Genomic DNA, 72,089 nt, shown 5'->3' with positions numbered 1-72,089 from the left:
GATGATAATCAAACTCCCATTCTGTGGTTCATATGTATATTAATTGTGAAAACAATATAACAAACAACTTACGAATAGATGATAATCAAACTCCCCTTCAGTGTAACCATTCTCCCTACAATGTCTCTTAGCTGTTTTGATTTTGATTCTTCTTGTCTTTAAGCTAAAACTATAAGGAAGAAAAAGTGCACGTAATCACTTCCTACACTAATTTTGAGAGGACGATTATACAAATTCAACTATTACAGAGATCTCAAAAAATGCATAATAATATAATAAAAATAGAAATGAATGCATAACACAGTGATTATCATGTGGAAACCCTTCTAGGGGAAAAACCCCACCTTCCAAAACTTGCATAATGTATTCTCAAATCTAGAAGATTACAATACACTTGTAATGAAAGTTCTTATAGGAGTGCATCACTACAAAACAAACTCAGACTTGGACTCAGAGAGACTCCTTCTAGCACCAAGTCTTGCAAACAGAACTTGATGATTCAAACACCTCTCCAAGCCCTCTTTTTATAATGATTTACAACTTGGAAACCATTTGTGGTCTTACAAAACCATGGGCAAAATAATCATGCCACATATTACCCATTTATCATTTGTAACTCCAAGAATAACATTTTCATCCATAATTTTGTCCTCTAGTTTAGACCCCCATAAAATTCATATAATGAGTTGATTATACTCTAAAAATAGTCCTCCTATATTGTACTGGGGACAAGACACATTTTTAACAACTCATACACCTTTTTCCAACTCATAAACATGTGGAAAACTACCGCAAACAAATTCTAAAATTTTCTACAATTTTCTAGAAATAGCTTGCAAGGTTGAGACACAATTCTCAATAGTTACAATTTTTGCAAGGACAATAACATTTATCATCGCCTTCTCTTTGAAATTTAGACAAAAATCTAGCAATTGTCTCCCTATTTTGATCATATTCCCTTATATTATCTAACATGATCCTTCTTCACAAGAATAACTTATTCTTGTACCCTTATTGAGTTGGTTGTAATCAATTTTTATATTTGCACATATAGTATTGAAAGAATTTTTTGGTGTAATTAATGTATATATCTACAAAAATATTTGACATGTTGTACTGAATGTTTATATCTTCACATATGGTTTTGTAAGAAAAATTTGGTGTACTTAATGTGTATATTTTCAAAAATATTAGACATGTTCTACTTAATGTTTATATCTACACATATGGTTTTGAAAGAAAGTTTTGGTGTAATCAATGCGTATATCTACAAAAATATCGGACATCTTGTACTTAACATTTATATTTGCACATATGGTTTTGAAAGAAAAATTTGGTGTATTTATGCCTCTTCATTTTGATTTTGTTCAAGAGAATCACGTCAATAGTAATAGAAAACAAGAATGCATTTTCAAAGAGTTTATAACTATTCAACAAAATTAATGTTTTACAAGAAAATGCACCTGAAGAACTGTTATCTCAAAATCAAGAACATTGTGTTGAAATAGTACATAAAGTGCTAGACATAAGAGGTCCGTAAGTGTCATGCCATAAATCTAGGGCATAAACACACATAATTTATTTATTTATTTAATAATTAGGTTCACTACGGTTTAAGAGTTGATTCGCAAGTGAAGGAATAGGTTTACTACATTTCATCTTGAATTTATAATCATGAGAAGGAATACATTGTTAAAGTTAAACTCTTGTTATTAAATTGGTATCAACACTTGATTTGTTATTACAATAATATTACAACAATGTATTAAAATTATTCTAATATCGGTCGGTGGAGTATAAGTCCAACTATTGCATAGCCTAGACACCAAAGAACTAATTTCTATGATATCATGAAATAATTATCTAACCACAATCAAACTCAATTCTAAAACTAAATATAATTGAATTAATGACCTATTAAAATAATAATAATAACGATAATAAAAAATATAGCTAAAAATTGAATTAACTAGAATCTACACTAAAATTTACTAAGATAATTTATATTTGCAACATAACCATTAACTTTCTTTACCAATGAAAACTAGAATTACACTAATTAAACTTTTACTAACCATTTAATTTTAAATCTAAATTTATTAGAACTAACATCTATAATATTTAAATGAAGGAGAAGTTTCAGTTATACTTACAACAATTTTCAACATTAACAAACACTTGTTAAAATTCACATCCTAAATTTCATTTATACTAGCTCAAGATTTAACTAACTTATTATAAACTAACATAAGTTAAAAAAAAACATTAACCCAAGGACAACTAACTTAGATTGCACTTTTTTTTTCTTTCAAGCCAATTTCTTTCTAAGTGTTGATTTAATTTTTTGAAGTGTGAAAATTTTCTAACCAGCCTAATTTTCTAAGAGGCATATTTTTGTGTCTAATAGGATTTTTTTTTTTTTTTTTTACAAGGAGGTTTATATCTTCTTCCTCTTAAAATTGAATACACCAATTCTTTTGTTAACAAGAGGGTCCAATAAGTTTTGTTCATCAATTGTGTGAGGTTTGTTTTATCTCCCAATAAGCATGAGTAAAATTAAAAATTTCAACATAACAAAATTTCTTTCTTAACATAATTGAAACTTGAGAATTGCATAGTTTGAAAACATCAACATTTAAACTATTCTTCCACACACTTACACATGAATTGAAATAACACATGATATAATGCAAAGAGGTTTTCTCAATCCTTTCTTTCTATTAATTAACCTGGTTCAAGGCTCCATTAGGAAAGAACTAGTAAGAAAATCCGACGTCTTTACCAAATACATCAAAATTTAAATACATTATATATATATATATACAATTCAATTCAATTCTCTTCTAGGTCTTTCACATGAGGTATTTTCCAATATCTTCAATGCACCAAGGGAACCATGGGAAAGACAAGAATTGACCCGGAGGTAAAACAACATATATGATGAACAATTCAAGCATGCATTCTCAACCCGATTTTGCACAATAGGTTCAACATTGAACCAAAATAGGGGGGAGGTGGATTTTCTCAATAGGAGATGTCAATCACCATACCATAACATAGCCCTTTCGGGGCTAAAATTCAAGAACTTCCATTCTTCTACAAATGCCCTTTCCGAGCCAATATAGCAAGGGTATTCATTCCTTCCCTTCTTCAAGAATTTAAATTTTCATACAAGATATGTGATGAAAAGTAGGGGCCATACACCCTACCCTCTTTCTCTCTTCTCACCATGAGAGGAGACTCTACACTATTAAAGTCCAACTAAGGCCCTTCCCCCGTACGTGGCCACTTCTTTCCTATCCAAGGGTGAGTGATGCCCAAACAATCTCCATGAAATCCCCTTAAAATTTCAAAGCAAAGCATAAGAATGACACCCAAGAACAAGTTAAGGCCCCTCCCAAAACAACCTCAACATACATACAAGCAATACAAGAACAACACAATGTCTTATGCATGAATCAAAGTATGAACAATATGAAGAACATGATCAAGAGAGTGAAGAACCCTACCTTCACAAAAAAGTTATGGTAAAATGACAAGTTGAGAAGAGCTTATCTTTCCTTTCCTTCAATCTTCAAATTTCTCTCTAAAAACTAGAGATTGGGTGACAACCCCAAAGATTCTCCAAAATGCCTCTAAATATGACCCTAACTCAACTAGACTTTAGGTAACCCCAAGGTGGAGTTTGAGTCACCAACTCATGAAGGAGACAAATCAATTTTCGCAATCCACCAAAAGTAAGGTTTTTGAGTGACCCTAAAAGTCAACCAAAGAGGCTAAGGGGTGGAAAGTACTCCCAACCCCTACCCTTACCCCTAGGGTACTTAAATTTAATGTTTTTGGGCCTTAAAGACTTAATAAAACCAAACAAAAGCTAAGAGAATTTTAATACTATATAACAACCTTCAAGGAAAGACAAATGAAAAATAGCACAAATTGGCAAGGGGTATAGTTTCATCTTTCCATTAGGTTTCTTGGTTAAATATCCTGCACACTAAATGCAGTAGTTCAAGAATCTCATGCATATATGTAAATTACGTATCAGGAAAATCATGTAAATTTAAAACATCCATCTTTCTAATAATCAATTGTTTATCTCATTCTACTCATATTTTGACCATTTAAAATTGTATAATCAAAGTGTTAGTTCTGCATTCATTTACTTCGTCATTATACATGTCCATAAAGCATTAAATGACTAAATAAAATATCTGAAAGTAAAACATCACACATCATAAAATAGCATAATAATGTTCAGTGCATCAAATAATGTCCCTACATATCAATTCATGAGTATCAAAATATTAATGTATCGACTATGCTACGATGAGTGGGGGCAAGGCCTCACATCGTCCCCCACTAGGCATGAACTTCCTCCTAGAGTTCATCAAAAAGGTATGGGTACTGAGATTGCATATGTGTCACATCCTCCCATGAAGCTGTAACCTCATCATAGCAATCCCATTGGATCCTAACCTGGTCCAGCTCTCGACCTCGAAGTGCTAGGGTCTGTCAGGTAATAATACGAATAGGCTCCAGCGCTAATTGGCCATTTGACTCCACCTGCAAAGCATCCCAATCTATAATATAAGACTCATCATAAATGTATCCTCTATTTATTGAAATATGAACCACATTGTGGATGCATGATAGGTTAGGTGGCAAGGCTAAATGATAGGCAACCGGTCCTATCCTCTCTAGGATCTCGAATGGTCCAACGAATCGGGGTGCCAACTTAGAGCCCTTTCCAAATTGAATCAAACTCTTGTGCGGCCGCACCCTCGAGAAAACTCTATCTCCAACCTGATACTCTCGATCTGTCCTCTTCACATCGACATACTTCTTCTGCCTATCTTGTGCCTCTCTCAAGCGCTGCCTAATCAGGGTCACCCATTGCTCCATCTCCTTAACTAACTGAGGAACAATAGATACTCGATCCTCGATCCTATCTCAACTCAAGGGCATCCTACAAGGTCTTCCATACAAGGCCTCATAAGGCGACATACCTATGGAGGGATGGTGCCCATTATTATAGGAAAAATTGACAAGATGTAGCTATTCCTCCCACTTGACTTGATGGTCCATCATGTACATACATAACATATCTTCCAACACCTTATTCACTTGCTCGGTCTAACTGTCAGTCTGAGGATGGTACACTATACTAAAATTGAGCCTAGTGCCCAATGTTTCCTGCAACTCTCTCCAAAAAGATGAAGTGAACAAGGAGTCCCTTTCAGAGATGATCTTATGGGGAATGCCATGAAGTCTGACAATGTCTCCCAAAAAAACCTGAGCTATGTTTTGTGCTATGTATGTAGTATGCATGGGGGAGAAATGGGCAACTTTGGTCAACGTGCCAACTGTCACCAAAATGGCATCATGGCAACAAGATGACAAGGGAAGACCAACAATAAATTCAATAGATATAACGTCCCACTTCCACTTTGCAATCTCATGAGGCTGAAGGAGCCCACTAGGATGACGATGCTCTTCTTTCACCCTCTAACACTAGAGGCATCTCGCAACTATGTTAGCAATCTACACTCTCATGCCTGGCCAATGATACAACTATCTCAAATTTGCATGCAACTTCTTAAAACTAGGGTGTGCTACATAATGTGCTCTATGAGCCTCAAGTATAATGAGCTCGCGCAAACTCCCAATGGAAGGTACATACATACGTCCCCTATGATGCAAGAGCCCATCAAACTCCAAGGAATACTCTGAATACTTCCCTTCCAAGGGTCTCTGAGAATGCACCACCTGACTAACCTCTGCATAAAGATCATCTACTGGTAAGTGTTGAAGAATCTACTCTCTCAAATTGGTGCTAGTAGTCATAGATGATAGCTCATGGTGCCTTCTACTTAAGGCATCTGTAACTACATTCTCCTTTCCCTTGATGTAATGAACATCAAAATCATATTCACAAAGGGACTCCATCCACCTTCTTTGTCTAGCATTAAGTTTCGGCTGTGTGAATATGTACTGCAAGCTCTGGTGATTAGAATGAAGCTCAAATCTATGACCTAGTAGGAAGTGTCACCACCTCATTAAAGCATGAACCACTGCTACAAGCTCTAGGTCATGAGTAGGGTAATTGAGTTCACGAGTCTTCAACTTCCTAGACTCGAAGGAAATAGGTCAGTCATCCTGCATAAGAATTGCTCCTATACCATCCAAAGATGCATCAATGTACACCACAAAATCCGCAGATGGATCTAGTACTACAAGAATCAATGCACTTGTGAGGGCTCTCTTGAGCTCTTGGAAAGCTCTATCACACTTCTCTATCCACTTATACTTCTTTCCCTTCTTCTGAAGAGATGTGATGGGGTGTGCCAATCTAGAGAATCTTGCAATGAAGCATCGATAATAACTTGCTAGTCCCATAAAGCTCCGTACCTCAGTGACACTGGTGGGTGCTCACCAATCTATAATGGCCCTAATCTTTGATGGGTCTACCGAGACCCCATCACCTAATATGACATGACCCAAATAATGTATCTCAGGTCTAAAGAATGCACACTTCGACAAGCTGCCAAGCAACTAATTCTCCCTCAACTTCTGCAATACCTGTCTCAGGTGCTCTTCATGCTCCTTCTCATCACAAGAATATATCAGGATGTCATCCAAGAACTCAACTACAAACTTATCCAAAAAGGTGTGAAATACTCCATTCATGAGGCTCATGAATACAACTGGAGTATTTCTGAGGCCAAATGGTACCATGGTGAACTCGTAGTGACCATACCTAGTACAGAAAGTAGTCTTAGAGATATCACTATCCACAATCCTCAATTGATGATAACCCGACTTAAGATCAATCTTTGAAAATACTTGGGCACCCTACAACTGATCGAAGAGGTCATCAATCCTGGGAAGAGGGTATCGATTCTTGATGGTTACTTTGTTCAACTAACAATAATCAATACACAACCTTAGTGATTCATCTTTCTTCTTAATGAAGATCACTGGTGCACCCCAAGGTGACACACTAGGTTGAATATGTCCCTTCTCTAAGAGTTCCTCCAATTAAATCTTTAGTTCACTAAGCTCATGAGTAGTCATCCTATATGATTCTCTTGATACTGGCTCCGCTCCTAGCACAAGATCAATATGAAAATATACTGCTCTAGGTGGAGGCCTACTAGGGAGCTTTGAAGGAAAGACATCTACCAACTCTTGTAATATTGGAAAGTCATCGAGGGATGGATCCCCCTCTGAATCTTCTTCCCTGTCACTGATGGTGATAGCGAACATTTGACATCCCTTTCACATGCATCGTCTAAGATGCATAGCAAAAATCATATGAAGGGATATGGGTCTCTTAACCTCAAGGATCACTCTAGAGATACCATCCTCATCCACCCATTCCACTGTCTTTTGTCAACAATCCATCTTGGCACTATGGGCATTAAGCCAATCCATGCCAAGAACAACATAATAAGAACCTAGAGGTGTAATGCATAGATCAGACATTGTGGACATGTCTCCAATCTAAATCGGGCAATTATGCACCATGGAACTAACTGACACTCTGGCTCCTGAGGCTAACTCTACCTCCCAACTGACATCCTGCCTAACTACCACCAACTCGCAATGCTCCACAACATAAGGAGATATAAAAGAATCAGTAGCTCCAAAATCAAATCAAATAGTAACCATGCTACCTTGTATAATACCTGTAGCCTCAATAACTATAGCTTGATGCTTAGCCTGGTGGTTATCAGCCGTTGCCAAAAATTTGTGGGATCTACCTACATCGCCAACTGTCGGCTCTGAAAATGCCCCTCTCTAACCACTAGAAGATTGTCCCTGAGGACACTCTCTAGCAATATGACCCATGCCACCATAAGTGTAACATGGTCCTCATGTATAAGATCGTGCACCCTGAGATCTAGACTATTGTGGCCCTCCTAACCTACTAGATCCATTGAAACCACCCCTAGAAGACTGTTGAGTCTTCACTGACTGAGACTGTGGCACCTATACTTTCTGATCCTACCTCAGAACTTGTGACTGCCACTTCTTGGGCTTGGAGCCCTGATAACCCTATGAGGGTTTCTGCTACTGCTACTGAGACTGTTGGCCCTTAGAGGACCCAGCTGTGTAGTTTTGATTCCCCCTCCAAGGGGGTTTTTGCTAGGTAGAGCTTCAATTCAAAGATTGATCCCATGACTCTTGTCTACCCTGAGTATCCTTCGCAATAAGTGCTACCTCAACTACCTATCTAAAAGTAGTAGGGAAGGCCAAAAAAATTGGACCTTGGAGTGAGAATTTTAAGCCCATGATGAAACAATGCACTCGTTATTTCTCGACCTTCATGTACTCAACATATGGAAGGAGGTCAATAAAATTGCTCTCATACTAAGCTACAGTGAGGCCCCTCTGATATAAAGAATGAAACTCATCAATCTACTTCTACCTGAAGTGCTCAGACAGGTACCTCTCTCTAAATCTCTCTAAGAATGACTCCCATGTGAGGGTATCCATGCTCACTCCTCCTATAGTCTCCTCCTAATGCCACCAATTGGAGGCATCTCCTCTTAGTTGATGAACTGCAAAACGTGCCTTTAGATTACACCCATAAGGATGTAATCCAAAGCACTGCTGAAAACTCTATAACTAGGCCTCTGCTACTATCCCCTCTGTGGAACTGGTAAAGAGTAGTAGTCCAAATCATATAAACTCTCGAATATCATCTCCAATATGTTTAGGAGGTCTGTCAAGTGGTGGTCCTCTCTGATGTATCGACTCACCCTCATGCTCACCCTACCCCTCAACCTACCTCGGTGGGGGACTCCTACTTGTCTCTCTGTCTCTAGCCCTGCCTCCTTTGGGAACCTGTACTTCCCCTTTGGGAATCTGCTGCCTTGGATATACTATAGGTGCTATTCTCTGCTGGACTACACCAATCAATGTCTGGAGGGCATCCAAAATGTCCTGATTCAGGTTCGATGGTGGAGGTGGTGGTCCATCCTCTTGTCTCGCTCTACCACCTCTCACCCTATGACCTCTACCTCAACAATTGCTATGTGTAGCAGGAGGAATCCTACACAATTAAAGTTTTGGTTAAGTTTAGAAGCACAATGGTTTTAGGTTCCTAGTGTTGAAACTAGGCTCTGATAGTAAGTGAGGGTATTGACCAATCTTAAAAACTTGAATGCTAAAATGAAAGCTATCAAAGATCAAACATCTATGCCAGAGTTACAACACAATGTGGCATTGATTTCAGATATGGTAGAGGTAGATCTTTCGAAGTTTGATCAAAATTTAAGGCATGAGAGAGAGTCTGTGGCAATATACTAGAAGGAGAAGGAGTGGCTTTAGAAAAAGATTGTACGGTAAAAACAATAGCTAGACAACATAGAGGATATTATGGGAGCACTGGATAGAATCCAGGAAAATTTTGTGGTAGGTACTATGACATTGGAATCACCTGCAAGTTTCTTTGAGAATTCATGTATTGCATTTGAATGCTTTTCCATTTCTTATAAGAGTGTTTTAAGGCTGGGAACCACTTCAACATCCTTTGCATGGTTTAGATGTAATTTCATTGTAGCAGAGGCTTTGGCAAGGGATTGAGCCTCGTGATTACGGCATTTACACAAAAGAAAAACTTGCTTCTTCAAATCCTTAAACTAAACTCTTTACTAAAGTTGTTCTTCCAATGAGAATGCAAATGTTCAAATAATTTTAGCGAGAATACAAATGTACATTAAAGAAAGATAGGTGGGGATGTCTATTTGGTATGAAAGAGATGTTTACACTCCTTTCTTATGATCAAAAGAAAGATGCCTTAGAAGGCCCAAGTTAAACTCAAGTGCTAAATGTGACAATTTTATGATTAGAGATGAAATGGATTGGGGGAATTCAAAATAACAATGCAACCTAAATGATTCAAATAAAATCAATTAAGCAGTTTCAGAAAATACACGCTAACAAAATAAAAATAAAAATTGTAAACACCATAAATGAAAAGCTGAAAATATTAACCTCTATATTAAATTTGAAGTTTTTATAAGTGTAGAAAAATGCCTTACACATTCTATTTTAGGTAACAAAATGGGCTAGGCATTTTGTTCCCTGAGGAATTTGCCCAAAAAATTGACTAGTTACAATCCCAAGTCTAACCTTTATGAATCTTTTATGACATTTACACCAACACATAAAAATATGGAAAAGATGGGGGAATGGAACCCCTATCTAGGAATCAACCTCGAAAATGAAATAAGATTGAATGAAAAAAACCAAATCCAAAGGTAAATATTAGATCTACATTGCTAACTCCTAATGGATTGGGCTATTATTATTTGTCCCATCACATTCTCTTTGATAGCCATGTTAGGGAGGTGATCTCACCTAGTTCATCCTCATGACTTTGAATTCCTTAATCACAATCTTGGATGCTCAAATTAATGTCCAATATATTTGTGCCTTAGGGCCTATTTGATCATCATTTGAAAGGCCTCAATTTCTATCACAAAATGTCTCTCAATACATTGTTCTTTACTTTTATTAGAGGGGAAATCTGTCTCTTGCTTACTTGGAGATAAGGGTGAGTACCCTGAACTTGAACTTGTTCTTGTCTCTAATTCAGTCACAACTTATGAAGCCATCTTTCCTTTTGAATTTTTCTTCATTTGCGGTGGCCCCTTGTCCTCTATCCCCTTCCTCTTTATTCCTCTCGTTTGTAAGTCCTTGTTACTTCCTCCATTCTTCTTCTTGTTTTCTTGAACATTCAGGGAGTTGTTCACATGATTCCTCATTTGGTTCTTCTACATATTTCATTAGTTCATATTTAAATGGAATTATTTTTTCCTTTAACTTACCCATCTATTGGTTTATCCATGTACGAGTGAATGGTGTTAAACATGAATCATTATTGTGTCAAAACTTCATCTTTTTTCAACCAATCTATAGAAGGAATTACATTCTTTCTTGTTGTGTCATGATCATCTTGGAAATAGCTTCCATCCTCCTCAAACAACTCTAGAATAAGTTATAACCTATTTACTATCAAATCCACTGATCTTTACAGGTCTTTACCTTATAGTAAAAATCAATGTTAATCGAATGATTTTCAATGCAAGCTATATATGTTTATACTTGACTTCATATGCCCTATGAATTTAATGATGTGGATTGAAGTTGGGGCAAGTGTTGTATAGGCCTAATGTAAAATTATTTCTTATCTTCTCCTACACTAGGACTAATGGGTAGATCTTTCTTGAATTTCCAATATGAGAAGGGAAAGACACCCCAAACATGTGCTTGTTCTTTATTGGATCTTTTCATATGCCAGTAACTATCTTGCTACTTCCATTATGACTGGCCTGTCAAGTTGTGCAATTTGTCATGTATTGCATATAAATTTTCTTTGCCGTTACTTATAAGAGTTTTTCAAGATTGAGAACCACTTCATCATCCTTTTCATGTTTAGAGGTAATATCATTATGGCAGAAGCTTCTGCAAGTGAATGAGCCTCGTGATTACAATATTTATCATAGAAGCAGAACTTGCTTCTTCAACTCCTTACACTCAACTCTTCACTAAAGTTATTCTTCTAGCAGTGATAATAGATGCTATGAATTCATAGGATCCAAAGGGCCCTGAACCTATGCTACATTTTCTGGAGACATGAGAGATGTTACTACCAAATTTAGTACTTCAAAACATTCTAGATTATATAGCGATGCCCAAGTTAATGGCAACAATAGATACTCGGGATCCTCATAGGGAGACTGTGCCAATATATGCATGGTTACATCCTTGGCTTCCATTGTTTGGCCAATGTATGGAGCCTTTATATCCAACCATTCATTATAAGTTGGGAATGTGCTTCATGCTTGGCATGCAAGTGATGCATCTGCATATCCAAATTTATCACCTTGGAAAATTGTATTTGATCCTACTAGTTGGGAATAACTGATTATTTGTTTTATTGTACCTAATCTGATGACAACTCTACGGGAATTTTTAATCAACCCAACTAATCACCAACTAGACCAATTTAACTAGGCTATGGATTTTTTTTTTCTTAAAATGTCATGATATATTTTTGTAATATTTCTTACAAACTTTGCCCATTTTTCCTGGTCTACATTATTTTTGTGTAGGTTCTTGAGCTAAGTCACTTAGCACGAGTTGAGTGAGTTTTATTGTTTTATTGTTTGGATTCTAGAATATGTATGCAGTTTTATCAATTTTTCTATTGTGCTAATATGTAATAGTGAACCTTAAAAATTATCTCTCTCTATATATAAAGACTACAAGTTGTGCAATTTGTCATGTATTGCATCTACATTTACTTTTCCATTGCTTATAAGAGTATTTCAATGTTGGAAACCACTTCAGCATCATTTTCATGGTTTAGAGGTGATGCCATTGTGGAAGAGGTTTCTTTAAGGGAATAAGCCTCGTGATTATGGCATTTACATAGAAGCGGAAATTTCTTCTTCAACTCCTTACACTCAACTTTTCACTGAAGTTATTCTTATAGTAGTGAGAATAGCTGCTACAAATCCTTGGGAACCAAGGGGCCTTGAACCTTGTTAGCATGAATGTCGATGATACTACATTGGGGGAGTATCCTAAGAATTGGAGAGTATTGACATGTTGCATTCATGACTATGTTTTTCATTGATGTCAACATAGCAGTGAGTCTATGAAGACTGGTAAAGTAGTAGACAAAGATCTTAGTTGTATGAATAATGTTTTGATTGTCTAGTGATGTACCTTCATGGACATTTTTGATACAATGTCCCGATGTGAAGGTTTAATGCATAATATTTGAGTCAAAGACATACGAAAGATATGCCTAATTTATTTTTGAGTAGTATAGAGACAGAGTACCTATGAAGAAGTTTTTGATGTTTGTATTATATCATCTAACAAAGATATAATTTGGACATGCATACTTAGCCAGTGACATATAAAAATTTGATGATGATGTCAACAAATGTGCAAGTCCTAGTGTCCCATACATGAGAAGTTATATATATTGTGAGCTGATGGTACTATTGTAATTATGAATCAATTAATTATCTTATTATAATTAATTGGGAGAGCCTCAAGGACGTCTCAAGGAATTATATTGAAGATATGGTATAAAGGAAACATATTTTCCTTGTTTGTGAGGAATGTATGGAAGTTGTGATCATTGTATTGAGTACAAAGTATGAAAAGGAGTAGAGTGTTTGGTGAATGTGAGTAAGTTATTGGATGCGAGATTTGTGATATGGTCACAAGATCAAAAGGAGTGGAAGTCTAGTTGACAAGATAGAGAAAGAGGAAGGAGCAGTAATATTTATTTCTATTATTCTACAAGGAATAATATAAAGATCATTTGGATAGTGGGTTCATTGGTCTTGCACTAAAATTGTTTGGATAGTGGGTCCATCTATCTTCCACAACTCCTAACAAGGTTGGAGTCTCCTAACAGGGATCCAAAGTCTCCTAACAATGACTGATATGTATTAATATATACTAAGTGTTGTTACATATTCCTAATAGGTACCATCCTCTAACAAGGACTATTTATATTAGTACATCATCTTGTGGGTACCATCCCCATCAGGGTTTTCCCTTTGATCAAGGGTTTCCCTAGTTAACATATTTGGTGTTATAGTGTATGAATATCTTGTTGTCATTTTTTATTATATTGCTCATATGGTTAAATTTTAATAAGGTTAATAATTGTGATATTAGTTGGATAACTAATTCACCCCCCACCCCCACTCTCAGTTATATTATTAGACTATATATTCTAACAAACCTATGCTACATTTTTTGGAGGCATGGGAGAAGTTACTACAGGCTTCAATAATTCATAACATTTTGGATCATATAGTGATGTCCAAATTAATAGCAACAATAGATACTTGGGATCCTCATAGGGAGACTATGCCAATACATGCATGGTTACATCCTTGGCTTCCATTCTTGGGCCAACATATGGAGCCTTTATATCCAACCATTCATTATAAGTTGGGAAATGCACTTCGTGCTTGACATACAAGTGATGCATGTACATATGCAATTTTATCACCTTGAAAATTTGTATTTGATCCTACTAGATGGTAACAACTGATTATTATTTTTATTGTTCCTAACTTGATGATAGTTCTACATGAATTTGTAATCAACCCGTTAATCAACAACTAGACCAATTTAACTAGGTTATGACTTGTTTCTTTCTAAAAATATCTGCTATGATATGTTTTGTAAAATTTCTTATGAACGTTGCTCATTTTTCCTAGTTTGCATTATTTTTGTGTAGGATCTTGAGGTAAGTCACTTAGCATGGGTTGAATGAGTTTTATTGTTTTGTTTATTTAGATTTTGGAATATGTATGTAGTTGGATCAATATTTCTATTATGAGCTAATATGTATTAAGCACCTTAAAAAAGATCTCTCTCTATATAAAGAGATACATGTTTAGAAGGAAATAAAAATAGATACATGTTTAGAAGGAAAAGAAAAGAACATTTACATAGGTACCTCTTCTCCCCTTGAAGAAAATTGTTGAAGAAAATTGTAGAGCAAGGGCATGGAGATGAGAAGGACATGACAAAACAACAAATTCTTAGAGCAAGGGAACAACAATGAAATTTAGAGATCACAAGGGCACAACAATGTTCAGAGCTCTCTACCATCATTTGGAGCTCTCCATCTCTTTTGCGTGCATCTCTCCACAATAAAAAAAAGGGGAATGATTTATGTTGCATTTTTTTTATACTCACGTGGGTGTCACAATTATGAGGCCAACACTAGTATTGGGACAGTGTCAGGGACAATTGCAAAAAAAATATGAAAATCGCCACAAATTACATTGTTGTCCTAATTGTTGTCACAATTTGACCCCAAATATTGCACTATGACATAGACAATTGTTGATAAATATGCTATATCTTCTCAATGGAATTAAGGAAAAGAAGATTGGTTTGTGGTCAAAGACATGTCCATGATTCTATGTTTGTGATAGAAAAGTTTGGAGATCATTCTAGAGAGGTCGCTGAAGTGAAACCTATGGTATGTTTTATTGGCAGTTGATTGTATTAGTGTAACGTGTTGATCTTCATTGTGTAATGTGTTAATTATATTATAATGTGTGGGAACCCTATTTTAATAATTATAATGATGCTTAAGAAGGTGTGTATTCCTTAGTGAGTTCCTATGAAATTAATTGTATATTGGGGAAGCTTTAACAGGTTAACCTAATTAGTTGTTAGGAAAGGGTTTAAAGGAAAGATGTTTTCCTTTGTTGGATATCATAGTACTAATCCATATTTATGCGTATGGAAACATGCATGTTGCTACCAAAAATCCATTTTCTCACAAACTTATTTGTAGATTGATTTTTCATAAAAAAGAATTGGTAAAGTGGGGATGTTCAAATTTATTGGCATTCTCTTGCCCCTTCAATGGTTCACCTTCTGCTTTGTGACAATATGTCATGCAAAGAGTAGGGGGAAAATACATTAATCTAGACTTCCAAACCTTTTCTTTTAGAGACCAAAACTCTATTTGTAGCTAAGTGTTAGTAGCAACCTATGTTAACTACTCCTCTTGTTGAGCCCCATCTAAAGTTTCTTATCATAAGCTTATCAATCTTCTAAAATTTTCTTATTATCACAATGATAAAGAAATAGGGATCTACCCATTAGAATAGTAAAGTGATTCGGTTGGGATGCCCATTCATGGAAGAGAGTGAGTTTGATGGTGTGTGGGTAGTAAAATGAGTGGGATGGCAAGGAAGCCATCAAGTGGGTATGAGTGCTCCTTAGTAGTAGGGAATGATTTAGATCTAGTCAATTACAATAAATATGAAGGATTCCACAAAATGGTATGGAATATTTATTGTTTACCCCGGATTAAGGAAACGTGGGCATAAATAATGTTTACAAATAACACATGCTAAGTGGGTGGTTCAAGCAATTTATGGTTCACAGCTTGAAGGCCTGGAAGAATCTTGTCAAGACTTGTGTCTTATATAGTTTAGAATACCTCGTGAAGCAATTGAACCTTTCTTAAATGGGCTATAGAGGTTTTTAGAACTAGGAACTAATCTTTTTTTCAACGAACAAAACCATTTATGGTCTCTAAATATTAGCAACACTAATTTCCCCTAAGCATAAACCCTTAAGGTAAAAGATGTTAAGCTCTAACACAAAAGAATTCCTACCACAAATAAATACCAATGTAACACTAACATGGGTACTAGGGGACATCAAGATGGGTTTCCACTATAAATAGTACTTGAAATGCTAATTATGAAATGATGTATAATAATACCAAATACTTGAACATGGCAATATTACAACATACCCACTACAGAGTATGATATACTTAAACATTGAACATTGAAGTTATCATTTAAAAAATTGAATATCGAATTACCAAATACTATTATTTAAATTCAAATTATCAACAAATAGAAGATTCTTATTTATATTACATCAAAACTATCGTAAAGATAATTACAATGAGTAGCATGATATCATTTTGTCTTGATGGCAAAAAGGTGGTGGTGGGGGACGGGTGGATGCCACATCCTTGTCTTGGAAATGTCCTTGACTTAGATGTCATGGCTTGCTTCATTTTGAAAATCAAACTTTGTAATGTTGGTTTTCATTTTTAATTCTCCACTAAATTGTTATAAGGACGTGATACCTTCTTGTAAGAACTTAGATGTAATATCTATTTGAATTACATTCCTCAACTTCTTTATAACAATCTAGGCCTTTTTTCCTATCATTTAGTCTTCATTATTAGATTGTAGGTCATTATCTTCCCTATCCTTTGACTCCTTAAGAAGTGTTCAAGATAGAAATCACCTAGCTTTATATGTTGACATTTCAAAGAGATCATTTTTTTTAATGTTTTTTGATCAATGGGATTCCTCTAAGAGATAAAATTGTATAATAGACTTGGTATATATATAGTTTTTTTTTCTTTTAGGTTTCATACTTATTAGATATATGTCGTTAATTCATGCATTTCATTTTTCTTTTTACCAACTAGATATCTTAATATGGGGAAGAAATGAAAGCAACTTTAATCATACCATTAGAATAGACATATATCTCTTTATCTAAAAAATATTTAAAATAGTTTATGTCATAATGAAATGTTCTTGATCAATTTAGAGTATTAATCTTTATATGTTATTATTACAGTAGACAAAATATAATCTTCAATTAAATTTATTTATACATTCACCTTTTATTACTATTTTTTCAATAAGAGTGTGATTTTTTAATAGTTTCCATGACATCCATATCTCAAATTCATTACTCTTAGATACACATATTATTTATTTATCTAAAAAAAAATCAATGAATTTCAATTCAAATGAAATTTCCTTATCAATTCAAAGTATTAGTCATTCTATTTTATAATTATAGTAGACAAAATATAATCTTCATATAAAATATATTTATACATTCATCTATTTTAACTATTACTACTTTTTCAAAAAGATGTGATTTTTCATTGGTTTCAATGACTTCCATATCTAAAATTCATACAATGTGGTATACTAGTTTTGGTAAATGTACTTTTGATTCTTTTATTAATTATTTTTAATAAAAAATTATATCTTAAATTTTTAATTCCTTTGTTGGTTTATGCATGACATATGAAAGTTGAATGTGTTGTTGAGATTAATTTGGAAAATGTGTATTTTAAATTAGAAAGGAGATGTTATTACAAATAAATGATGAAATATTTTTAAAATAAATCTATTAAAGAAATATTTACAACTTTTAAATAATTTAATTATTTTTTTGAATTTATAATAGAAAGATCTTCAAAATAAAGCTAAATTTAGAAAAAATCTAATGAGAAGAAAATTCAATTTTTTTAGCCATTGAAAATATAATCATGTCCCATTACTAGTAGTATTTTAACCTTTGATCATACTTTACTTGTGCTCTCAAAAAGATGTCCTTATTTTATGTATAATGTAGATATTAATTTGTGAAGTTGATATTTTTAGTGGCTTTTTAAAAAATTTATTTATGATGCTTTCATTTCTAAATAAAAGATTGATGATTTATTTGTATAGTGTAGATATTAATTTGTGAAGTTGATATTTTTAGTGACCTTGTTTTATTAATTAATTTATAATCTTTTTGTTTTCTAAATAGAAAATTTGATAATTTATGTCCTCTATCACGATCAAATGGCCCTTCCCATCATTCTCTTCTTCTTGAAACATAGACGTAGTTTCTTCAAAAAACTCCTAGTCTTTTTCAAAATTTTCCTTTACAACACACATTATGCAACACAACCTCCAACTTATATTGCATACAAAAGAATTAGTCAATGAATAGGAAATTATCTTTCTTCAGTCTCAGAATTTTTTTCTTTTCACAATCCTCCTCTATTATGTAAGCCTCAACTTCCTCAACTTCATCCTCGCTTGCTTTAGTATCCTCCTCTTCAACTCAATCCAAATTTTCCAAAAAATCTTCAATAACAAAATCAATATCATCATCGTCGTCTTCCTCCCATATCTACTCAAGCCAAACTAGCTCTGATACCAATTTTAAATATTATAATGAGAAAATAAATAGAATCAAACAAAAAACCAAGATGAACACAACGACACATGTATTTATCATGATTTACCACACCTTGTGATACATCCACACTCTAGTAGGGAATAACTTTATTATTAATCAAACATCTCATCACATTACATGGGTGATTTCATCACATAGCCATTGTAAAGAGTTCTACAAATACGAAGAGCCAAGAAGGAGAGTCACTTTGAGAATTGATTATAGACTAGCATTCTGATCAAATTAGACTATATGTGTCTATCTCATTTGATATGCAAGATAGTGCACTTACTTTCTAGCAAAATTCTCTAGTGATACATCCATAATCATCACATAGATATGTCTTGCCACATGATCTCATTACTTATGCTAGTTTTACTTGTCTAGACTACTTCTAACTAATATTCCTTAGGCTACTTCTAACTAGGATTGGTATCCTTCATGTCAACTTTATGTCTAAGGAAGACTTTTTTTATAGTACTATGCATTCCTTTATATCCGACAAGATTCTTGAACACCAAGGTTCGTTATCTCTTTTCAATTGTTTGAGTCATAATTGTACATCTATTATTCCTATATTATCTAAAGTATATTTTTATCATGTATACTAGTGCATTCAACCTTTGATGATTTTGATTGACTCCTAAACTTTCATGATTATGCTAATGTTGCATTAGTGTCAAAAGTTTTGGTTTTAGAACAATCTGCACTCTTTGAGAATGCATTCTATATCTCACTTAGTTCCAAGTATTAGATATGAAACACTTGGGCACTGGCTAAATAGCCAAATATTTGCAATGGCTATTTAGTAGTGTTGTTACCTTGGTTGTTCTATGTTTACAACAAAATGTACGATTTGTATGTATTTATGTTCATTCTATGCCGATATATTTTGTCAAAATAAGAAGACAGTGCAATGAAAGCACTGAGGTGGTTTGTGTGGGCCCTTTAATTGCTGGCTTAAAGCTCTCATGATTTTAGTTTACCAATTCCTCCATTTCTCCAAATAGTGACCATTTGGAATAAATTCAAGGCCTCCTGCTAGTTGTCTATTCCAAATATTATATTTACATATTGGGACATTGTTTGCAAAACAACATTTAATTGAAAATAAAAATCATATGATGTTTTTCTTAAATATTTAAATGGTGGGAAAAAATTAGTTTATGTTAAAATAATTAGTTTTGATGAAATTTTTCTATTTATGATCATTAAAAAAAAATATCGGTATTACTATGTTATATAATAATCTCTTTTTTTTTTTGGCAAAAGTGGACAAGCCACTGAATATATATATATATATATATATATATATATATATAAAGCATGATTCAAAAGCTCAACTAGGAAAGAACCAACAAGAAAACCCATAATCGTCACTAAATAGAAAAGTTTGGATCATCAAAATTTACATATAGTAACCTCCATGACACAAAAATAACATATTACAATATGGACTGAGCATTCATCTCATTATGTCCAACTTCAAAAAAAATGAATTTCTTATACCCATTAACTATCCTTCCTCCATCTCTGCAAATTCAGACTCAGCAGTGAGACCATGTCCACCCATTAACCAAGAATCATTTCGTCAACCACTATCAGGGTTAGCCACTACTGGTGAGCACCTATCTTTCCTAATCATCACACCACCCAAGCCCCAGTTAGAAGTGTTATCCTCAGCAGCAGACACATCCCAACTAGGAGAACCTCTCGAAGTAGAGGCATTTATTATGTCGAGGGACAAAAGTACATCCTATAACCCAATATCTTGCTGAGCCTACACATTTTCACACGAAATTGAAGATGACCATTCTAAAAAACCGTGTGGGGGTCGAGCTAAATGAAGATTGTTTGAAAGGGCCAGCAAATCCAAGAAGGCATGCCCTATTCTTCGAACTCTCTCTTCTAACTAATAACCAAGGGCATGAGCGAAAACTTGTAATGCAAATTTCATAAACTAGGAACTTTGCTTCTCAAAGGATCTTTTGAGTGCATCAAAAGTAACCATGAACTCGTGCTGCCTAAGAAACTAAGACGTTGTGAATAGACTCCCCACTAAAGCATTACCAGCCCAAAGATCATAGTGCTGCATTGCAATCTTGAGCTTTTTGTTCTCCCAATATTGTTGTTTCATGACTTTCAGAGAAAGGACCTCTAGAAGATGGACTGATTGCAAAAGATCAATGTAATTTGAAAAAAATATAAAGACCAAATTTGAAGGATATATAAAATGCCTAACAGTTGGATAGAGATTTTCTTCCCTTAAAACATGCTTGATTGCATGATGAATTGAGGGTGAATTGACTATGATTATCACCTCGAGAGTAGCATCATCCACAAGTAACGATAATATATTTTCATCTAGGTGAGGTTGAATCCATATCCTGTAATTTTTGGGCATAATTGCCCAACGAAACTTATTGCAAGAATCACACTTAGTGCACACATCTGTAGGAGATGACATCTCAATTCAAAACAATATTCATCTACTAAGGCCAACATACTTAAGGAGGAAACATGTACTTTCATGTTGTAGAAAGATATGGTGACTTGAGTGAATTTAATGCAACCCAATATGAATTAAAGGTAGGAATTCTGAAGGTTAGTTTAACACATGTGAAGCCATGTGAAATGCTTGCTTCATCCATCATAGCAGGCACCCCGAAGCATACGAACATCACCACACATCCCAAGATTAACTTCAAACTCATGCAAAAACACATTGGGTAAAGAAAATGATCGTTACAACTAAAAAAATTGTACTATGTTATGATATCATTTGCACAACCGATAGTGACTTCACAAACTTGAACACCTCAGGTTACTAATGGTTACCCACCAATTCACATGTAATCAAATTATGAAGTGATTCACTCTATGCAATGGATTGATCTGGATGAAATATTAAAATCAATGTACCTTCACACCCAATATTCAAAAGAAGATCTACCACTTTGTTACCTTCTTGAAGTGTGTGTGACAAGCATACGTCATCAAAATAATCTAGTAATTTCCAAATCTGAAGGAGAACGTATTTAAGTTTCCACGAAAATGTCAGCCTATTAATGCAAGCATTAATTATTACCTGAGAGTATGTACAATTGAATAAATCCACCCTTTTTAGCCAAAATTAACCTTGCAAATAAGGCATGAGCCTCTACCATATTATTTATACCATCAGGAAGTGAATTAGTGGTAAGAGCCAAAACTATTCCCTTGCAATCTCTAATACATACACTGGGCCCTAATTTTCCTGGATTTCCTCTAGAAGCTCCATCAAAATTGAGCTTTAAATATCCTTCTATGGGTCGATTACATTGAATAGTGAATTGGTCAATTTTAGTTAGAACTTTGCTATTTAAACCCCATCTTGTTGGTATGACTAAAGTTTTCCATTCTTGGAGAATCTTGTCATCCCATGGGGTAATAATTGGATTGGTTCTACCTTTGTTGATGCTTTCATTAGTCACTTCACTAATTGACCTTTCAATACCATCTAATACCCTATCAATCGAAAGAAATTATTTTCGAAAGATTTTTTTATTTCTTTCCCACCAAATGGCCCAAATGACTAATAGTGGAGTGCACTTCCATATACTGGAGAATAGGGATTTTGGAAAGAGGACCGACCAAGCTTGAAAGTTATCCCAAAGCTTATTCTGTAGAGGAATATTGTAATTTAACTTTCTGAGAACAAACATCCAACATTGTTGTGCAAAATGACAGCTTAATTACAAGTAGGTGGTCAACCATTTCATTTAATTCATCATATAACACACATTTAAAGGTAGGAGCAATGTGTAACTTCTCAAATCTATCACTTGTCAGAATCTTGTGTTTGATTGCAAGCCATGCAAAGCATCCCACTTTTGGTAAAACAACATGATTCCAGTAAAAAGAGTATTTACAAAATGGGAGTTTATCTATACCTATTCATTGAAGGAGCTTATACCCCTCTTTAATTGACTAATTTACATCCTTTGTTGGAGCCCAGATGATATTATCTTCTATGTATGATAATTAGACTTGTTTATTTTTCACTATATCATGAAGAATATCCCTATCCTATTGAGGCAGTGGAAGGTGATTTAGATCCTTCAAGTAGAATTTCCTTAAATGAAGATAAACTGCTAAGATAAAGTGACTAAGTTGTGTTCCCCAGAGATTTTGTAACACTTAAATAACATCCTATGTGTTCTGTAAAGAAATTAAAGGAGGTTGTCCATTCTAGGAATTTCTCAAAAACTTAATCTTATCACCACTGTTAACTTCCCATGTGACATACTTGAGGACAATATCTCTTGACGCCACCATGAAGTCCCATATCATTGATCCCTTTGGAGGATCCAAAGTTGAGAATATTCACGAAGGCTCATTATTGTCAAGGTGTTTCTACTGCTTAATTTGACACCAGGTGCTATGGAGTTTACTATACATTTTTGAAACTAGCTTACCCCCAAAAGCTTCATTCCTTTTAACTAAATCATGAACACCTGCACCTCTTATAGCTGGGACATGAGCCATGTCTTGAATTGAAATGAGAGGTATTTTCTTCTCTTGATTCATATTTCCTGCCCATATGAATCCTTTGGTCAACTTTTGTATTTGTACTAAAATTGAAGGAGGTGCTTTAAGGATGGTTAAATAGTAATTTGGGATGGCTGAAAGCACTAATTTAATAAGGAGGATTCTCCTCGAAAAAGAGATCCATCTAGCTTTCCATGCCACAATTGTGCTCTTAATTTGATCAATGACTGAAACCCAATATCTTGTTTTATTCAAACCCATAAAAAAAGGTATTCAAATCTGCACAATTCTATTTGAAATAACTTTATTTGTGTTGAACAGATAATTTTTTTTATTTTTGTGCATTGATTTTCTACCCTAAGACAACCGAGTAAAGATACAAAGTATGTTTGATTTGTCTTGCCTCTTTCACTTGTGATATACCAAATAGCAAGGTATCATCAACAAATAATGAGTGTATGATGGAAGTAGATGTGCCAATAATTTATGTGCCTTACCACTTTCCAAGAAGATTGTTAAACTTGATAGTTCTACTAAATGCTTCAGCCATGATAATGAGTAAAACGAGAGATAAAGGATCTCCTTGTCTCACCCCTTGTGTAGATGGGAAGAATCCCACAACTTGACCATTAATAATTACCAAAAACCAAGCTCTTGAAATGCATGCTTTGATCCATTTACACCAACATTTTGAGAAACCCATTTTATGCAAAACTTGGAAAAGAAAAGACCAACATAATCTGTCATAAGCCTTCATCATATCCAATTTTAACACAAAGTTAGATGATTTATTTGTATTAATGGAGTGAAGGACTTCATGTACTACCAATGCTCCCTCCATGGTTTCTCTCCCTGGGACAAAGCCACCTTGTTTTGAAGAAATAATTTTAGGAATAAGATGTATTCTCAAATAGATAACTTTTGTGACAATCTTATATATCAAGTTATATAGTGATAATGGCCAAAAATCTACATATGTCTTTGGACCCTTGGTTTTTGGTAATATTGTAATATTAGAAGTGTTGAAGTAAATAAGCATAGATCGACTTTTCCTATACTCTTCAACTATTGCTAAAAGGTCCCAACCAACAATGTCCTAACAACTTTGATAGGAAGAGAGTAGTGAATCCATCTAGACTTGGAGTTTTATCTAGGGGAAATAAAAAAGACAACTTTTCTAATTTTTTGAATAGAAATGGGAGCCATAATCATGTTGTTATCCCTGGGTGACACCAACGAAGGGATTGCATCTAGAATCTCATTTACTTGGGAATCCAAGGGCAAGGGGTATATCGTGGAATCAAGTAGATTCTTGAAAAATTTAACACCTTCCTCACAAATTTGATGAGTTAAATTGATGGTAAGGCCTAAGTCTGCTTCCTTAATCTCAAATATTGTTTTAGTTACTTTCTTTTTTTTTGCAGATGTATGAAAATACTTTGTGTTCTTATCACCTTCTTGTAGCCACAACTCTCTTGATTTTTGTCTCCAATACTCCTCTTCTCTGCTACACAGCTCCTCCCAGTCTTGTTGTAGGGTTTTTTTTGTATGACATAAGTCTCATTATCCATGCCATGTTGAATAATCATGCTATGTACTTCTTCTAGCTACTTTGAAACTATCTCTTTTTGTTTCAAACATTCTTAAAGACTTGTTGATTCCACTTTTTAATAAGCTCCTTAACATACTTCAATTTTATGGAAAATTTATGCATCTTGGAACCTATTAAAAAAAGTCACTAATCCACCATTTCTTAAGTAGCTAAAGAAAATGAGGATGACGAAGCCGCATTCTTTTAAACTTAAAAGATGATTTGACCTGAAGAATGTCACTATTGACTACCTGAGACAAGTTAAAGGAAATTGGAAAATGATCAGATCCTAGTAAAGATAAAATCTCTTATTGTATCTGAAAATTCTGGACTTTCCATTCTTGTGTAATTAGGAATCTATCTAATCTAATAGCTATTTGCGCAAACCTACTCTTTCGTTAAACCATGTAAATAACCTTGAAGTTGGATAGGCATCAAAAAGGTTATTGTTTTCTACGAATTTGGAGAAATCTTGCATTGTTTTGATTGGTGGGGTGATACCCTCTATTTTTTTCCCTTGTAAAATGAAAATTTGAGATTCTTGAGATTGAATTAGATGTGTAAGAGTGACCGAAAGCTTAAGTTTCTCAAAGGTTGAATTGGGACTATAAACATTTATCAAAATAAATGAGGTGTCAAATTCAAACATACACAACATCTACCAATTAGAGTGCACTTGAATGAGTTGATCCTGAATTGTTTTTGGGTTCCAAAGAATAGCCAACTTGCCAGAAGCCCCAACCCTAGGAGATTCTACTGAGGCCTAGTTTGACCATTTTAACATTGTTTTATGAAAGGTCTCGTGTGAGAGTTTAGTTTCCTAAATCATGACAATATTTGCCTTCATAGAATCAATAACCTGTTTGATCCTACATCTCTTTGACATTCCAAGATGTAATCTTCATTGCTGACAAAGAGAACCTGTTGTTGTCCTTGTCAATCTTTTTGTAACAACAAATTTTTCATCCAAAGTAGATTGAATGCCTACTACAATTTCCATCCTTGCCTTGGAACCTTTTAGCTGACCTCTGGACTTGGGAGTCTTGGAAGGAATCTGAGATTGTGAAGGGGATTGATCTATTGAAAGAATGCTATGATGATCATATAACTCTACTAAAATGAACGGATCTGCACTAGCCAAAGGTTGAAAGGATTTTTCCTCAAACTATTGTCCTTGGATAATTGATTGACTCAAATCCAATTCCTCTTTCATCAATTGGATTTGCTGAAAAATGCATTTATCCACACCCGCAGAATCTTCGTCAAAACCACCCTCAGTTATAATATCCTGTTTTGATTGACTCTCTATCCTTTTATTGGGAGAGAGGATGACATCTTGTTGAATAGGACCAAGTAGTGAGAAACTGCATTTCTCTTGAATCATTTGTTCATTAATAAAGGCATTCTGATCTTGACCCCAAGCATTCGAAGAAACTTGGTTATGTCAAAGTTGATATTTTGCGAGAAGATCATCAAGCCTCTTTGAAGAATTGTGTTCATCCACACCTACCCCTTCCTCCTTGGAAATATCATAAATAATTTTTGTTTCTATTTCTGATATAATTTGGTTCTGCAAATATTGTAGTTTGGAATCTTCAAATTTGCAGGTTACCATATTCGTCATTGGCACATCAACAGTGGGCAAAGATGAAATTGGGTAGATGAGTGAAGAAGCATTAGTTAGTGAAAATACAAAGATGATTTTGGCTCCATTAAGGATCTAAGCATGAAATAATTCTCCAATTTGCCACGATGAGAGCCCACTGTGGTTGAATCTTTACCTATGTTCACCACCTCAATTCTTCCCAAAGGGATATCTATTGATTTAGGGGTTGTTACTAGCATACTCATTTGTGCTTTATCTTTAGGATAACATGCTAATGGGTTAGATGAGTGGCCCAAATAGATCTATGTTACCTCTTGCTATGAATCTTGGCACTCAACATTGAAATGTCCTAAATTGTGTTGAAATTTATGCATAGTGGTTTCATCTTGAATCTCAATCTTTTGATCCCATGTACCCGATTAAGAATTAATGGTAATTTTCCCTAGAAATTCTTTATGCATATCTAGAAGTAAGCATACTCTAACTTCTGAATGCAGACAATCATAAGGGATAAGATCATGCTTGAGAAAAATCCCTAATTTATTTGCAAGACTTTCAATGATCTATGGATTTCTGTATTCCAATGATAAAAGAGGGAACAAAACTAAAAATGGGAAAAATGAACATCTAATAATATAGGATTAAAATTTGGGACCCAGATCATTGTAAAAAGTCTTGAACCTTGATAGAATCATCCTTTAAATTTATGGATTGCATTTATATTCTCTTTCGAAGCACATGTGGCAACGAAATATTTCATTTCTATATCTATGGAAAAAAATATCTTTTAATCCTTCCCAACGCAAAAATTCCTAATCCCTAATTATAGCAAAGGGCAAGGTAGAGCTGTTAAACTTACCTATTAGAGCTGAATGGAAAATAAGGTAGATAGGTTGTTGAAGTAAGTGAGTAGGAAGTGTTATAGACATGCATTTTGTAGCATTTTGAGATTTCTCTACAGCTTATGATCCTTGGAACTACTTTCATTTCCAAATCTAAGTGGATTTCTTTGGCTTGAAAGGGGCTCTGACTGTTTGAGGCAATAATACCCTAAAGTCATTAGTGCTCTTGTTACCCTGCTGATTAAACCTAAAATCCTTAACATCTTCCTTCACATTCTTATCTTGATTTGGAGCATGTGGTGGAAGAAGTATAACGAGGGACCCCGACGGAGTGCCCTCACAAATAACAAAAATGGGTTGTTTCTAGTTCAATCGATGTGGTCGTTGGAGAAATTTTATCGGATGCTTCTCATAAAACTATTTACCACCAAAAACACTCCTTTACCTCTGATGAAGTGAAAATTTTGAATTTTTCACTTCTCGCCCATTGCCTTTTTCAAAAAATTAAATCATGCTAGGGAATTTCCCTGTAGTCTTGATTCTTGAATCCTGCCTCTCTATCGTTAGAAGATTCCCCAACTTCAATGAACTTTTCCCTTGGCATGGCATCATACTGGTCGTATGACCTATATTGGGAGGCCTAGAAGAAGGTTTGTCATGTCCCCTCTTTAGCTCTGTCTAGCAGTGACATGAGAGTTAGCCTACTATGGAGTCTTGTAGGATGGAAGTGGTGATTAGGGACTCAGTAAGAGTTTTCAGTATCTGGTTGGTATTTCAGGCAATAGTAAATTAGTTGAGAGAAATTCCTTGATTTTAGGAATTAGTTCCTTGGTTTTAGGAGGAGATTCCTACCTTTTAGGAGGTTGTGACATTTTCCAGAGTTGAGGTTCTATGAGATCACCTCTTGTCTCAATTTCAGGAGATTTGGATGTGTTCCCTATATTTTAGGAGTATCCCTAGATTTGAGGGTGAGATTGTTAGTTGGCCCAAGTTGTCCAGCATCAGTCACAAGTAGGTGATAAACTCAATTTCATGTTTTGGAGGTGTTTGGGTTATTCCTTGGCTACTTGGAAAATATTTTAATATATTTAAATATTCTCCTAAGTTAGCATTCTAATAATTTAAATAAGGCTAAGTGTTTAGCCATTTTGGAGTAATAAGGATTTTTCTGGCTCCATTTGGATTGATTTTCCTTTGTTTGATAGCTTGTTAAAAAGAGCTCAATCTCTACTATTTGATTATCACTTGTCAGGACTTATTTGATGCTTGGAGCTATTTTTCATTAACAAAGTAATGATTTCTTTCTATTTGGACGCCTTTATTGGGGAAATAATGTTATATTATAAAGTTTAAATGAAATCCACTTTAGGGTTCTTTTAGGGTTTGATTTGTCTTGGAGAGGGGATATAAGGAGTTGGTAACCTAATGGTGAGTTTCTTTTATCATTTTGTCAGCCTATTTTGGATGTCATTGCTTTGGAAGAGCATTCCTCACCTAGGATGCAAACCCTAGTGCTAAGATCAAATTTGTTGGGATGTAGCCTTCAACAAGATCAGATTCAAAGGTTCTTATTCATACAATTTGATCAAGGCAGGGGATCAATTTCTAGTATTGCATTCACACTTTGCAAGCAGTGGATTTTTTGGGAAAGTGGCCGCTTTGGTTTAGCTTGGCATTTCTTTATAGCAGCTCACGTGAGGAATTCTAGAGTGTTTATTTGCAACAAACTAGAGTTGTTTTATTGCAACAACTTGGGCTTTAGCATTTGAGCTTGTTTGGTTGTAGATGGTTCCCATCTTCAACTGGCGTCAACCTTGTTTTAAGTACATTTGTATTGGTATTATTTTGAATAAATAAGACTTTGCTAGTATAGTTTTAGAATCATTTCTAGATTAATATGTATTGTTGCATATGATTTCTATCACTTCTAATTTATCAATTACTATTATTTATTCATTGTAACTCCTATATTCTGAAAAAAATAAAAAGAAACAACATTCTTCTGCAACTTATGTCTAGCTTTATAAGATCAAAGAAAAATCTACAAGAAAATATAATTTATATAATTAAACATTATAGCAGCAGTAGATAAAATATCCATTTGAGATGTTTTAGTGGTATCAAAGCCAAATCTTGCCAGCCTATGGATTTGATTACAAATCTATGCATCTAAAAATTGAGATACACAGATTTTACACATGCAGTAGAGCTCAACTTGAGCAAGGTTTTGGAACTAAATAGGGAAATACTATGGCATATGAATAGAGAGGAAATAGAAAAAAAACCATTGATGAGGATGAAAGAGAATTGATGAGAAATCTCATCAATACTCAGCCTATAATAGTCCAGATGCTTGAGATATTATAGGGGAATTTGGAGTGGATGGAGTTGGATAGGCGAAGAGGCAGGCAGGGACGCAGCAGATTTGTGTCAATTGCTAGAAGTCATAGATCCCATGTGTCGGTTGGGAGTTCCCTTCATTCCCAAAAACATGAACGACCTCTTATACCTACTACAAATATACACTTTCTTCTACAATTTTTACCTGGTGAGTGGCCAACATAAGTTGATCCACTCGAGATGGGATTCCAGGAATCCATCATGGCAGCCATAGCTAAGTGAAGAGCTTTGCCCGAGAGGTTAGAGATGTTTTCCCTCTTCCCTAGTATTGTTCATAGTGCAAGGATACTGTCAGGTTTAGAGAAGAAAGAGGCTATAGGCCACAACAGAACAATGATCTTAGTAGAGCTATTGGGAAGATTTCATTGGCTACTTATGATGGCACTAGTGATTCAAGTGCATGAGCTTGGGTACACAAGCTAGACATTTATTTATCCTTACAACCCATGCTAGAGTGGGAGGCTATACAATTTTTCATATTGCATTTAGATGGGGTTGCCTATGATTGGTGGCACCATAGTTTGGTTACCTAGGATCATGCCTTGATTCATTTCTATGTTGAGTTCATTGAGCAGCTAATTACCCAGTTTGACTGAAAGGATACCAAACTCTACTATAAGGAGTTGGTGCATCTTACATAGACTAGACATGTAAAGGCGTATGTTAATGAGTTCCAATGCATTGCAGTTATTGTACCTGATATGCCCTAGAATCATAGTTTGATGTTATTCATTGAGAGATCGTAGGACAGGCTTAAGGGATTGGTTTGTGCTTTCCAGCTGGCCACTCTTAAGGATGTTATTGATGTGACATTGAGATTGGACACCACTCCTACTTATCCATTGAATAAAAGGACATGCAGAGATTCACAACCTCCACAGAAGACCAACACCTCATAGCTTAGGGATGATTAGTCAGGTAGATCTCCTAGGATAGACCTAGAGACACAGAATGATTTGAGGAGGAAGAAACTATGCTTCTCATGCAAAGAACCTTGGGAGTCCAGGCACTGTTGTATCAGGAAGGGAAAGGTTCATTTGATTGAGGTGACATCTAAGTATGGTGATGAGGAGATACATGACACTGACACTGAGGACAATCTCGAGGAGACTCATGAGGAGCAACCATAGTTGGAGTTGGACATGTCGGAGTCATTAGTGATAGCCAAAGTGACTATGGCTACCTTATCTAGTAATCCTAGATTCCATACCTTTCGGCTAAAAGGTACATTATAGGGCTAGTGAATCATGAGCTTGGTCGATATAGGAGCTACACATAACTGTATGGATAAAAAATTGGTTGAAAAACATGAGCTGCAGTCTAAGATATTTGAGGGTTTTGGAGTAAAGGTTACAAATGGTGTAGTTTTGGGCTACACTAGGAGGATCTAACAACTTAGTATTTAGATGGGGGATTTTACTTTGACAGATGACTTCTATATTCTACCCTGAAAGGATTATGATATTATTTTGGGTATGTAGTGCCTACAGGGTATTATAAGGTATATTATAGATCACCACCGCATGCAGTTGGAGTAATTGTCTAGTGGGAGGAAGGTGATCTTGAGAGTAGCTTCAAATGGTGGACCTAAGGAGCTGACTTCTCACAGGATGGATTCTATTATTAGACACAATGATATGATTTGGGCTACATGTTGTTTTGTGAAGTCCAAAATACCTACTCCTGGGGATGGAAGAGCATTTCATGTTGATATTCAGTCAGTAATGGACTAACATGGCAGAGTTTTTGGTGACATACCTCCTGGTGTACCTCTGGATAGAGGGTTTGAGCATGTGATAGAAATGGAGGATGGAGCTAAACTAGTGATCACCAGCCCATATTGTCATCTTAGGGCATAAAAGGATGAGATTGAGAAGACCATTCATGAGTTGTTGGACATGGGCTTCATAAGCCCCAACTCTAGCCCCTTTGCTTCTTCTGTGGTACTTGTCAAGAAGAAGGATGGGACCTTGCAAATGTGTATAGATTACATAACACTGAACAAAAAGACAATCAAGAACAAATATCTGATCCCATGCATTGATAAGTTGTTAGATGAGCTTCATGGGGCTATCTACTTCTCTAAGATTGATCTTCATTCAGGTTATCATCAGATTCGTGTACGATCAGAGAATGTACACAAGACTACTTTTCGTTGCCACTACAGACATTATGAGTTCTTGGTGATGCCTTTTGGCCTTAGCAATGCACCAACCACCTTCCAATCATGCATGAAACACATCTTCAAAAAGCAATTGATGAAATCAGTGTTGGTATTCTTTGATAATATTTTGATTTATAGTCGTACTTGGGAGGACCATCTCAAACATATGGAGGAGATACTTAGCATCATGGAGAATTAGTCTCTATTTGCTAAGCTATCCAAATGTGAGTTTGGACTTAGAGAGGTTTTATATTTCAAACATGTGATCAATGTTGATGGAGTGAAGGTGCATGAGGAGAAAATTCAGGTGATTTGTGACTGGCCCTACCCTCAGAACACTACTAAGTTGTGTGGATTCCTTGGTTTGTGTTCTTATTACAAGAGATTTGTGAGGGGTTTCTCTCAATTGGTAGCACCACTCACAGACCTCACAAAGAAAGGAGATTTCAAATGGATAGAACAGGCACAGGGGGTCTTTGATAGACTCAAGGAGGTTATGAGTACTTGTCTAGTTTTGGCACTTCTCGATTTCTTGCAACCATTTGCGCTAAAGTATGATGCTCCAAACGTGGGCATAGGAATGGTTTTGATGTAGAACAGGCACCCCATTGCCTATGAGAGTAGGAATTTGTAGGATAATGAGAGGTTGTATTCCACAAATGATAAGGAAAAGTTGGCTATCATGCATATATTAGCCAAGTTGAGATAGTATATTGTTGGCAGTAAATTTGTGGTAAGAACATACCACGATAGTTTGAAATACTTCCTTGATCAAACAAAACTCAATGATAGACAAAAAAAAATGGGTGAGCAAGATCCAAGCTTAATACTTTGACATTGAGTTCATCAAGGGCAAAAACAATATCGTTGTTGATGCGCTTTCTAGGAAACCCTTAGTCGCCACCCTATGTTCATTAAATGAAATTTCAATAGATTCGAAGGCTCAACTTTTAGTTGAGTACTCCAAAGATTAGCATGCATGTGAGGTCATGGATGGATTAATTTCAGATAATAGGTATTAGTGTAGTAGATGATGTCATCTATTACAAAGGCCGAGTCTTTCTTCTTCCTGGTTCTTAGTTGAAGGAACAGATTCTGTAAGCCTACCATGATACTCCTTTGGCAGGGCACCTAGGGAATAGTAAGACTTATAGGGTAGTTCAAGAGAGATTCTCTTGGAAGGGTCTCAAGGATGACATTCTATGTCATGTTTAGGAGTGTATGACCTACTAGCAGAATAGGTCTGAACATACTCACCCTGCTAGTTTATTACAGCCCTTACCCATACTAGAACATAAGTGGACAGGAATCTCCATGGATTTCATTACAGGTCTCCCTTGAGTACAAGGGAAAGACTGCATATACGTGGTAGTTGACAGGTTGACTAAATGCGCCCACTTCTTTCCTATTACAATTGACTTCACAACATCTCAGGTAGCAGAGTTATTTTCCAGAGAAGTGTTTAGGCTACATGGTCTTCCCAAGCCTATACTGAGTGACACAGATAGCAGGTTCATGAGTTCTTTTTGGCAAGAACTTTTTAGGCTCACAAGTACGAAATTGACACCTAGTACCAGCTACCACCCACAAATAGATGAGTAGACCGAGATTGCTAATAAATGGGTTGAAGGACATTTATGTAGTTATGTGTCAAGGCAGTAGAGGACATGGGTGTGTTGGTTGCACTTGGGTGAGTATTGTTATAATACTATGTATCATATGTTGATTGTTATGACACCATTTAGAGCCCTCTATGGTTATGATGCTCTATCTTTTGTTGATCTAGTGGTTAATGACAACAGGGTTCCTTTGGCACAAGATTGGGTGTAGGAGAACCAAGACATCATGAGATCTCTCAGAGAGAATCTTCAGCAGGTACAGAATCAACAAAAGGTCTATGCTGATTGACATAGGATTAAGAGGATATTTGAGGTGAGGGATGTGGTTGACCTATGACTGCAGCCTTACCGAAAGAGCACCCTTAAAAGGGGTGGATCTATAGAAGGTCTACGCTGATTGACATAGGATTAAGAGGATATTTGAGGTGAGGGATGTGGTTGACCTATGATTGCAGCCTTATCGACAGAGCACCCTTAAAGGGGTGGAGCTGAGAAGCTCAAGCCTCATTTTTATGGACCATACAGGATTATCAGGCATGTTGGCGAGGTTGTGTATGAAATTGAGTTACCATATGGCAGTAGGATTCATAATGTGTTTCTCATGTTGTGTCTGAAAAAGGCACTAGGAGAACATATTATACTATCTCTGGATCTACCTCTATTGGATGAGGAAGGTAAGCTGACATTGGTTCCTGAGGAGATCTTGGAAGAGAGGGAATGCTAGCTGAGAAGTAGGGTGATTCGAGAGTATCTAATTTTCTAGAGAGGTCTCCCTATAAAGGATGCCACTTGGGAGGGCAAGACTATTTTACAACATCCCTCTTTATAGTTTCTTGTGGGCAAGCATCTCTAAGAGGGGAGGACTATCATGTCCTCTCTTTAGCAAGCACAAAATAAGCAGAAGGTTTATGTTGATCGACACAAGATTAAGAGGATATTTGAGGTGGGGGATATGGCTGACCTATGATGTAGCCTTATCGATAGAGCACCCTTAAAAGGGGTGGAGCTAAGAAGCTCAAGCCTCATTTTAATGGACCATACAGGATTATCAGGTGTGTTGGAGAGGTTGCGCATGAGATTGAGTTACCATCTGGTAGTAGGATTCATAATGTGTTCCTCGTGTCGTGTATGAAAAAGGCACTGGGACAACATATTATACCATCTCCAAATCTACCTCTATTGGATGAGGAAGGTAAGCTGACATTAGTTCCTGAGGAGATCTTGGAAGAGAGGGAATGCCAGCTGAGAAGTAGGGTGATTTGAGAGTATTTGATTTGTTAGTGAGGTCTCCCTATAGAGGACACCACTTGGGAGGGCAAGACTCTTTTATAGCATCCCTCTTTGCAGTCGCTTGTGGGCAAGAATCTTTGAGAGGGGAGGACTATCATGCCCTCTTCTTAGCTTTGTCTAGTAGTGACATGAGAGTTTTCCTATTATGAAGTCTCATAGGCTAGTAGTGGTGATCAGGGACTCAGTCAGAGTTTCTAGTGTCTGGATTTGGTATTTCAAGTAGTAGTAGATCAGTTGAGATTAGTTCCTTGATTTTAGGAAGTAATTCCTTGATTTTAGGAGGAGATTCCTACCTTTTAGGAGATTGTGACGTTGTCCAGAGTTGAGGTTCTATGAGATCACCCCTGATCTCAATTTCAAGAGATTCGGGTGTGTTCCCTATTTTCTAAGAGTATCCTTAGATTTGAGGGTGAGATTGCCAGTTACCCCAGGTTGTCCAACATCATAGACAGGTGACAAACTCAATTTCATGTTTTGAAGTTGTTTGGATTGTTCCTTGGCCACTTGGAAAATATTTTAATATAGTTAAATATTCTCCTAAGTTAGCATTCTAATAATTTAAATAAGGCTAAGTGTTTAGCCATTTTGAAGTAATAAGGATTTTTCTGGCTCCATTTGGATCGATTTGCCTATGTGTGATAGCTCATTGGAAAGAGCTCAATCTCTCCTATTTGATTATCACTTGATAGGACTTATTTGATGCTTGGAGCTATTTTTCATTAATAAAGTAATGATTTCTTTATATTTTTGGACACATTTATTGGGGAAATAATCTTATATTATAAAGTTCAAATGAAATCCACTTTAGGGTTCTTTTAGGGTTTGATTTTTCTTGGAGAAGGGATATAAGGAGATGGTAACTGAATGGTGAGTATCTTTTATCATTTTGTCAACCTATTTTGGATGCCATTGCTCTGGAAGAGCATTCCTCACCTAGGACACAAACCCTAGTGCTAAGAATAGATTTGTTGAGATGTAGCCCTCACCAAGGTCAAATTCAAAGGTTCTTATGCATATAGTTTGATCAAAGCATGGGATCGATTTCTAGTATTGTAGTCACACTTTGCACACAGTGGATTTTTAGGGAAGGCAACCACTTTGGTTCAGCTTGGCGTTTCTTTATAGCAACTCATGTGAGGAATTCTAGAGTGTTTATTTGCAATAGATTGGAGTTGTTTTATTATAGCAACTTGGGCTTTAGCATTTAAGCTTTTTTGGCTGTCACTAGTTCCCATCTTCAGTTGGTGTCAACCTTGTTTGAAGTACATTTGTATTGGTACTATTCTGAAGTAAATCAAACTTTGTTGGTACAGTTTTAGAATCATTTCCAGATTAGTTTGTATTGCTGCATATGATTTCTATCACTTCTATTTTATCAATTATTGTTATTTATTCATTGTAATTCCTATATTCAGAAAAATACAAAAAGAAACAACATTCTTCTGCAACTTTTGTCTAGCTCTATAAGATCAAAGAAAAATCTACAAGAAAACATAATTTATATAATTAAACATTATAGCAGCAACAGAGCAAATATCTATTCGAAATATTTCAAGATTTATGAACTCTACTATCATGAAGCTAATGAGAAGATAATATCAATTTGGAGGATATGAAATATGGGATTTACAAAGAAGGGTTTGGCAGGCTGGACCACTACCTTGTCCCGAAAGATTGATTTGGCATACTCATCAAAGACTTGGTGTGGATGTTCCTTCTAAGAAAATATTGCTGAAAAATCGAATCATTATGTTTTTGTGCTACCAGCTGCACAAATGGCATGGAGGAAAACAATCGGGCGAGGTCATCATCTAGGGACCCGTTCTGTGAGCTGTCAAACTGCCTATCTCTAACCTGTCGTGAACTAGGGTGTAAAGGTATACCTAATCTTTGAAGATTTGCCCCTACTCCAACTCCTAAACTAGCACCTGTTCACCCTGCAAACGTACGCCCTGCTTCCATCACTTAAATTATTAAGCATTTCGGGATAAAATGTTCAATGTTTTTCCATTCTATTATATAATAATCTTGATGATAAATGTATTTGTAATGAAAATTTATTAAATTTAAAATAGATATCAATATTTTTTTTAAATAAAACAAGCATTACAATCTACTTTACAATTTAAATATATTGTTAATTTTATATATATATATATGCTTTACAATTTATATATATTGTTAATTATATATATACACACATATATATGTACATATGTGTGTGTATATGCCCTTTAGATAAAAAATAAAATAATTTTTTTAAATTTTAATATATTGTTTATTTGATTCAATTCAATTTCTATATTTTTAATATGTGTTGGATGATCACTGTATATAATTGTTCTTATAGAATTGTTAATATTCGAAAAGGAACATAAGTTAAATCTAAAATATTAGAATTTCACAATATAAACAAGTGTCACGTAGTGGTGTGTACTTGTTTTAGATTAAGGTAAAAGCAGGTTTTGAAGGGGCCCCGAAACCCTTTACACCTAAGAGAAAGATAAACCATTAAGCACGACCAGATAAAAAAGAAACTTGAAACCAACAACACAACTAAACCAAGTTAAACAGGGACCTGAGACCAACAGATGTGACCAGAAAAAACAACCAAAACAGTACTGGAACCTGGAAGGTCAACAGACTGGAATAGCAACCTGAAAAACCTCCCAGACCAGAAACCAACGAACCAGAAAAGCAACCAGTTCACCAACACAAAAAATCGGTCAACATAAGGAAACAAAGGATTTTCCTTTTGATATGAATTTTCCCTTACCCGACCGAAGGACCCTATCTAAGGGGGGCAGAAGAAAAAGACTTCTTCTTCCACTTAACCGCGATCCAACCGTCCTCAATCTTCGCAGCCTCAGCAACCCACGCCTCAGAAGACAAAGACCCGAGGAACCCAGGGGACGCAGAAGTCGCACCAACCTCCGTGAGAGAATCAGAAGACGCCTGACCCCTAGGAGGGACATCCGAACCAGGGGAAGAGACCAAAGCATCCACCTCCACCACCGGCTCGGACAGAACGCAATCCTCAACCACAAAGTCCTTAGAAGCATCCAAGGAAAGATCCACCAGAGCATCCTCCTCAGTCACCGGCACGGATCTAGCCTTAGCCTCAGAATCATCAAGAGCAACCAAGGAATGTTTCACCGTGTAGTGCTCAGAGGAGGCCTTTGACCACCAAGAAGGTGGTCGCCTAGGTTTGGATTTCCCAACAGCACAACGAGCAACAATATGACCCGTCAATTATAGCAAAGTGGTGTGTACTTGTTGTTATAGTACAGTAAATTATAATAAGTTTTGATATAATATAATTTCATTATTGCATTTAACTTAAAATTAATAGTCATGCTAAATTACAATAAGTTTTGATATAATATTTTTTTTATTGCATTTAACACTTGATGCTTTTAAATTTAAACTATGTTGCCAAAAACTCAAACTAGATTTAATTTCACAATAAAGTACAATACTTTTTGGAATAAACCAAAAGTAAAACTTGATGTCAAATGAATATGCCACTAAGAAAAATTTGTCTAATTTTATTTGTTTTCAATACTATTTTTCTCCTTTTACACCAACAAATTTAAACATTTTGTTACTCAAGCTAAATATAATTATTAAAGAGTGACATCTAAATTGATTTTGAAATTCAAATTTTAAAAAGATAAAATTTCATTTACTCTCACAAAACCAAACTAAATCTAATTTTATATTGTAAAATAAAATTTAGACCTAAAACTAAAGTTTAATCTTAGCCAAAAATATGGCACTCTATCTAATCTATTTTTTAAAAGTCAATACTACTTTTCCCTTCAACACTAGTAATGGAGGGTTTAAATACTCATTACACACTAATAATGGAGGGTTTAAATGCTCATTACATCATCGTTGGTATTCAACGAGTATGGAAACCCAAATTATAAACATGTTAAGATAAGGTTTTCTTGTTTTCTAATAAAATTATTCAAATAAGTAAAATAATATTTTATTTTAAATTGAATTAAAATTAAACTATTTATTTGTAAAATAAGTAATCAATTATAAATGAATTTAAGAAATATATTATATTTATTAAATTGTAAAATAGAAGTAGAGAAATGAATTTTCAAGATATAATATAATTTGTGCCAGTGAAAGAAATTTAAATATTTGAAATTAAAACAAAATACATAATAATTGAAACATTACATAAATAGTTTGTAAAATATTGAATAAAAATATAAACTAATCTTAAAGTCTTGTCTGAAAAAAAAATATGGAGTATGGCTCCAGAAAAAGGGGTCCAATAAGACCAAATTGATTGAGCCAGTTATAATTGAAATAAGTCATTTATATAACATTTCTAATTAATTAATATTTATGATAACTTTAGAAATAATCAAATAAGAATAAATGCTAGTGAGCCCAAAATTATGGATTGAGTACAATAGTATTGCCTATGGCAAGTACAATAAGTATAGGAAAAACATTCATACATACATAATGACTTATTCTACAATCTCTAGAAATCTAAATAGTAAGAAAAAGAGATTTTTACAAGAAAGTCTCTAAAAATAAAGGATAGGTTACCTATATGTAAAGGTTAACCTTATGAGTATTTGCATTGTAGGAATGTGAAGAGGAATAGATGTAGAGTGGATATTCTAGTAGAGATTATCTTGGTAAAACCAAAAGTAAGTTAGGTATGGAGGGCCTTTTTAAGATATTTATGTATCGTTTTATAATATGAAAAAATGATTATCTTGTAAACGAGGAATTTATTTCAATAATAATATTTTTATGTAAAAAAAACTACTTACTATTAAGTTAATAAATATAGTATAGTATTGACATGGTTGGGGTGTGAAAGGGAATAAAGATTATTTATATAGGGGTGTAGGATGTCTTGATAGGAACAAAGGTTAGTTAAGTATGAAGATCTTTTTATCTATTTTGAATACATTTTAATAATATGAAGAATTTTTTTGTGGATAAAAGATTTTTATCTATATTTTAACATTTATGTATTTTATTTTTATATATCTTTATATCAAATTTATTTATATTGATATAATTATTAATGTAGATTTGGTTCACTCATATATTGAATATAAGAGTATTTTTTATCAATATGAAGTCTAATATTTTTATTTTATTTTTATATTTTATTATTATATAATTATTTCTGAAATATTTTTGTATTTAAGAAATTTAAACATGATTCATATTTTTTAATTGGTATAAAATCAACAAAATATTTGATTTGCAAAACAAATTGCTAACAATCATTCTTTAATTGTGCTCTTTCATACTAAAGCTCTCAAAGCGAACCAATTTCACCAATCTATTGAGAGGAAATGTCAAATTTATTTGACCAATCTTAATTTTAGCATGAAGATGAAAAGTTATAAGAAGGTTGTTCACTGTTTGAACTTTGGGAACTCAATAGACTATTAGGGGCACACAAGCCACCTCAGCTTTGACATGGTTCAACCATGTTTTACATCTCTTGTTCTCTCGTTCCGATGATGGATCATAGTGTAATTTGAAACTTTGATAGTAAAAATCTCAACATATTCTAATCCAAAAACTACACACTATAACTATCATGGATTGTGAAAATCTTCTTAACATAGAAAAGCATAAATATAAAATACATAAATATGTATGGGGACTAGGGACTGAGGACTATAAGAAGTACTTGTGTTACATTGCCTAAATAGTCGATGCAAATATTTAGCTATTTAGCTAGTGCCAAACACTTGAAATGTTACTTACATTTTTTTTCGCATTAATGACAAACCACTAAAATGTTGTCTACTATTGTACTTACGGTAGGCAAATACAATTTCATTCAGTTTACCTAAAATTCAATTAGTTTTAGCCAATGACATTTTTTTTTTGAAATAATTTTTTTTGTAAAGCTTAATTATATATTTTATAAATTATATGATTGGCTCAATTCATTCTTTTGTGTAATTTGGAATAAAAGATTGAAAGACAGATCCTTTAATATCAATTTTATAAAAACAAAAAAACAAAATTTGCTTCTATGTTGAAATATTAATCTTCTAAGTAGGTGAGCCTATGAACATTATATATATATAATTTCATTAACATATGTATATCCGCAATATCAACTATATACTCTAATACTTCTATTATTATTAAAACTTTGAAAACTAATCATTTTAAAAATAATTTGATATCATTTATTATTATTTTAAATATTACATTTATTTTATTAAAGAAAACGATTAAACTATCTATAACATATAAAATAAAATATAAAATATTAACTATAACTATATATTTATTCTATTAATTATAATTAAAACTACTTGTTTTTAGCACGATAATTTGTCTCGTTTAATTTTTTTAAATATTTTTATTTCCACTATGTTTTCTTGGATTTTTCTCATCGTAAGAATATAAAATCTATTAAAATAGAACTTTTATAGTCGTCTTATCTAATTTGTGTTCTATTTTTAAAATGCATATTCTTGAAAGCAGGACAACAATTTTGTAAATCTTGAGGTAAGTCGGTCTTTTTTCCATTTAGGGCAAGAACCATCTGAGAAAGAAGCAGAAGTTCTTGCAAGGGAATAGTTGAGTCTTGTTGGAATGGATTGGTTTTGATGCGAAGGCTGCCTCAACATTGTTTTTTCGCACTGCAGTAGTGAAAACTATAAGAGATCGACAGGGGTTAATAATGGTGAGGGGTGAAAGTGGTGGCTGTGCTTAGGAAGCAATGGCTCTAGGATTGAGGATGAGGTCAAAGTCGCCTTGACAACCAGAATGGATCTTTGAATACTTTCTAATAATCCTGGTGAAATCTGCAACCATTTATTATAGAGTAGCAACAACCACACTAGCAATTTGGCGTACATTGTCCAAATGGTCAGTTAGCAAAGGGAAAATGATAGCAAAGAGAAGATGAATCTTTATTCCTTCCTATCTTTTAAGTCAACAAATCTAATAATGTGAAAATTAGTTACGAATCTAATTGTGAAAATTAATTATAAATTGGAATTGTAGATAATATTTTTTTCAAAACAATTTTTATAATTCCTTATTCATAATTTTTTTTCCAAAACAATTGTTATAATTCCTTGTACATGCCACAAATAATCTATTTCTAATTTATAATTTAAGATAACACATCACTTTCTTGAAAATGAAAAACACTTATTGGCTCATAGTTGCAACTGCTATATTTACATTTATGAAAGTTATATATGTAAAAATCTCCACTTATTTTACATATATTTTTATCTAAAAATATATCAACAAGTTGAGATTACATTTTTATTGTCTGTTTGAGATGTGTAAATGAAGTGTCTTCTATTTTCAATGAGAAAATCCCCCCAGTCATAATCCGAAGCAATGAAGGTGGCATTGGAATTACAGCATTTCTAGGACCGAAAATCGCTGAAACTTTTTTCAGAAGAAAAAAAAATCATGGGGGGATGTTATGTAGCATAAGCAGAATTCCATCTCATGGCCTGCCCCAGAGAATACCACCGCCAGCCAATGAGGTGAGCCATTCCTCATCAATAAAGACGTTTGATTTCTTGCAAGGGAAATTTGCTGGGCTGATATTAGGGGTTGTCAAAGCTGTTCTGCTTCTGCCTCCAACCTAAAGGACAAACTGTAGGCACAGAAGTATCAACAAGATTCTGCAGATCATCTGACTTAAGACAAGTCTTAGATGTTTAATTCCATAAATTCTCAGATTAGAATTTCCATGTTTATTTGTTAAGAATGTTCCGACTTCCAAAAGAACAATACCATTGGCAACCCAAAGAACATAGTAGAGTTCTTGTTGCTCAATCCATGAACAATTAAAATATTTTTGAAAGATTAGGACAATCGAATCAGGCACAGCATTTGGCAATTAGGACATTTCTATAACTGTTTTTATTTTTGCCCTTAGAAGAAGCTCCGGCTGCAGCCCGTTCTGCATTGTATGAAATGCTGTAGTTTTGATATATAGTCTGAATATAAAATACGACATTTGGTAGACAGCTATGTAACACTTAACATATGATTTCTGAAAACAATATTTACAAGGATCTCAATTATGGATTCTAATTAGGTGTTTTCATACGGTAAAACAGCGAATTACTCCCTTCAGCATGTCCGGGGCGCCCATGGGATCCTTTGAATTTTTTGCTATTTAAAATGTTGTTCACGGATGGCATATCTATTAGAGGGCGCTCATTGGATCCATTGAATTGTTTGCTATTCAGAATATTGTTTACAGATGGCATATCTATTGGAGGGAGTGACGGAGTTTCCAGACGAGGACGATGAGAACTCTTGCCATTTAGCATACCACCTATTGCTTTTAAAGGGTTGGTAATTTTGTTCCTAATACTTAAAGCTAATAAAAGTTCTGATAGACGCCATAGACTACCTGACACAAGAATAATGCCAAGGGCCACATGTGTGAACATATTTTGCTTCTTCACATTTCTGATTTCTCTTATGACATCTTTCTCAGTAACTTCATCATCTCCTATGGGTTCTTTCAATTTCATGATCTCATCATCTGAAACTACTGAACCAGAATCCCTCAAGTTTTCTGTTATGGCCGGTAAAGCCTTTTGCTCCCTCTCTGCCTTTAATGAATTCAACTGCAAGAGAAGATTGAAAGCAATATACATATTACAAACAAACTCAATTATAATAAGTCTGCTATAAATCTGAGGTTATGTAGCATTGGATTACCATATCATATCCATGCAAATGCAGATTATTACTAGTACATGTACCCACACTGACAAAAGTAAAATCATTAGTGATAACTAAGAAAATTCAAGAAAACATAGCTGATATCAGTCAGTATCATGTAGTACAAGCCACGAAATTTTATGATATAGATATGTTACTTCTAGCATTCTCTGCAAGTCCTAGGGATGCAGATAACAGAATCCATTCCAAAAGAAGTAAACTTTGTATCTAGAACCAAAAAATTCATTTTAGATTTTGTTTTTTGGATCAATAAAGAATTATTAGTGAAATTTCAATCTGAGAATGTGCAATACTCTAGAACAGCACAAAATGAATAGGGAGAAACATCTGAAAGTGAACACAGATCATAATCTTGGCAGACCATAAATGTACAGAAGATGCTAGAAAAAAGATCACACATAGTTCGTATCAGTAAACATTTAAATACAAAGGTGAAACTAACATATGATTAAATGGGTCTATGTGATATACCACCCAGTCAACCCTCCTATTCTAGCATATCTAGAGCTTTCCTGGGTGATGTCTAAGTCTTGTATAAGCTTAAGGTATGTGATCTTGATAATACAGAACTTAACCCAGTTAATAGTCTGTCATTTATGATTAATCCAGTTACTGGTATCTTAATGATTATGATAGCCCATTGATTGTTTGATTATTGTTTTGTTCTCATGTTATCTTAATGATTATGCTAAGTATATCATACTTCCGTTGATCATGCCCACTGATTGTTTGATAAATGTTTTGTTTTCATGTTATATTTTATCCATAACAACCATAAAAGGTACCATGATCCCGTTCAAGTGCATGTGTGCAGATTGTAGATACTGAAGGATTGTCAAAAGAGAGTCATCCCTCACATCAATCATTTATGCAATGGACAACTGAGTGGAAATGACAAATAATATGACTTGAATGTTTTCAGAAAGGAGAGGACAGGAGGGAGTTATGTCCATGCCATAATAGAGGAATGGCACCCCCGCTTTCCACATTAATAGCATGCAAGAAGAGATGAGGGAAGGGAACACATTAAGACAGATTTATGGGCTTGAATGAGGCTCCTCACTAATTTTCAGCCGGCAAGAAGAGAGGAGAACAGGAGGAAGAACACGGCCAGGACTTAGTCTGCAAGCAGGGAAGTGGCACAATAATTGTGGGAGAGGACAAAGTCTCTCACAGAACTGTTGTCTCATGATGAATAGAATGCAGGATATGTGCACTGTGCAGTATTGTGGTTCTTGTAAGAAGCCTTCAGGATTTTGCAGGAAATACGTAAAAAAATGTGATCTCATGGACTGCAATTGTGTTCGGTTATGCACAAAATTAATTTGTTGAAAAGACTTGGAAACATTTAGGAAAAACTACATTGGCAAGTATAAAGCTAGACTCCACAACCTTTTCTGACATCTTCCCCACCTATATTGCAATGAGAGCTTTTGAATCTAAGAAGCCAGATTCGTCCTCTGCTACTTGGATTTGGGTCCAGGTCCGCGCGGGTCCAGAGTCGCGTTTGGGTTTGCTGCGGGTCCGAGCAAGGTCCTTATTTTGGACTATGGGTTCACCTAGGTCCTTGTTGGAGCGAACTTGGGAGAACCTGGGGCAGTAGGGTCCAAAATGTGAAATAGAACAACTTTAAGGAGTGTTTTTTTTTTAAAATTATGTAACTCTAAAAAGAACCTAACAAAAAACATTTCACTCATTTAATCTCTCATGTTGAGGAGGAGGTTGAATATAAAAGCGTTTGGGACTAGTGTAACCAGTTTGGGTTCCAATGATGAGGATCTAGATATAGTTGCAGCCAAGGATGAAGGCATTGATCCCTCATTTTTTGATGATCCATTTGACCCTTGAAGGACATTTGATACTATATTGATAAACTACTAAAAACTTGTCATCTATCATTATGTTTCAAACTCTATTATTTGATGAACTAGTCTATGTTTTCCAATTTAGTAATTCAATGTATGATTTTCTTTACAATCATGAAGATAGATTAATGAGCGAGTATTTAATGTTTATTGCTAAGTTGCTGGTTCGAGTTCTGTTCCGAGTTCGAAGTCTGAGAACCGTTTCGCAAGTTCATCAAAATTTTGGAAAAGGGTTTGGGTTCGTTAGTACAAAAACATGTAAAACTTTTATATCTATATATATATATTATGAAGCATGAGTTAAAATTAGAATGTAGCATAGTAGCATAAACACATTTGAACAACAAAAACTTCAAAACACCATAAACAGTTAACTTGTAATCATAATGATCATACCATCATATGGTAACATAGCTCAATCAACTTCAACATCAAAGATTCAATACATTTAAAATATCAAGTTCAAGTATCATTGTTTCACATTCGTTGTTTAACTAATGGAATGAAAATCTATTAATATTCTAAGTTCTTCAATCTTCGTCTTCTTCTTCTCTGGTATTACTTGCGCTTAGGCCAATTGAATCAGCAGTAGAAGCAACAATGGTATTGACATCAAAATCATCAATTGTAGAGCAGTGGAAGCATCCAAGTCCGCAATCTCTACATCTACATCCCACTTCTTTGTATTCTTGAGTCTTGTGCAAAAGAAGACGCAACCAAGTTCTTTGCTTTTCTTTATTGCAACCTATTGCGCTTCACCAAGTGGATGAAAAAATAGGTGCTCCAATTTCATTATGATGCAAAAGAACTAGCAACCTATGAAGACCACATAGGGTAAGCAATTAAAACAGAATTAATTCAATCTTATAAAAATTTAAAATCACTTTCTAGTCATGATTTTTTTAAAGATAAAGTGAGCTAATTTTTTTAAAATAAAACTTACTTGTGATATAACTTTGATTGCAAGGGGCTGCAATGTTTGGGATTTCTGGCCATGGAGGTACCACCAACCATGAGCATCCTTCTTAAACCGACGACGAAGAGCATCGTTACTTAGACCTCTAGCATTGACAAACTCTATGAACTCATTCATGATTACATCTCATATCATCATCAGGAAATAGTCTTTTAAATGCTGCCTACTACCTGTCAAACACTTCCATATCTCTATATGATGGAAACCTTCCTAGTAGACTACAATATTGTGAGCTATAGTATTTGGGGGTCAAGGCATAGACAAATAAATGTAATGGAGGGGTCATTTTGTTCCATCTGTCAAAAATAATTTGTTGCACTTGTTTGAAAAAGGTCAATAGCAGATCTTGCTCCTCATTTATAACTTGCTTGATCTTCTCAAGCATTGAGTCTATGCCATTATAGATCTCTCCAAGGCAACGGCTATCCATGTCAGTGTACCTAAGCATGCTCATAATGAGCTCGATGATCTTAAGGAGATATTCCACACATTCGCACCATGACCCAGCCAATAGCCTCTCCTTTATTTTGTTTGCCCTATCAGTGTTCTTTTGCTTCCATACACCCCAATTGTGGCTGATTACCATTGAAGTGCATCTTTCACTTCCACAAGTCGTCTTAAGACGATTATATGTGATGAAAAACGGGTCTCAGCAACTTGTGACATAAATTAGAGCAATAAACAACTATTAGATACATATTTTAGAAAAGTATATACATTGCACAAGTAAATTATGAAAAATAAAAAATTGTCAAATATTAACAATTAAATTACCAACTTGAGTTCAAGTTCATTTACTTTCAACAGCTCCAATTTTGAGTGGTTTCTAAAAAGAGATTTGAGTCATGTGGTGGTTTGTGACAAACATTTGAATATCCTCAGCATCTTCATACACTGTTTTGATCCACTTAATTTGGTTCCCAATCTTTTGTAGCATAAGATTGAGTGAATGGAATGCACAAGGTGTCAATATGTTGATATCACAATTCAGCAAACAAACTAGCTGCTCTACAATTCTTTGCATTGTCCGTTGTGACTTGGACAACATTTCTTGCACCCACTTGTTCAATGCCTCATTTTGCATATCAGCAATAAATGGCCCATCTTTTACTTGGCCCTCACAATCCAACACTTCCAAAAACATTGCCCCTTTAGGGGACACCACAAGGACATTGATCAAGGGACAGTTCCTAGAATCCTTCCACCCATCTGGAACAATTGTCACCACTGTCTCAACCCATGAGTCCCTTATGGGCTTCAATTGATCTTCAATCCATTGGACCTCTTGAGCCAACAAGTGGTGCGCACTTTCTCATACTCAGGGCCACAATACCCTCTTAGAGCTTCATTGGCACCCCTCAACATGTCCTTCCAAAATGGAAAGCGGACGACATTAAAGGACAACCCATTTGCATATAGGCATCTTCCCACCTTAATGTCAGCAATTTCCCGACTCTTATTTTGAAAAGCAATTTCTAGTGGCCCCATTCTTTTGTGTACAAGGGGGACAAATTTAGTGTCAGTGTCTGTTGCGGTACTTAAAAAAGGGTGGTCTAGTACATAACATATAGGGTGGCTGCATTCCCTTTGCTCTTTTACTCTTACTTTTATTGCTACTGAGTTTTGTTACCCCGCGTCTTGCTCTTTTCTGCTGCCTCATGCTCTTCAATATATTTTAACACAATTTCATTTGGAATAGGGGCACCTTTTTTGCCAGGTCATTTCTCAACTCCTCTTCCAATGTAACCACATAAATGACCTACCACACAATAATAAGAACTATTTCTTTCTATACCACAACCCTGACATCTCCAATGGAATTCACCACCTCCATAGAGGAGAATCAGAGTTGAGTTTCATTCTTTGTTTGGTATTGCCTATTGATGAAAAGGTAGATGCCATTCCTTTCCCTATGGCAAGAAATTAGATACATGTTCATAATTTATATGCAAGACAATGGCAAATTCTGGAAAAATGGAAAAAGAACATATGAAGATTGAAAGAGAAATGGAAAAATGAAAAAACTAGAACAAAAACAATAGCAAACGGAATAAGATCTTACCTTTTCCATCCATTGCAAGCTTGCAAATGTGTATGAATCATGCACAAACACTTGAAGAACACCAACAAATCAATCTTCAAACTCCTTGCACAACTAGATGCTTGCTCAAAAACTTATGTGCTCTTCCTTAAGAGAAAAATAACCTGTTTGGAAACATAGAACGACAATGAGAGGCCACCAAAAGCAATCCATGACAACTTTTAAGGTTGTGGACACCAAAAAACACTTTTCAGCCATCCACAGGGCCCAGTTCACTATGGATTCGATCTTAGTTCGAACCCACAGGGCCAAAACAGCACCCTGGTCGAACCAAGTCCAAACCAGACCACAACTGCAAAACAGTTCGAGCTTTTTTGGGGGTGAAGGGGGGGGGAGGAGGTACCCATGCAACTTAGGTTTATTGTTTACATTTGGCATTGAACAATGATCAAGCAACAATTATTCATACTCTAAAATGACTTTGTTTTGTACCTATGCATGTTTCTCGTGTATATAATACATATATATACACTCATGAACCCACCCACGAACCCAAATGGGAAAAAAAAATTTGCCCCAACCCACAAACCTGAACCTCGAACCCGAATCCATCCCCGAACCCAAATCAGCAACTTAGTTTTGAATAGGTTATGAACACCCATTGAAGTAAAAAGGATACATGTCTTTCATGAGAGGGGTGTGCAAGTACATTAAAAAGCTATGGATAATCCCTCTGTAAATCGTTTGTACAGCTCTGTGCATTAAAGGTGAACATTTCCAAAATAAATTGAATGGCTTCTTCAGCAGGTCAACAGAAGCTTTGTTATAAATAGCCTACATCGAAGGTTTTGCATCTACGAAATTGGTTGTGATAATGCACGGATAAGAGCTCTTGAAGCTTTGTAAAGCCTTTGGAAAAATTGTTCACTTAATGGTACGTGGAAGCCAACCACAACCAGCCCTTGTTGAATTTGTATGTAAACCTTATGCTTTAAGATATCAACAGCCTCTACTTCTTTGTTTCTTCAAAGATGAAATGGTTTCTCAATCATGCTTTTGGAAGTTCTAGAATTTGGTTGCATGGTAAATTGATTTAGTGCTATTAGCTTATTTCAATGACCTAATAAGAAACGATGTATTAGATTCAAATATGAAAACATATCTTGCACTCATTTATATTGAACTTTATGAGAAAAGAAATTGTAACTTGCTCAATACTTAAATAGTTGATGAATGGGAGAAGAGTCAGATCTGGCATTCAAACCAATATTGCTAGGAAAGTAATATGTGATATTTGTGAGGAAATTGAACAAGTTATGTGCACGAGAGAGCATGAGTAGAATACTTAACCCCTTTAGTTATTCTTGGATTATCTTATTTATATTGACTATAATGTTATGCATAATTTATGTGTATGGATTTGATTCCAACAATTTATACTTACAAAACATTGTTTTCTAGGGTGTGTTGTTTAAGATGTGTCATATTTTGGTGCTCAATTAACTAAAGAAGGTTGATAGTTGGGACGATTGTATGTAGACGTGGTACAAGAAACTTATTTGTAGCAACATGTCATATAAAAATATTAAATTGATTCATAAGAGAAATTATATATTTTGTTCTAATTTGTTTGCTTGTCTTCATTAGGGAAACTACCTAACAAGGTTGGGAATACTTGAGAGATATATCTCATTGATGGATGGGACAAAATAGTAGTCGAGCATTTGGATAGGTTATGTTAAATTGGGAAGGCACATGTTGTCATCTATGTTTAGCCTAAGGACATTTGTAACTATTTATTGGTTATATAACATATTTCTTCAAATTAATTCAGAGTACAATGAAATTCGGTATTTTTTTGCATATTAATCATCTGAAGTGGCTTGTTTAAAGTTAATTTGTATTTATTTATTTTGTCCAATATGCAACATTCAAATTTATCGGCCGATACAAGCTATTATGTCCAGTAAGTGTACTTATAGGACACAGGACAACTAATTATTATCATAGGCAATTCGGGCTATTTCTTTACCCAATATGGGATAGACAACCTATATTAACTACACTCTAGCCACAGACTTAGACTCATCAAGACCAAACATCATGGTTACGGGGAGACCCGTCTCCCCCCTAAAAGTGGCGTCCTGAAGACTAAGACACGTCTTGGAGACTTTTTGCGTCTCCTGAAGTCTCCCAGTCTCCTTATCCAAAAAGTGAAGTCTCCCCAAAGTCTCCTGATAAAATATAAATATAATATTAAATAATTTTATATATTTTAGCCCTCATTTTAATGTTTTTAATCCAAAAATTAAGACCAATGAGATACAATGTTGTGATTATGTGAGTTTTGAAATATTTGACTCTATATTAATGTGACATTACTATTATTATTTACTTTAGTCTTTTAGTTTTACAGTATTACTATTTTCAAATTTTGTATTTAGTATTAGACTCTTTAAACTATTAAAAAAAATTGCCATCTCCACATACCCCTGTCTCCTATTTTTGAAATATTGTCCTACCGATACCAGTACCAGTACCAGTACTGGAGACCTCCAAGTTTCCCCGTCTCCCGGTGACCTTGCCAAACATGTTTTGAATCTCTCATGAAAGATTACTGTTTTTGAATCCAAGTTCGAATGAGTATCGGAGACCTCCAAGTTTCCCCGTCTCCCGGTGACCTTGCCAAACATGTTTTGAATCTCTCATGAAAGATTACTGTTTTTGAATCCAAGTTCGAATGAGTTTTGTGATAAACTTTGGTTGAACTCAAGGTGGAGTTTTTAAAAAGGTTCTTGAAAAATGACTTTGTTAGGTTTGAATAAACTAGATTTGATATCTCTTGCATTCATCACTTTATTGCATCTAAATCCAGTGTACTAATTATGCAGGGATGCAAGAAGCGTAATCCCTACAACAAACCAAATCCAAACTTAAAAATAGCAGAATTTTATATGCCCTTATCTAAAATCAAGATATTTAGATTCACCCAAATACTTGACTCTTTTTTTGCATACAGATTCTCTCATTGCCCCTTACATACTTTTCCATATTTTAGTTGACAAAGGACATGAGGATACAATAGTGTGGATCCTCGAATCGTAATCTTACTTACCAAATTTTGAATCTGATTAAGTTGTGATCAAGAAATGCCTCATATCTAGATTTCCATCAAATAGCTTTCATTCTTAAGAACATCATTTTCCCCAATAAGGTTTGTATATAGGATGATAAATTTTAGTATGATTAAAATTATAACCAGTTCAATTCCTTCTCCAAACCTCGTCTACGATTATAACTCTTTTTGGTGTTGTGACAAGTATTTAGGGTTTAGGAAGCCAAATTAAAGTACAAATTGCAGTTTGTTTCCCGACTGAGCTATCAAAGATAAATCAGTTGTGAAATTGAATAAATCAGAGCAATGGCAAGGGTAATCCTAGTTTAGGAATTTGAATTTAAAAGAAAGCTATCGGATTTATTATATCTTTGAGGTCAAAGTTTGAGACATACTTAAAATTAATAAGGAAAACAGTTTGAGATCTAAGTGGAATTAATAACGAAAACAGTTTGAGATCTAAGTGGGACTGAATAGTGCCTCCACGCCCAATCTACTTCTTGCATCTAAAATATCCATTTTGGTAACTCGTGTGCCTGGTAATCTGAACAGTAGGTTATAGCAGGAATGGATACCAATAAAATGGTTGCATCTCCTATATTTCTATGGAAGACATTTAACCAGATTACATACCTTAATAAAGTTGAACTTTGTGAAACTCTCGCATAAATATTGTTGTTATTAGTTATATTACATATTATAGTATAGATTAGATAAATAAATAGGCATTAGTTTATTGATATGAAGAATTAATACTGTTAATTGGTTTGGTGAGTTGGTTTCCCCTCACACAGTTTAGACAATTGGTACAAGGAAATGATGGCTTTATAAGCCAATGCGATGGTATACAAAATTAGTGTATTTATTCAGTGTTGTATATCTGCAGGTGCACCAATGGTTTAGTTTTTGCAATTAGTTTTCTGTATATAGTATATACGCAACCATTGTTTCAATTTGGTACTAGATCAGCAGATAGTTATGGGAGAAACAGAAACAGGATGAAGTAGTAGCTATATAGCCAACATTTGTTTTCACAAAATTGGAGAGTTATACGTGGGGCCTGCAAATTGGTTGTCATTAACAGCTCAATTTTTCCATTTACTAGCAAGGTCCCGCATATAGTTTTTTGAGTGGTTTCATTTTACATCTTGTGGGAAGCGCCACTTTTAGGTTAGAAGTTGAAACATCATGTAGAGATCTTCAGCATAAAAATATTGTAATGTCCCTTTTTCCAATGCCCCACTTTCAGGCGGCGCATGACAGTCCACTTTTCCCAAAATGCTTGTCCTCAAGCAATGATAGTTTTAACCAAATCTTTTTCAATGTGAGGATTCCTAAACAAATTCTTAGTTCTCCCCCTGATATATTTAGCTTCTGCTGCATAACTCTGATATTATTCCAAGGCACATATCTGTGTCTTTAATACAATTTGAGTTATCTCAACTAATGATTGGAAATTTGCAAGGTTTGTAATTCTAAGAATAGTTTTCTCTTGTCAATTGTAATCGTAAGAGCTGTTTTTGTTAGTCCTATGGATATCTCTTCGTGACAAAGCAAGGGAAAATTTTCCACGTATTGAGAAGTGAACTAGAAGCATGACACATATCTATGACGTTAAATGCAATGTCATTTCCTAAATAAATTCATCACTCTTTTGGTTAACACTTGTTCTTCTCATATTCTAGATCAACTGAAGATAGAAATCTCATGATGATAGGGAATATGTTTACATCAATCATAGATATTCATTGAGTAGACATGCTGAAAACATGTCATATATGAATCAAACACAGAGCATACACATAAAAACATGAAGCATACACATGAATATATGCAGACACGAAATATACACAGAAATACAAGTATTGTTAAAACCTACTGATTGACTAAAATGTATCCTTTGATTTCTCATTACCCTGCAGGCTGGCAGGACCAAAGCTCTAATACAACTTGTAATGTCCCTTTTCCTGGTGCCCTGATTTCAAGTGGAGCAATACAAACATAGTACCTATCATTCCATACGCACAGTAGAAATCTGACATGGGAATGTTAAGTATAAACTATTAAGTCTGGAAACAACATTCGTACATGCCCAAAAGGAAAAATCCCGTGTCAAGTATGGATACTTCTTCAGGATTTCTGATTTTACTGTTTTCAGAGCAAAAAATAATCATTGCTGTTTCTTTCACATTGCCAGCCACTGCCTAAGAATAAAATAAACAGAGACAAGCATAAAATAGCTTTTATTTTTATTTTAAAGTGGCATGCAACTGAATATTTTGAAATAGGGGTCTAATATTCAAGGAAGGATCATAAGTTGCAAGAGAGTTGGTGCTGGAGCACCTAGCCATGGAGATGATCTATAAGTTCAAATTGCATTTGTATATGTTTTAAATGTTTCATTTATGATTGGTAAGGTCCTAAGGACCATTGGAGTCAAAAAATAAAAAACATTTGTAAGGCTTTAAGAGCTATTTTGTGCAAAGAGACCTAGAAGGTCCTAATAGAGTCAACTAAGGTCGAAGGGTCAAAATGAGAAAACAAAGTTTGAAATGTTGTAATTGGTCACAATTAGTCTATTTTGTCATATTAAAGGTGTCTAGGAAGAGGTTTGCAAAGTTTGATCCAAACCCAAAAGGTCCTAATAGAGTCAACTAAGGTCAAAGGGTCAAAATGAGAAAACAAGGTTTGAAATGTTGTAATTGGTCACAATTAGTCTATTTTGTCATAGTAAAGGTGTCTAGGAAGAGGTTTGCAAAGTTTGATCCAAAATGCAAAAAGAAATCGCATAAGTTACAACATGGCAACTTTGCAAAAAAAAGTGCAAAATGAAGCAAAGAATGCAACGATCAGTTTGAAACGTAGTTAGGCAATTGTAGGAGGTTGGAACAGGATTATAAAATCTTTCTTGGTCGAGATCATGGAGGGAGAGAAGTTTGGAGGAGATTTGGCAAGGCAAAATCTTGAAACCCTCAAACTGTCATGCAAATTTGATAGGTATGTAACAGTTGAGCCTTGGGGCCTCATATTTGATGTAATTTTGATATGTAGATATTTTTGAATGATATAATAATGAAGTAGCTTTCAGATGCATTTTTTGTGGAGTATTTGCCAAAATATGAGTGTTTTGTAAGAACTGTGGATGTACTTTGTTGTTGCAAATTTACGAGATCAATGGATAAGGTTTTCTGGTGTATCATGGAGGCCCTAGATCTGTTGTTTATGTGTTTGACTGATTGCCAATTACCAGTTTTGGTAAAAACATCATAAGTTTTGATTTAACCATTGGATCTGACTATAACCTGGACAAAACTTCTGCAACTAGGTCATCTAAGATCTGACTAGAGCGATTGTGTTTATAATCAGTTTCCTGAAAATTATTAATGATGGTGTGACAGATCATAATGAAGATCAGGATTTAATGAAGGCAGCATGAATATGCCTGTTTGGAGGCATTGATACAAACCAGTGATTTTCCACTTCATATCGGGATTTAGAAGACAATATTAAATAGTATAATTTCCATTTGGATTTTGAGTCGTCGTTGTCTCTTAAAAGTTTGATCGGACAACAAGAATAAGATGTCATAATCCTCCTCTGAAAGTGTTGATGTAAATCACTGTCTTGTCCCTAATATTATTGTTTCCTTTGATCAAAGCTGTGAAAATGTTCCACATTATTCAAAGTATGTTTCAAATGTTAACGATGTTGTTTCACTAATCAGAGAAAGCATCGAAGCATGGACAGAGGATAAGTTAGTTGAGGTTTGGTTGTTTGTAAGGTTGTGATCAGCAGATGATTGATAAGGCCTACCTTGTGAATGATCTCTGATTTATGTCAGGCAAAGCAAAGAATGTAAGGTGTTTAAGGTGCCATGAACCTTGTAACATTGTTGTTTGCTGATGAGGACTACTAGCCCCTTAGAATCTAATTTTGTATCAGTTTAGACAGTGGAAAGTTGTCTGATTCCTTAGAGTAGCCAAAGTGCAAAGGAGTTATGTTAAGGTGCATTTGTAATCTTTGGGTAAGGGATCTAAAAAGTTTGTGAGTTGAACCTTAGGATCAAGTGAAGTTATTGTCCTCATTGATAGTGATTGTGAAAAGAAGAAAGATTAATCTTGTTATATGCTTCTTAAGTCAAAGAAGTTATTGAACTTGGTTTTGGGCCAGCATACCCTTGAGGTTTCGATAATTGTGTTGGATGCTCTTTATCAAGAGTGAATTCAGATACGGTCAAATATTAAAATGGTTGTGATGTAAAAGAGTTTTTATATTTTATAGGTGTAGCAATGTGTACATTTTTATTCTTTTGAGGTATTCATAGCATTTTTGTAAAAGGTCCATGCATTTTGTAATCAATGATAATATTATATTTACTCAAATTGAGAACATAATTTTCATACTTGGAAGTCAAGGTGCAATTGATTCCAATTCAGAAGGATCTATGAGTTATTGCAGCTCAAAACATAAGTCACAAGATGTAAATGAAGTGACAAAATGGACAGCTAAAGATAGTAAAGCATTAGTGTTCACTGGTCTTGGATAATTAGACGCAAATTGCATCACGTTGGTCCTACAAAAACCTTAAAACAAATATTTGCTGGACAATACATTATTTGGCTCCCAACTTTCTAGTGGCAAGATGTCAGTTAAACAAAAAACAAATTGGCCTGAAGATGGATGAAGGTGAAATTATTGTTTAGCACATCAATAAATTCAATCTCTTCTCAATCCATTTTCTGGTGTTAGTTCTAAGATTAATTGCTAAAGCAATTTTATCAAGTAGTATGCCTTCAAGGCTTGATAACGTTGTATTTACACTGAACAAACTCAATACAAGATTGAAAAGTGTGATTTCTTCTTTGGTTGATGAAGAACATCAAGAGAAATATCACTTGATTAATGAAGAAATTACTCTACTTGTCAAGAAAAAGTCTTTCAATTTCAGTTTGGGAAGAATAAATTTTTTTTTTTTAATGTAATCAAAGAGGACATAGGCAAATGAATTCTATTCATCTTGCCAAGGATCTCATTGGCAGCAAGTAGATGAAAAATGAAGCGTTGGCTGAAAATAAAACCAAGATAGAAGATTGTTGTTGTGCAGCACATAACCAAGTTTATTAAGGAAGGTCGAATACGAGACTAAAGAAATCTTATTGTCTCAAGCTACCTTCTCCCTTGGACATGGAAATTTGCATGAGAAAAACCAGTTCTACATTTGTGTCCATATACTTGGCGAGTTATGTATCTATGGATAGTCAAGCATGTTTTGATCCACATTAGTTTTGTTTCTATGGGTAGTTGAACATGTCTCAATTCACATGTGGAGTGGTATTCTTGTCGATAGTTGAGTATGCCTTGATTCACAAGTATTGTTCAACAATCAAGATATCCACTGTGACAATGTTGCTGTGTATATAATGAATAAGCCTATAAGGAGATTTGGTGGAGGCATTTCATCAAATTTCCAAATGGGCTGCTATGTTCAGTTCATGCAGTGTTTTGTTCTTTGTTCATATTGTTGTAAATAAGGGAAAATGTTTGAATTAATAATCTATAATACATAAGATAAAGAAACAGGCGTTATGTTTTTAATAGTAGTAATAAATAACATTAGGTGGTTTTACGACTTACTTTTTAATAACACACCTTGGATAGTTTTCTATGCAAAAGCTAGGCCTTATAAGCTATTGCAATATGTTAGAAGTTGTAATCTTTCCTTGGTGTGTTTATAAACCAAGGTTAGACCTCCTTTCTTATTGTTATAATATATTAGGATATAAGCCAAGGTATCCTAATATATTTCTTTTTTGTCCTTTTTCCACTACACCTTATTTTGTCATCTAGTGGAATATGTGAGGACAAATATATATTGTAATTTGTAATTTAGATTATTCCTCCTTAAGAGGAATCTCACACTTGGCCTCACACACTTATGAATGGTGGCATTCATAGACATGGGAGTTACATTCTAACTCCTCTCTCTCATCTCTATTTAAGAGATGACCCTCTTCTCTCATTTCTCAATGAGGTCTCTTCCTCTTCTCAATTATTGTATGAGCAATTGCTCTCTTGCTCTCTCTCTCTCTCTCTCTCTTTCTTCTTAGGCTTTTCATGCCTCATTCATAATGTCACAAGGGGTTTTCTTTGCTTTCCCCTTTCCAAATATCTTGTCTCATGGTGTTGGATCTTGAAGCTTTCTCTCTCCTATCTTAAGGTAATATCTTTTCATGCATTAACTCACTTAGATTCTTTCCTGGTATTGTTTATTTACATATTTCTTTTTCATTTCTAACAATGAAAAATTAATGTCTAGGAATCCAAAATGATCACTAATAATAGTCGGATAACCCTATATGTTATGATAATTACTTTCCAGTAACATACTTTGGACAGTTTTGTATGGGAAAGCAAGGCTTTAAAAGCCAATGCAATGTAGTGTAAAATCAGTGTATAAGAATCCCAAATGATCATTAATAATTTTTCATATTATTTAGCGATATATCTGCAACAAACATTTAGCGATATATCTGCAACAAACATTTAGCTTTTGCAATTCATTTTTGTGTTTGTTCTACCATTTTTCCAACTATTATTACAACATTAATGTATGCTTGTGTCCGAAAAATTCCTTACATTCATATAGGGATTGAAGGATATGTAAGATATTGATAAATTTAATAATTATTACACATTTTTTTGGAGTTGGGAATTTTGGTTAAGTACAAAGCTAGCTTACTAAGCTATGTGCCTTAAGCAAATTGTATTAATAGTCAATCAGACTATCCGCTCAAAAGAGTTAGTGCTACATATATAAATCCAAATAACATGGACAACTTGTGTTTATTAACCTGGGTTGAGTTTGTAACTAGAGTCCATTACCCAGTTAGCCATTTGATAGAATAAAGCTGAACTCGGTGCACAATAACCAAAGTTGGGAAACCTGGTTAAATACAAAACTGCGTTTACATGATTTCTGCAACATGAGTGATGATAAAGGTTCCATGTTCATTAAGTTTCAGACCTCACGGATGCCAACAATCCAGAGCATTGGGAGGAGTGTTTGTAGACTCAATTTGTCGTCGGTTCTTGTGTATTGGGAGAAACAGATCAACTATAGCTTCTAATTAACTTGGAAAGATGTAAGGCTCACTGGGATGGGTTTGATTCACTTTGGAAAAAAAAATTGTTCCTCAGTATGGGCAGGTCAGTATTTTTAACCATTTTGGGTATCTGGTACATTTTGGAGACCAGGGAATAGGGGTAAACCATCCTCTCCCCATCCTCATTTCCTTTTTTCCTGAAAATTTTGAGTTCTTCTGGGGACATTCCCCTCAACACAAATTACGTGTCAAAGGAATATCCCCAGTGTCCCTATGATGTCCCAGCAAATTAGTTATTATATGGAAAAATCAAATTTGCAGAGTTGTATGTGTTTGAAGTCATGGTTATATTCCTCTTTGGTTCATGTTTATAAGGAAAAACCCATGTTTGCAGTAAGATAAACCATCAAAAACTAAATAATTAAATGTGTCTCCAAATCTCATTTCACACATTCACAAAAAAATCTCAAACCAACAACATTCTCAACCCAGGGCATGCCTTACTGCTTGAAGTGCTAAATCACTGGCATTATTTGCAGCATGTCTTTGATAAATGTCAAACCTTAGTCGACCACCTTCTCACGTCCCTGCATCCCCTCCAATCCCCAGCCCAAAAATTCAGAGAAACACTTGGAAAAACATAGTCATAGCTAAACTTAAAGTTAAATCTCTGAAGAAATATGTTTCATAAAATTAAAAATTTGAAATATTTCTGATACTAACCAGGTATAATTTGCCCAAAAAATGTCTCGAGTTTTCTTGGGTAGTTTGTGTTACAGTTTCCTCCCACAATTAGGTGTTCTTACTGGGGTCAATCAGACAACTTCACATTTAATCACTTGTTTGCAGACCCTATTGGAGAAATTCTCTATGGCAAAGAATTCAAATTTGAGGAAGAATGTAGGGATTTTACTATTTGTAAGAAAAGGTAATTCATCCTACAAAGGTGTAATCCCTGTAGCCAAATTTCATTTCAAAGGAGGCTCAATTAGGATTTGCCGCTGTCACTATCCTTTGGGCTGGAATGATTCCCGCTATAATAGGGTGTAAACCCAGGGTACCGAAACCCCTCAGGCTTTTGACAGCCACCGTGGACCCCTTTTTTAAATTATTATGGATTGGTTACACCTAAAATTAGATGTTGAACAGTTAATGTAATATCAAAAATACAGAATTACTTGGCCTTCCCATACCAAAAAGTCCCATGATGCAGAGAGGGATAAAAAGCCTGATTAAGGGCATCCTTGCCTTGTCCTTTCAGCAACACATATTTGCACAATAGTGGCATGTTGTGATGGTTAAGTTGCAGTGTTGTTCCGGTCATAGCTCCAGACCAAAGTGTCGAAAGTATTGAAATAGCTTTGGATCAAAGCGTTTACCCCTGTTAAAATTGTTATAGGTTTTCAGAAACTTCTATGAATCACTAGATCTCTATTTAGAAAACCTGAACTATGTTTGCTTAACTATTCTATCTGAGACATCAATTTATTTTATAAGAGTAATTGGAAAGATAATGAATTGTGAGCTTCTGAGTCCTGCATCCTTCCACATTCTGTTGTTCCTTTGGGAATGCCTCCAAATGAGAAACAAAAAAACAATATCTTTTGCTCTTGTGGATGTTAATCTCAGAAGGAAGCTCCTGCATCATCCTATAATCAGGTGTAATCTGGGTGTAACCAGAATTGTTTTGCTTCTAAAAGCCCCGGCCAATCTTCTCATGGAAAAGCACTGCGAAGCGATTACTCCTATAATAGATGTTATCCTAGGGTTACTCGGATTGTGTGGCCTTCAGCAACCACCACATAACCCTACTAAAACACTTTTAAGGGTGATTCTTCCCACAATTAAGTGGAATACCAGAGTTTGTTGCTGAAACATATCTAGGGTGACTCCTCCTACAATATTAGCTTTATCTCGGATTTACAAAATTGCTTGGGTTTCAGCAGCCATTGCATAACCCCTACCAGGAACCAGGAAAACAATGCGATATTCCTTCCTACAATTAGATGTAAGCCTTGGATTACCAGAATTGCTTGACCTTGGCGGCGGCTGCAAAAATTCTGGAGTGGTTACTTCAAAAATTAAACGTAATCCCAGGGCTGATTGGCCTTCAACAACCAGTTGCATACACCTTGCTGCAAAAACTCTCCACAGCCAACATTTCACCTCAAATATCCAATGAAGTACCGGGCAGAGTTTCACCCTTAAGCCATGACATGCATATTTTGGCACAACCTGCCTTTGAGATGTATTGCATGATCTGCCATATTTTGATGTTCCAACATAAAAAATCATGTATAGACCATAACTACTCAAATAGACTTATCGTGTTATAGAACATAGCTACTCAAACAGACTTAGCTAGAGTGGCCAAAAACTCCAACATCAATGGTTTTAACTGGATGTGGAACTCAATTACTTCAAAATCAAAGGTTTTTAACTGCATTTCTTGAGCTTAACGCCTTGAAAGGTCTCAAGGGTAGCTTGATTTGGGGCTCACCGTTGCTCATATTTTCTCAACTGCATGCGGACAGGAACTAGCACTAGATAAATGAAAGCTGGTGTCTTACAGACATCAAGACAGATACAAAACTGAGCAATCTAAGAATTATTTAGGCAAACCAGATACAATGCAGAGTTTCACAATGCTAAGGATGCTTTATACCAGAAACTACAGAGAATTATATAAAACCCGTCAATAAATTACCATACTAATTATAATAATGACTATAACCTGCAAAATTATCATCATTAATACAGTTCGAGACATGTTTGCTCTGAAAGGTCAACAAAATTACCTGGTCCAACAGTCTCAGTAACAATTGTTTGCCCTCCTCGTCTTGAGCAAGCTTGGAAACTAAGCTATCCTTAATAGGAGCATGTGGGTTGTCTTTCTGCATACGACAAAGGGCCAACTCGATTAGATCCAGATCTTCTTCTGGAGCAGTTTCTGCCATAATATGATAAGATAGTTGAAATAAGTACTGTTCTGAAGATTGTCAGCAGAAGAGTATGCTTCTCGCTGTTTGCCAAAGTCAAGAGAGGGGCAAAGAATGTGAAAAATCGAATAGTAGCTGATTGTTATTTATGTGAAAAATCGAAGCTTAGGGGTCAGACTGGTTGTTTATGTGACTGATCTGTTAGCCCAAATATCAGCTGGAAGGCATGCAATGTGACAGCAATTGACCCCTTTATCATTGGCGTGTTTTGCTGCCAGTTTTATAATCGGTGACCCGATTTTGAAGGTTTTACATAACGTTTACCTCCAAGTTGGATATTTATATCCTTGGCAAAAACACGAAACATTAATATTTATATCCTTGCCAAAAACACGAAACATTATTTAAATTGTCTGCTTACATCAGGTAGACCCCAAGGATCTACACTTCTCATTCTTCCTATATCAGTTGATAATTTTTCTGTCCAATTAAAGGGCAGATACTATTGGCATCATGATTCCTTTATTGGTTCTATGTATATTTATAGTACTAACAAAAAATCAATATTTTTATTCTTCTCAAAGTTGTATATGTTATTTTTTACAATTTTAAAAACTATTTTTATTGAGATTTCAAAATTTTAAAACAATTATTCTACTTTCTATTTACAAGTTTGAAAAATGTTCAATTTGACTTGTTCAAATATTAGATAGATAAGTAAACATTATTGTAGCTAACTTGTATCCTTTAATGAATCATAAACATAGATAGGAGACAGGACCCACTATTTGAACACCCTAACTTGATGCTTATCAAAATCTTATGTCGAGATTTTAAATCACTTCCATTTTTTGCAACGGCTTACTTGGCAAGTCATTTACTTATAACTAAGGTTTCAAGTTCACATAATCAATTATGATGCCACATCAACATATTTTTTGCCAAGTTGTCCAAAACAACCCAAATAAAAAGCAAGACCAATGGTCGTGCATAAAGGGTACCCATACTTGCATAGTTAATGTGACATAATTGGTTACATCTTAAAACTAAGGGTACATTTCATTCAAATTTGGGTAATCGTCAGTGTACAGTGTACTAACAACTTTAAAGTCATTAGTATTGGTAGAATGTTGTCAAAAAAATTGGGCATCAAGTCAATAAGTGTAGGTATCAAGTTAACAACTCCTATCACTACTATTGAAATGTGTTCAAGGACTAGGTCATCTCCCCTAAGTATTCAACCAACATTAGTATTTCTACAATCTTCAAATTTTGAGGAATGAAATTAATTATAATATGTGAAGATCAACAGGCAACACACGATCTTAAAATTGTCCACACCTAGTCCATAAACTTTGGTTGCACTTAATTGAATGTCTCTTCTTTGTTTTTAAGTTTATAAATATTGCATTTGATTGAATGTTTCTAATGCGAGTTGATTTTTTGTAAAATTACTTATAATAAATTCTAAATGTTCTATTGCTAAATCCTTATATTCCATGAAATATCAAAAAATGATATCATATTATTTCATGCACCATGTTTGATGTCTGCACAATTTGCATCCATGTCTATTGAAAGATTCACATTACTATATCTACAACCCATCATATAAGTCTTCTCCATCTTGACAAATGCTTATGCTTTGAATTTGCTCAAGTCTCTTACATTGGTTGAAGACATTTGATTTTATTATATTTCATTAAAACTTTGTGCATGACATTTAAGTATTCTTATGAAATGATAAATGTAGAAAAAAATGAATTAACTTAATTATAAATTATTTTATTAACATTTTCTTATAGGTAAAAGACCATGAGGCCCAAGATTGTGTTTAGATTTAAAAAGCCATCTCAATTGGGCACCAAAGGTCAGAGATGGATAGGTATACTTGGTATAGCTCATACATAAAAATCTCAGAGTGATTTATCCAATTTTAGTGCCTATTTTTTATTTCTAAATTTATAACTTTGCTCTTGATACTTCTTTGTGAATATAACTTGAAAATTAAACTTAGCTACAATCAAGTTGTTAGAACAAAAAGAAGTATGCTTCATAATAAAAAATGAAAATTATATCAAATTAACTTTAATTTAAAATCAAATGGTATATAAGGAAAAGTTTTGAATAACTAAAAATATGTCACTTATTCACATTAAATTTATATAATATTAGCTAAATTTGACATTTTTATTTTGGCAGTAAAAACTCTAAACCAATTTCGCTTCAAGAACAAGTGTCTAACTTATATTTATCATATTAGCATGTCTTATTAGAATATATTCTCCTTTGTTAGCGAGATGATTTGTTTCTCTGTTCCCCTCCCTATAAATATGTTTTATGATTGTTTCTTCGAATTGATCAACAATGGTTAGGGTATATTTAAGATTGAATTAAGGATCCAATTTGGGGTCTATCATTTTCTTAATGCATTTAGGATAATTTGGGAGTCTCATTCGATAACTAATTTGTTAATACCTATGTCTCCCAAGGTATCTTAGTATAGTTACAGAAGTATGAATCTGTGAACCAAACTCTCCAAGACGTTATTCACTCCCTATCTGAGACATTAAATGACTTGAACCAGTAGGTGGTGACTAATTATTCATGCATCCAAGACCTCTTTGAAACTTTCACCACCCAAACAATAGGCATTACAAAAGATATCAACTCCATTATTGAAGACTTCGGACATATCAGAAGCCTCAAGGACAAGCAAATCGAGATCGTTAATAAACAAGCATCTCTCTTGACTGAAACAAAGCAACATATTAAATCTTGGGCTTCCACTTGCAAGAACTCCAACACTACACCTCTGCTCAAGGTCAAAAAAATTGTCCAAGAGAAGTTGGCAAAAGACTAGGTTAGGTACTTTTGGGGACTCAATCTTCAGGTTAGAGGTCTTCCTCTGTCCTCCATTGACCCTCTCCCTGAAGGCTACTCATTTCTCAGCGAGCAACTAGGTATTTTAGATATTACATTAGACAGAGCATGATTTGGACACAATGGCGCCCTTTTTCTTAGGTTTCTCTCACTAGTTGATTGATTACAAGCTCTCAGGGAAAAGAACAAGCTCTTCCATCTTCCCACTAAGATATTTCTTGACGAGGACCTCACAAAATCACAGGTAGCTAAACTAAAGCACTTTAGGAGTCTCATGGTGGAGGTAAGGAGTAACGGGAAATGGGCAATTATAAGGAATCTAAAAGCAGTTCTTCATGACTCACCTCCCAATGGTTGGGAAGTGATACATACCCAAGCCAAATGATGGTCTGATCACCAACAGTTGGGCAAGTTTAAGCCCCCCATTAGCTCTCTGCTTGTCAACTGTTGGAATGGCAATGACTCCCTGTGTTTTTGTTGGGCTTACTTCACTATGTAGTTGGGTCTGTTGATCTATTGGTTGTTATGGAGACTCATGAGAGTCCTGCACGGCCACTTCCAGGTTACACAGGGTATTAGTGACTTTAAGTTTGTAGAGAGGAGGTTCGCATTTTAGGAGGTGTGTGTGATTCTAGTGGGGTTGTATGTTTGATTAGAAATGATTTGCTTAGTACTACCACATTGGTTCTTTCTGACACTTATGCCAGATTTATGTGGATCCATGTTGGAGGTACCAACCACCATCAAAGAGATATCTTCATTGTTGTTGCTACTTTTCTTCAGCTTCCTCACCTTATGCCATGCATAATGTTGAGGACGGGAACCCTTTTATAGACCTATATGAGAGCATCTCCAAGTTTGTGGCTATGGGTGACATCATCATCTTAGGTGATTTTAATGCATGGACTAGAGATCTCTAGACCCCCAATATGATCATGGGTCCGACTTGATTTGTATTATAGAGAGGGATCCTACTAGTATGGGGCTTCAACAATTGTTTGAGGATCACAGTGGGTCTCTTTCCTGTTATGGTCACCACCTTCTCCAACTTTGTGAGTCCTCTAACCTGGTGATTCTAAATGGCCTCTCTTGCTTCCTAGGCTCTGAGCTTTTTACGTTTTGGCCTCATCATGGGGGTGTGATTGTGATTGACTCCATCCTCATTGTTGCTTCTTTCCTCTCCTCTATCCACAACTTTACCATCTCTCGTCTCCCCTTGGTTGATCATGCTCTCCTTAGTCTTTCAATTCATGTTTCTTCCCACCCTTTGCCACCCACCTCTAGTCCCCCTGCTCAGATCCACCCCCATACTCATTTATGTTTCAATGAGAGTGATCAAGACCTCTTTGTTGAAGTTGATGAAAGATCAACCCCACAACTCCCAAGGATCACCTACATGAAAACACCTATTAAAGAAGAGAGAAGAAAAATCTATGGAGGCAGGAATTACCAAATCCATAGACAAGACATTCTTGATCAGCAAAAAGATAAATTACTATTATTAATATTGAACTTGGTTAATTACAAAGAGAGATCGTCCTTATAAAGGAGATCAAACCCTAAAAAGGTCTAACCTAGGTTGCATCATAATAATTGATAAAAGAATTAATTATTAGATGCATAAAGTTTAGCTAAAGAAAACTAGAGTTAATAAGAAAATATCTAATTACTCAAACACCCCCCCCCCCCACGTTAAGATAAACATAAGGAGCAGCTAAAAAACTTAGAAACTACTATTGAAAGTAGAATTAGGTCCTGGCAACAAAGCCTGATGAGGTACCCAAGTACAACCAAATCTCTAAAAAGAGAAGAAATGGAGAAAACCATGTGGGAAAAACCCTACTCCAAAAAGAGATAGAAAACATGTTGAAAGAAATTAATGAAGGACTGAAGAAGCCTCCAAACTAGGGAATGTTCTAGAAGATAGGAACAAAAGATGATCATGAAGAACACCACTAAAGCATGTAGAAGTTGCAAAGCTCTATCAAAAGTAACTGTTATTTGAAGAACCTCCACTGAAATAGAACCCAACCAAGTAGAGAAGACTATAATCTACATCGAATTAGGAGGCACACAAAGGCAAAAAATTGAACTCAAAGATACAAATGGCTAAAATACCAAAGCATGAAGAGATGATCAATCAAGCTAAAGAAGCATGAGAAACAACAAAAGAACCTCCCCTAATGCAGACAAGGTGAGGTGATAAGCAATTGGAAAAATGGGCCAATAGAACTACATGTCAAGAAACCACGATCAAGATGCAGAAAAGAGTACATATGTGTGTACTAAGATGATCAATCTCAGACACATCATAAGGTCAATTTCATGGAAGGGACACTCACTAGACAAAGGAAGATGGAAAACAAAGGCAAAACATCAACCTCCCATGGCACTTTAATCATGAGTAGTGCATGTACAATAAGGCACAAGATATGGTGAATCCCAAGAATACAATAATCTGCATGAGTGTCATGAGATGACACTACTCAAATCAGAAGGCAAAACAAGGCAAACAACTAAAATGAAAATACAGATGCAGTATAGCACTTTGTCTTAGTGCATTTGCAAGAAACCATACAAATAATGTCTAAATAGACCAAAAGAGACACAAGAAAAATACAATAGATAGTACAAGTCATGACAAATCATGTAAAGCAAGAAAATTGATCCCCAGACCTAAAACAACCAAGATATCTACCAAAATGCATAAATACAAAAGACTAAATAGAATGTTCCTGGAATAGAATCTAGAAAACAAAACTAGCATCACTAGAAAGAGCTCATAAATACCTTTCCAACGATATAAAGAATTTCCAAAACGGAGATCAAATGCTCAAGATATGTCTCTCGAAGTGTAAAAAGGAACTCCTAACTTTGATAGTAGAAAAAGCTATCAAAAATGCATTGAAACTAAAAACTAACTATACCACTATGACGAGCTCAGAACCAGCTTTTCGATGATTTTTTATTTTTGGAAAACAGAGTTTGTATGCTCGAGATATGAGCAAAAACGTGAAGGTAGGTCCAAGAAGAGGCTGAGGAGGTGATAGTATATGATGATGCAATGCTGATGTCAGCAAGTGAGGAGCCCAAATTTGATAGTCAAATGGCCATCGAGGCAAAAAATGCCTAAAAAATGACCCCTATCAGAAAAAATATCCGACTCTCGAAAACAAGACAAAGATTGCAAAACATCATGTCATCGGTAAAAGAGTCAATGCCAGAGTAAAAATTCGGTAGCCAAAATGGTCATGTGTTTAAAATAAAACACCAAATCACCTTGAACACCAAAAACTGCCATATAGGGGACAAACCGCCTATTAGAAGTGCCAAATAATGCAATCACGGGCCGAACAAAACCTTCCTCTATAAAATTTAGGTGCGCACCAAAAAATGTTACACATTTTTTGGAAAATTGCTCCAAAAAAAACTTGTCAAACCATGTATGGCAACAAACAATGCTAAAAAAAATGTACAATTGCCAAAAATCCCACCAACTCTTTGTCAATGCATTAAAGAAGAGTGTTGATTAGTCCATGAATGTAGTCTTGAAAAAGAGTGTTGTTATTTTTGAATACCCAAACAAAGCTCCAAAAAATGCCCCCAACAAAATAACTCCACCATTATTGTTGATGTTAGACTTTCCAAAAAAACATGTCTCAACACAAACATTCTTGCCTTACATAGAGGGCCAAGAAATCTAGTGCATTATTATTGACAAAGGCCGAGTGCAAAATCTAGAGAGGACACAAAGATTAGAACTAGACACCACCAAACAAGATGAGATACCACCCAATGATGAATGGTAGAGCACTTCCCAAATATCATCATGTGTGTTGGAGGAGTGGAACTGAGCACAAGCCCAAATGTATCAAGTTCAACACCCCAAAAATTGCTAACATGTAGCCCACAATCTGCCACTAATCAACAAAAGAAAAAGTATTTAAAAATGTCACTCATAAGACAACTCCAAATCACATTCCAATTTTAAAAATGCCACCACTAGTCCATTTTTATTTAGAATGTGTCCTGGTAGGTTTCGCAACACCATTTTTCTCACCGAGCTACTATGTTGTGATAAGATCTATTCTTCTCCTATCACAAGGAACAATGAATAAGCATTGCTTGCTTCCACTCAATACTTCCAGGCCTGTAGAGAAAATCGGTGAGTCAAAAATAATTAGATGCATAAATCATAGCACAATTCATGGCGAAAAGTGCATTGGTATGGGAAAATTTCTCCAGGAAATGTTGTCACTAATACATTTGGGGTGAAATTGCGACGACAATTTGCGACGGTGGACAAATGTTATGTGTTTTTGGCATTTTTTTTTCAATTATAACCTGACAACATCGCAATTGTGACGCTAACGGGATATAAGAAAAAAAAAAACATTGCTCATTTGGGTAATTTGTATGTTCAGAATCCACAGACATCTCTGTGGCGAAAGGGCCAAGGTAACATTTGGCAAAAACTCACGAGTTCAAGGCAGGAGAAAGAAAACCAAAAAAACCTTGCTCATAATATTGCTATTGTAGTTTTTATTTTTGTTTTGTTGTTCAAGAGGAGGCACGGGTAGACAAAGCATGAACATCTGTAATTGTATTACACATTGAGATAGAGAGCGAGGGATCTTCATTTGCAGCAGCAAGGGAGGAATTCCTCAAAGTGGAGGTTGCTAATCACAGGTTTCCTTAAATCCTCCTCCTTTTCTTGCAGAAAGAAAACAATAGATAGCAGTAAAAATGAAACTTTTCTTTTTTTCCATGATCTCTCTCTCCTTGTTTCATTTTGTGGAATGTACCTGTAGGTAATGCGTATCTTAGGGTATCAGGGTTTTCATTTTATGTGAGGGAAACCATAGAGAAACACCCATAGGTTCTAAATAACTCCACCTTAGAGACCAGTTTAGGGTTAAATTGATAGAGAATGTCACCTATTATCCTCTCTGTCCATAGCAATGCAACATACTAACAATTCCAAAATTTCCTCCCATTATGCATTGTTCTTAATTCTTACTAAGTACATTGTAGTTTGTATGCCAAAATGTTGTGTTTATGAATGAAAACAAACCCAAACTGATAGACATTGAACTCTTGAAGCATATTCCCCCTAAAAACTAAATTGAATGCTTGCTGGTAATGAAGTTATGGATGTATTGCTATGGTGCCTATGTCAATGACAGCCTGTACTCTTGTTGGGTATACATATATTATATACTGTTGTCTAAATTCCATAGAGTAGGAGATAGGGTCTGTGTATAACGAAACCCTAGGAGTTGAGGACTCCATAGAAACTAAATCTTGCACAGCTATTATCTGTGGGTTGGGAAGATGGCACCTGCTGTATACACCTAGATTGCAGTTGCATGTAGAGTGACTATATATATTTTTGTGATGTGTTAAGGTTTGTTCAAAAGAGACTACTAGTTGTATATGAACCATGCATGATGAACTGGGATTGTGATGAAATAAATTTCTGTGAAAACTTGTTGGGTTCTGTTGTTATAGTTCACTATGTTTTAAAGATGGAATCAGGCAAAATATCATCAAACTTGAACAGCAAGGAGAATTAGTGAAAATTACACAAATGTTAAGGATTTTACTTGCTGGCTGTAGGATGCTCAATACTGAGATTTATACAAATGATAATGAGTTGTACCATGTATTGTAGATCTTTTCTCTACTATGTTTGTACTGCTATACTTCTGTATGATGCTTAATTATATGTCTTTGTACATTTACTCCATGTTGTTGGTATGAAACTGTGAAGTATTTCTTTTCGTTTTTGGTTCCTTGTGCTGCTGACTTACTCTTACCTATGTTGTAAGTTCTAGTGTTACCACAATCAAATCTGTATCTCATTAGTTAACATTAAACTCAAGAAAGCATGCTAAGGTTTAGTAGTAACATAGATTACACAGAAGACCCAACTAGAACTAGACAAGCATTACAAACCTTACAAATTAGTCTGTCAATTGACTGGAAATTCCTGGCAAGACTTAGAGTAACGGAGACCTAAAATGTTGTATGTATGCCAAACACAAACAAATACAATATGAATGACATAATAACTTATACTCATTTCATTTCATGTTGTTTTATCTACAGAAACATCTGAATGTTCTTTACGTTGCTTGTGATATGACCTGGGTGTGTATTACTCCTTATGGTATGGGTGCAATGTGGCTTAAGGGAGGGTAGGGATAAAAATATTGTTATGAAATGGTGTTTCATATGCTGGCCAAGGTTGGTTTGAAGGCCACCCACTTCAATACCCTGCTAGCATTTATAGATACGGAGTTCTATAATATCATGAAAAACAATCAATATAAAAAAGCTCATTCTCTTTGTAACATTTTTGGATTTCATTTTAATTTCATCTTTTCTTCTATTGTGAGAGGCAAGCTTGAGAGAAGTGCTATATTGAAGGCCATATGTGCAGGATTTAAAGAAACTACCGAACCTCTAATTTGTTTGACTGGAGGTAGATTCCTGACACCTTTTATATGTAGTCTCATAAGATATAGGTGTTTAGGATATAGGTGTTTAGGCTTTCTTAATCCAATTCATGGTAATTGGAAACCTCCAAATTGATTTCTTAAAAACTATTGATTTTCATAAAAAGAATATAGTATATTGTTTTATTCCTTTTTTTGACTCAATTTATTTTACATGTTTATCTGGAATGCCATATTTTTACAAACTCTCAGCTGATGTAATCCATTTTTGCCATTTATAAATACAGATATAGAGAAAAATGAATGCTTGACAAATAATGGTAGTTGCTGGAAACACACAAACGCTAGTATGAGTGCTTGCAAGGTATATACTTATGAATAAATATTACATCCTGATTTAAATGTATGAAAACAATTTTCATTCCTTTTAAGCTTCATTCATCTCGAGGTGCAATTCACAAACTTAAGAATAGTGGCTTTTGTTCTTCAGGATACCTTTAGGGGAAGAGTATGTGAATGCCCCCTCGTGTCTGGAGTCCAGTTTAAAGGAGATGGCTATTTACACTGCGAAGGTTTGTTGAATATAATTCTAAATAACATTGTTTTCTATTGTATCATGATAGAAATGAAAGAAAATGATTTAAGAGTTAAAAGAACAAAATAGATTTTTTGAAAAGGCTTTAGAAACTTTCAAGCAAATACTATTGCTAATGATTTATTGCTACTCTATTTTGATATTTGATGATTGTCCATGCTTAAACATTTAATGTCATTATGGTCATATGAATAGATTCTTTGCCTTAGAACACTATCATCTTCAAAATCCTATATGAAATCTATATGACCATTTCATTTCTTTAATATGCCCTATGGATGTCCCTATCTAACTATATATCTTTTAATTGCATATAATAACTAATTTATGTGCTTTTTCATGACTATGTTTGACATATTTACAGATTTTCGGATAGGAGCATGCTGCATGAATGTCTCCTTTCTAGGGCTTCATTGCAGGATTTTGAGTTGAGCAATGAGTTGGTAAATGACAAGGATCATGGGTTGGTGAGTTTTTGTGTTTGGCTAGATGCGAAAAAGGCATTCTACACAGGGGTGTAAAATTTATGCCATTACAAATTGTAATGGTAGGATAAGATGATATTGTAATTGTTTTTGTTGCATAGTTATTTGATACATTGATAAGAAATCATTAAATGATAGTTAGAGTTAGTGAACTACGTCATTACATGATGACGATGAAAAGAATCTAGGAACATTTGGGTTTGTTGCTATAAAATGAACCTGTAGTTTAAGCAAATGATATTTAAGGTTCTTATTATGTGATT

The 72,089-nt window shown here is 34.9% G+C and overlaps 1 protein-coding gene across 1 annotated transcript; it reads right to left on the bottom strand.

Annotated features, from left to right (window-relative positions):
• Positions 1 to 41,773: 41,773 nt before the first annotated feature.
• Positions 41,774 to 61,745, bottom strand: LOC149538280 (uncharacterized). The gene is made up of 2 exons (XM_089799645.1): positions 61,262 to 61,745; positions 41,774 to 43,245 (listed from the first exon to the last, which is right to left on the bottom strand). Exons 1-2 carry the CDS (start codon positions 61,418 to 61,420, stop codon positions 42,697 to 42,699), a joined length of 708 nt encoding a protein of 235 aa, XP_089655771.1. The 5' UTR covers positions 61,421 to 61,745; the 3' UTR covers positions 41,774 to 42,696.
• Between the last annotated feature and the right edge of the window lie 10,344 nt (positions 61,746 to 72,089).

Source organism: Cupressus sempervirens, chromosome 9 (assembly GCF_028749045.1).
Source record: "Cupressus sempervirens isolate cs-2001-9-10 chromosome 9, ASM2874904v1, whole genome shotgun sequence".
NCBI lineage: Eukaryota > Viridiplantae > Streptophyta > Pinopsida > Cupressales > Cupressaceae > Cupressus > Cupressus sempervirens.
The sequence above is the reverse complement of the archived record's forward strand: the minus strand, read 5'-3'. Positions and strand labels throughout refer to the sequence as shown.

What these genes read in the sequence shown, in the direction of transcription:
- LOC149538280 (XM_089799645.1), bottom strand. Translation starts at nt 61,420, where the DNA reads ATGGCAGAAACTGCTCCAGAAGAAGATCTGGATCTAATCGAGTTGGCC. An exon ending in TACTGAGACTGTTGGACCAG is followed by an intron (nt 43,246 to 61,261) that starts GTAATTTTGTTG and finishes CTTCTCTTGCAG; the next exon opens with TTGAATTCATTAAAGGCAGA.